The following is a 72,089-nucleotide window of genomic DNA, read 5'->3' on the forward strand; positions in this document are numbered from 1 at the left end:
AAATGCCAGTTTCTTCTCGTAGAACTTTGAGAAAATGTGAGAACATAAATCTTCCTGCTATTCTTCACGGAGTGAAAGATCTCTGTTCTGTAACCTGAGAAAACTTACTATCACAAGCTTACCATCACATGCTAGGTGAAAATACCCAGCTATATTAAAGTGAGACTCAATCTCCCATATGCTGTCCCTGATATCCTAAGTTTTTAAGATTGTCACCTTTGAAATGCAATTAGTAAGAAAAGCCAACATGCTAGGAACAAATGAAAAGGGAAAAGCATTTTGGAAGCAATACATACCCAGAAGTGAATCTAAGGAAATCATTTTATAGATGGCTAAATAGATTTTAAAAATTAGAACCTATTAATTTTCCCTACATTTAGTATAATTATTTGATAATAATTACTTTGTGCAAGATTTCAAACTTTCTGGAACCAGCAGAAGAACTAAACCAAATAATCAAGCAATTAAAGGTTCAGAGCTCTGCTGGCTTCAACAACACCCTCCCCCATCAACTGCTTCAAGTGGATGCTGAAAATCCATCTATATTTGACATGAACAGAGAATAATACCATCATTTTCCACTTGTGCTTTTGGTAACTTTTATTCTTGGACAAGTCAAAACAAGAGACAGTTTTGAATTCCAGCTCTGCTGGAAGACACAAACAGCATGGATTGTTCTGAGAGGACAAAGTCTCGGGAATTACAAGTCAGCAAATACACACCTGGTGTGTATTTGCTGCTTCAGAAACAGGAACTGTTAAATGCAGCATCCCAAGGACAAGGGCTGAAAAACGTGCAACATGTGCATACATGCACACACACCACAAAAAGAAAGCATCTGGCCATGGTAAGCCACAAACAGATCAGTAGGATCTCACACAGCAAAGCTATTACCGTACAGGTTCCAAACCCAGCACTGTTTGAATTTCACAATGCATTCTAAATTCAAATACATGAAAATTAATTACACAGGATGCATTGTAAGTGCGCCAAGAAAAAAAATGAAAAATGCTGGAAACAGTAAGAAGACATATTTAAATGTGATTTATTATATTAATTAAGGGGACAGCAGAAAATTTTAAATCAATGTATAAATTGTAAGATTGAAGTAAACATTTCAAAATTAATATCCCCCCAAAATGACTCTCTCTGGGCAGGGGATTACAAATCAATATTCATACTGAAATACCAAAAGCTGTTCCAAGGGAGACCAGGGCACGAAAAAGCACAAAATTCAGAGGTCTTCCACTAAAGGGCAAAGAAAAGAACATGGCAACAACACAAACTCAGGATGACAAGGACTATTATCATATCATCCCAGACTATTTTCAATCATTCTTCATTGCAAGGTAGACTAATAAAAAAATTGGTCAAAAGAAAAAACAAACAAACAAAACAACAACAACCCCACCCCCCTCCCCAACCCCCAAACAAAAAACCAAACAAAAACACTGACAATGGCAGGATGTTATCATTTGCAGGGTAACAAACATATACTCCACAGCTAAATTCAATCCTTGGGTAAAGGGCAGCTTTGTTTTGACACTTCAACAGGAGATGAGGAGGTCCACCTATGGTTTGAACTAATTTAATGTTAGTGGAATCAGACACCACACTAGATGATCCATAACACCAAATGAACTGTCTTTTTTTACATGTAGATCATTTGGAAAAAAGCCTGAGCTAGAAGAGAGGATCAAGAGAACTAAGTTTGGTCTGAAGATTTTCCTACACTATCTACATAGATGTCATTAGCAATGACATCTGAACACACTGAGCAACACTGAGATTTTTTTGCTAAGCAATTAATACATTTCACAGTAAATCAGCAATTATACTCATTAAATGGCATTCACCTCATTCATGTTGCCTTCATACAATGGCAGACTCGGTAGGGCTCTCTACACTCAAAAATATCTCACAGCACTTCATGAAGATGACTACACTAATATCCTACAGATTTCCTGTTTTCATCACCTAAAAATGGTCTATTCTAGTTAATAATGTCTCTCTTCTTTATTTCCCTGGCAGGAAAAAATACAGATGAAAAATTCTCCCATGTGCAAACTTGCCTGTGAAATAATCTCTGTACACAACAGACAAATGCTATCTTTACACACTGACAGATGTGCTCATTGCTTACTAGAAACAGATTAAACTAAAATACAGATGATAATGTATGAAGAAATTTTTTGCTGTTCTTCATGATGGACAGTTTTCCAAGAAGCCACCAGGAATCTGTCAGAATTCTGTCACAGGCCTACAAGTCTGCAGTGTTCTCTGTTCTGCATCCTGGAGAGGAACTTCTCAAGAGCACAAATAGCTGATTTATGTATACAATAATCCTCAAGAGATGCCATTAGTTACTGCCATCAAGGACTCTTTTGTGGACATTCTAGAAACAGAGTGAGATAAAATGCAGTATTTTCTCCCTTTTTCTGCATAACCTACAGCAGATCTCATTAAAGAGTAATTTATCTCAAGCATTTAAAAAGATTTAATGACATTTTGAGTGCTTTCCTCTACAACTTCTAAATCTCCTTAACTGGATTCTCCACAGTAGCATTATGGAAAAATAGTAAAGACTGTACAGTAACAGGGCAACTTTATTAAGCACTCTACTTTTCTGACTCTCAAGGAGTGTTGGCCGTGCAGCTCTGATAGATGATGCATTGATAACATGTCAAGTCACAAAAACTGAAGGTTATTACAAAATTCAGAAGCACAAATGGCACATTCTTTTTAAGTACCTGAAGTATAAAGGCTTTTTTTTACCCTCCTCCTTCTTAAATGCCAGATCTGTTTGATTTTCCTTCTAACTTCCGGATTTTAAAGTTTTTTAATAAATATTATACCTATCACTTTCAGTGTGCATAGTTCAATGAAAAAACAGCAGCTCTTTCAGCAAATTCTCCAATATGATACATATTAACCACGGAGTGGGAAAAGTCAGAGATTTAAACCCCAGTAGGATACAAACAAAAGAAGTAACTCCAGTGGAGGAATGTAACATACTATTTCTGGAGCAAAGCCTGACTGTACAAGCAGGGTGGCCCTATCCCACCCACCGAGCAAAATATCTGAAAACCCAGGCTACATGCTTTATGTCTGCTTGCAAAGGCAAGTAGAATGCACATTGGAATGTAAGAGATATGGATGAGAAGAGATGGAAGATTGGTAATCTGATTGCTACAATTAAGGGGTGAAAGACATATTAACATCAAGCAGCATGCAACCCTTTGTAACCAGCAAACTTGTTTTCCTCAGCACTGTCATCCATAGCTAGACAGACCTTTCTGTCCAAAGTTAATTACACAACAAAATGGAAAAATCAACTTGCAGTGATGAATTAGTGTGATGCCTCAAAGCTAAGGGCCCCAGCAACTTGGATACCCAAAATGGGACTGGAAAAGGCCTTGAGCAACCTGAACAAAGTTTAACCTGCTTGGAACAAGGGGTCTGAACAGATAAGCTCCTGACATCACTTTCAACATGTACTATTTTACTTAGGAAAGATGACTGGAGCCTGCTATAAAGAATATTAGAACCAAATACATTAAGCTACCCACTGAACAAGTATATATTGATGAGGTGCTTATTTCAACAAGCAACCTAAAAAATTCCACTATCTATTAGCCCAGCAAACCTAAATTTTCCATACCTTATAACTACTGGAAGTGTGCACTGTTGCTTAGATATAAACCTAAATCCCAGGATTTTTTTAAGTGTTGAAGGCATTACTAGGGTCACAGCTTATAGTGATTCATGCAGTTTATTTACCAAACTTCTCTCTTTTACTACTTTTTACTTGAATGCAACAAGCTGTATTTAAAACTCCATCAAGCAGAAGAATATCACCTTAAAGACAGCAGGACAGACTCAGACACTATACCACAAAATCTGACATCCAACAGTTAAAGGCCTTCCATCCAGAAGCAGCATAAGTGCTGCCAACTTGAGAACTCTCCTGAATTTATCAAAGAATAACCATCAAGCTTTGTTGTCACCAACACAGTTTCCCAGACACTGAGGCTGTCCCAAAACCAGCACTGAATACTCATGAGGAGCACCCAAGAGGACTGACATATGACTACAGTGACTGAAATTTCAACATATAAGCATACCAGCAATTACATCTGAAAGTGTTTTCTCTAGGTCCTGCCTTCTTTTTATGCATTAAACTATTTGTTCTAATAATGATGAGTCCTTATTGAGAAGTTCCATGTATCTTATGCTCGTCTCAGAATATAATCACTCAAACTTCAGGCATCACACCTTTTACTCATCTCAGGGATGAACAGCTCTCAGTCTCCCCTCGACCAAATAAGTTCACGTAACTTCTCTACCTTCAACTTTGAACACGTTCACAACTTAATGCCTAGCAGTGACCAGTGATCGTAGAGTTTTCTCAAAGAAAAAACTCTGCTTCCTGTATTAGTAGGAAAGAAAAGTTTAGGGAAAAAGTATTTTTAAAGTATAAGAGCTGACATTAACATTTATTACTTATTTACTCTAAAAATACAAACAACCACTAGTAAGAGCCTAATCTACATTTCTAAAAAACCAACTAAGCTTTGAATAGTCAGGCTCATTCCACTGTACAGCCATTCTCTACCAAGACAGCATTCCCACTAAACCTGCACAGCCCTCCACACCTTGAGCAGTCACGGACCATTTGTCTCCTCTTCTAAAGTAGTTCTGCACTGGGCAAAACATCCCACACCACTCACCTTAGGTCTCTGTCACTTGTACTTCTACCCAAGGGACAAGACATAATCGTTCTTTTTCTTCCTTCAAATTTTTTAAACCTGTCCCACAGTGTAGATACATCCCAAGATGCAGAAAACACCATCAGTAACCACCTCAGTATACAGCACTAACTACAGTATTATACAATCTACACCTTTGAAGAAGACTTGTGCCTACCATTATTTTTTCAAATAACACAAGCTATAGCTCTGCAGGCCAGGGCTTCACCAACTTGCTTATTATCAACAGATATAACAATAAAGAGTAAACAATAAAGAGGAACAAAATCTGACAAATACTTGTGCTTGCAATATACAGTACATGACCTGCTTGTATTGTGTAGTACATGGAAGAACAGGCTGCCCAGAGAAGCTGTGGATGCCCCATCCCTGGAAGAGCTTAAGGCCCAGTAGAATAGGGCTCTGAACAACCTGGTCTAGTGGAATGTGTCCCTGCCCATGGCAGGAGGATTGGAACTAGATGATCGTTAAGGTTCCTTCCAACTCAGGTCATCCTATGATTCCATGAAATCAGAAGTCTAAGATGAAATATAACTCAGGAGTATCATTTGGACTTGAATATGAACAGTAATGCAAAGACAGGAACCATCTCTTCTCCATCTCTATTCTAGTATTTGACAACCATTGGAAAAAGTACCAAATTATTGTTACCCTCTTATTTGCCAGTGACATTCATCTTGTGCAGTATTAAGGAAGACAATCTTCAAACTGCCCGTTAATATACACCATTCACACATGGACAACACATACAATAGACATCAGCATGACACCAGTGACTCAAAAATGTATAAGGCTATTTTAGAATTTTTTTGAAGCTCAATGTTTAATTCTGCAATATGTACCAAGGCAAATTTTAAAACACTATTCTTTAAAAACTCTAAATGTTTATGGATAAAACAGACAGGTCTACGAACAGAGTAGAAAATAGGAAGACTGGATTAGGCAGAGCTGTATAAGGATAAACAAGGACACAGGATTTAGCTAGCATACACAAACTAAATACAACAGCCACAAAATTCACCTACTAGGGCCCATAAATAACAGCACATCACTCCACATACAGCACAGGCACAATTATAACCAAAGACAGCATGAACACAGAGTCTATTCTTTTAAAGTCCACTGTCTGTTTTGCATTTATTGTTCCCAGAATACAGCTCTTTTTCCTCCCCAATGAGTGGCCTGAGGTTTTGTTCCATCAAAAAAATATATCAAACAAATGAAGTTTATGCTGTTTCCCCACAGATTAAATTTACAACCCAAAGTGGGCAACCACAAAGACAAGGAAGACCTCTTCAGTTTCCTTTAAACAAGAGACTTTTCCACTTTATTCTATACAAAAAGATTAAAGTGAAGAACTGTTTTAAACTTCTTGTTAACAAAAGTTTTGAAGATTAAATACTGAACAAAGCTTAAACAAAAGCAAGATTGGTATTATTTAATGAAACTACTGAAGGGAAATAGTCCAAACAGAAAGCATAAAATGAGGATTTGTGATCCAAAGCAGTAATTTAGGGAAAAATCTAAGATTAATGACTGCAAAGTCACAAAGAAGAGCTTTGAAAGCAGTCAAGGAGAAAACTGGAAGCTGCCCTGCTAGATATTTACAAGATATACAGATATATATATACATATATATATATATAAGATATTTATAAAAAGCTTCATATGAATCACTTCCTATGCAACAATTGTTACAAGGCCAAATTTCCATGAAGACAGCACTTGCACACCAGCTAGGATGTTCTGAATTATATAAGGGAATTATTTTAGTTATAAGGATTCTCATCGTATTAATTCTCATATTAATGATTTAATATCTACAGGCCAGTAGAAGAAATACCAGTGTAACTAAGAGTTCCAGCAGACACCATATTCCTTCATTTCCTCCCAATCTGAGTAATGATTTGAATTGCACCATCAACATCAGCAAACTCCAAATTATGTCGTTTTGGAATAAACATAGATAGTATCTGTACCCAACTTTTTAGAGGTAAGTTTTGATAAAAGTAGGAGAGGGGAGAAGAAAACAGAACCAATTTTTAATACAATGTGGTAGTACATAGTGATATTCAAGAAGAACAGTGAGCACTAGAAGATTTTCCTCCAAAACTTTAACATTTGGAGGGAAAAAACTTTCAGATTTTATGATTGGAAAAAGCAAGGGAAACAGCTCTGTTCTGCCTGTAAGAGGGAAATTGACTGCTATATTTTCATCCTTTTCATTAAATTTTTATTGACTTTCAAAAACTTTGCATACTTCAGGTTTTAATTGTCCAGAGTTATTTCTCATCACAATTTTAAAACTACAAACACCCCTAAAGAACCACCAGAAAGCAAAGCAAACTTCTGCTGTTTCAATCAAAAGAGGAACATCCATACATTCTCCTCAGCACAGCAAAGAAATATGGTTTTATTTTAAAAAGCAAACCAAACAAAACTCTTCAGCCAAAAAAGTTGGAAGTAAGAAGATGAAATGAAGCATTTAACCATCCCTTGATGAGAAGCAGTAACTAAGTGTTTTGGCAAAGCATCATTCCAACTTCACTCCAAATCTTAAGATTTTTGGCGGATTTTTGGATTTTACTGTCAAAGCCTAATAGTATTTTGTACAAATGTCCTCATGAAAGCCCTGAGTCCTTGTTTTTGTTAATACTTCAGGGTTAGGCTTTAAGGAGTATAGGCACCAAACTCCACTCTCCCTGCGAACTTGAAGGTAAAATCTCACAGTGCCTGCTACATACAGTGTGCTGGAATTCTCAAAGTCACACAGAATCACATAATCACCAGGTTGGAAGAGACCTCTAAGATCATCAAGTCCAACTCATGCCCTAACACCTCAACTAAACCATGGCACCAAATGCCACATCCAATCTTTTTTTAAACACTTCAAGGGATAGTGATTCCATCACCTCCCCGGGCAGACAATTCCAGTACTTCACCACTCTTTCCGCGAAAAAATTTTTCCTAATATCCAGCCTATATATCCCTTGGCACAGCTTAAGACTGTGTCCTCTCGTTCTGTCACTTGCTGCCTGGAGAAAGAGACCCACCCCCAGCTGACCACAACGACCTTTCAGGAAGTTGTAGAGTGTGATAAGGTCACCTCTGAGTCTCCTTTTCTCACAACAGCTCCAGCTCCCTCAGTCATTCCTCATAGGGCTTGTGTTCCAGGTCCCTCACCAGCCTTGTTGCCCTCCTCTGGACACGCTCAAGCGTCTCAACCTCATTCCTGAACTGAGGGGCCCAGAACTGGACACAGTACTCCAGGTGTGGCCTCACCAGTGCCGACTACAAGGGAAGAATGACTTCCCTGGTCCAGCTGGCCACACTGTTTTTGATACAGGCCAGGATGCTGTTGGCCTTTTTGGCCTCCTGGGCACACTGCTGGGTCATCTTCAGTCGGCTGTCGACCAGTACCCCCAGGTCCCTTTCTACATGAGCACTGTCCAGCCACGCCACCCCCAGCCTATAATGTTGCCGGGGGTTATGGTGGCCAAAATGCAAGACTCGGCACTTGGACTTACTAAACTTCATCCTATTGGACTCTGCCCATGCCAGCAAACCAGTCCCAGCATATCTATAAGCATGCTGAACTGAACTCTCTGGGGAAGAGCACCTTCTCCCCTGTGGAGCATCTCAGACAGCATGATCTACTCCATAAGCCTTCTTTGCAGCTTGGACAAAACAATCTGACAGTATTTTAAATCTTAGTTGTAAACCAGTGAACTTAGAGCTGCTCTTGCCACTCCATTTGAAATCAGCTAAGCTATAAGCACTGGAATATGAAGACTATCCTACTTTAGTTATCAATTTTGTCCTAAATAAACAACAATAACACTAATAAAAAGCCTCTAGGAAATCCCATTTAGATAGCTACATTAACTGGATATCCAACTGCCCTCATAAGGCTGAAAACACCAAAAGTAACACTGGAAATAAACTCTGATGTTGCTTTCTTACACACACGTATTACAGTTGACACTTTTCTCACAGAATGGTTTGGGCTGGAAGGGACCTTAAAGGTACCCAGTCCTAACAGCCTCTGCCATGGGCAGGGACATCTGCCACTGCACCAGCTCAGAGCCCCATCCAACCTGGCCTTGAACACTTCCAGGGATGGGGCATCCACACCTTCCTATTCCAGCGCCTCATCACCCTCACCACTATTTCTTTTGTCCAACCAAGATCCACCCTCTTCCAGCTTGAAACTATTGCCCCTTGTCCCATCACTACAGGTCCTACTAATAAAGATTGAGAGGGACCTTTTACTTTATGTTGAAAATACACAGTAAGGTCTTCCCAGAGCCTTCTCTTCTCCAGGCTGAACAACCCCAATTCTCTCAGCCTGTCTTCTTTACAGGAGAGGTGCTTCAGCCCTGCGATCATTTTTCTGGCCTCCTCTGGACTTGCTCCACCTTTCATATAGTGCAGACCCCATAACTGATGGAGTACTCCAGGCAGGATCTCACAAGAGAGCAAAGGGTATTTACCAATTTTTAAGTCCACAAATTTATCTGAAATACACTTGCTGAGGTAAATGCAAAAGTCTCTAGCTGAAATTCAGTGCCTTATGTCAGTCAAAGTCAGTCTAGATGGCCCCTGTGATCACCTCCAGCCTAAAGATCAATAGTTTAAGCTTCAGTTACATAAGTACGTGTTATACTTCCAACAATACAAATACCATGCAAGCCATAAAACCTTCTGGCACATAACTCCTAAAGAAGAAATGTAAGAACTGTACTGCTTTACTGACTTCACATAAGAAGAACTGTAACTAATTAAGAGAGAGGCTACTGCACAAAAGTATCTACAGGGGTATTTTGAAATTCATGTAATGCAGAAATAAATTATTTTCACTGAAGAGTATCTTCATTTTCCAACTTGTCCAAATTACAGTTCTTGTTTACCAATCTTTCTCATCCTAAAAAGAAGAAATATGGAGAGGACTAAACATCAGTTTTACCAAGGACAGGGTTATTCATATTGTCCACAGGGAAGCAAACACAGTTATAGGAAGTTATAAAGGTTGTCATACTTGGCAAAGAGCATTGGAAGATTTTGCTTGGCTACAGACACAAATGTTAAGCCAACTTCCCATAGTGAAATTATACTTTTTTAAAAAGTGTTTAAAATTGTATTTTGATTGCAGATTAGGAAAGGATTACACTTCAATTTTTAAAACAACCAAAGTTTCAACACACTATTCGATATAAATTTATGTTCACTAACAACCTTCCATCAAGGTCCATATTTTGGTACTCACTGTGATGCCTTAGGTTTTAACTTTTATATTTTTCAAATTCTGTACTGCTTAGTGTGTAACTCTGAAGTTTCTTGTAGCCTGTTAATTTCTGCTCTCTCGTGCTAGGTAGACATAACAAAGTCTCTCTGGGCCTGCTCTTCAAGGACACCCAGACCATCCTAGGCCGAAAAAGTATAAACCAAAAGGCCTCTAAAGGGGGGCAAGTGGAGGGGGATTCCATCATTAAACTGAAGCTTTAACTGGAGAATTAACCCTGATATGCAAATGAACCAAACCTATAAAAGTGTGAAGAACTCATTACCTGTTGTCCATCTTGGGGTCCATCTTGGCAGTAGCCTCTGGCTCCCCAGGGGGTACCTTTGGAGGCCTTTCAAATAAATACCCACCTTATTCCCTTACTCCTGTCTAGTCTCTGTTTCTAGGAGGCCTCTTAAGGCATCAACTGCAACATTGACTGATGAATATAGCATATTCCAAACCTAGTTTAATTTTTGCATACAGAACAACTTCTAATTAAAAATATCTCAGCTGTGCAGAGAACACGATATGCTTGAATGTATGTATTTGTATATACAGTGCCCTCACAATAATGAACAATGTAATATTGTGAACTAAGTACATTTTTAAAAGAGATGCAAATAACAATTAACCAAATACATGTAGTACTAAACCAGTAAAATACCATGGTGAAAACTATCTTTGTCTCTCATAATTACGCTTTACAAGTAGGATCATGTAGATCTCAAAAGAGAAAAAATATCACAGGAATAGGATTTGTATGCCTAATACTCAACAGGTTTTCCTGAACTGTACTTTTAGTATCAAAACTTCTTTGTTGTCTAGAAATCTCCATTGAAAAAGCCATTTGCAGCTTTTTTCTATTTGAAGATGGGTATTTCTTAACCTTATCATCAAGATGCAGTATACAAACTGTTCTTCAACTCATGAAAGAGCATTAATTATTCAAAATATTTTGTAAACATATGTAAGTTACCAATGCCTTATTCCATGCTGCTAACTCAAGTGTAGCAGTACTGTTCACAAAACAAATGTCAATTTTTTCAATTAACAGACTAATCTCATATGTCCTACAACAAATACTGTGCTATCAGAGTAAATGCAAATTAAGGTGCTTTTTTTAGACAATTATGGCTATCCCTGCCCATTATCAGAAGAGTCAAAGGTTTACACTATTGCGTTTGAGTCTGGGTGTTTTGGTATTATATACAGTGACACGCGTGACTAAAATTTAAAAACATACTTTTTTTTTCCTGTGACTTTATGTAACTAAGCATGTGCTTAGGAGGAATAGCATAAAACATTAGAGTACGCCTGGGGAGGAGCAGGTCAGCACAGCTGTATCATGAAAATTAATCATCTGTTGCTTCTGGATCCTTTTTTGAAACTTCTTCATCAATCAGCTGCCCATTTAAAACCAGAAAGTCATATTGCTAACACACTGTAATGCTACCCAAACCACCAAGGCTTACCCAACAACTCTTACAAATGTACAATCTGCTGCACTGGTTGACTCAATACCAGCTTCTTTGTGTTTGTAGTAAAAGGAAGGTTTTTCATTTACCTTCTCCTTTTGACTGGATACACAGCAAAGAAACTGCAAAACAAGACTTTCATAAAGGATTTCAAATGCAGCTTTGAAAATACGCTGTTGACTAGGCAAGTGGATCATTTACTGAACAACGCTGAGCTAAGACTTCATTTCACAACACAAAATAGCACAGAATTTGGTCACAATAAAGCTGCTTATTTTTCTTGAAATTAAGTAACTTCTACATAGAATTTAAAACATGAAGTTCCTTTCAAGGGTAACTTTCTAGCACGCAAATAGAACATTAGCATCTAAATCACAGAAAGTAGGTGAACCTACTGCATGGATTATGTCAAAAAGAAAATCTAACCAGATGGGCACACACAGTCCTAAGAACAGCCCGTGGTGTTTTGAGCCCAGTACCTGCCTGTGCAGCTTGACTGCTTAGACAGAACTCTGCATCGCTTCTCTGAACAATTACATGTGTGTCCCTGCATTTTAAGCTGCCATGCTGGAATGGGACACCAGCAATCCCACACAACTGCACTGTCACAGCTTCAGCCCAACATTTTCTCTATTTATCACTACTCTGCTCTTCCAGGCACTTTTTTTTTCCAGGTTCCTAGGGGACAGAATGCTGTTTCAATAGTCATAATAGGAGAATAACTGGGATCTCCCACAGCAACACCGGCTGTAATTATCCTGTTGATAACAGTAACCACTAGAAAGGATTTCAATTCCTATTTAACTGTTACATTATGGTTACATGCACCTTCTTCCAGATATCTCAGTCAAGCCTAGGCAGCTGACATGCGCTTTCTTTTCTCCGTAATACTGGCAATACCAAAACAGTTTAATTTTGGGGATTTCACTCTGACAGCCAGTCATCAAAGGCATATACCTACCACTCATGGACCTCCAGCAATGCCAAAGCAACCACTTGCCAACCCAGAGCTATCTGGAGTGAGTTCCAGGAAACAACTGCTCCCGAGATGTGATCTTCATCTTCCTCAAGTCAACCAAGGACAGAGGGCCCAGGGCCTTCCCACATGAATTTGTGTCCCCAAGTACATCTTTGTGATAGGCAGCATTGACAGTGTTACTGTACTACAATTAAGTCCTCCAAAGGGGCAGCATGCATCATTCCTCTGCTGTCCAACATCAGAAGTCTTGTCTACTCCATTTCAGAGTGTTGCTCCGACACCATGTGAGTTTTACTAATCCTGTCATGCAAGCACTTCTGTCACATGCAAAGCAGGTCAGGTCATCTGACAGACCCAGCTGTGCCTACAGCTGGGACAGACCCAAGACAGAACAAACAAGTTTTGGTGCCTCAGCCAGAGCATTCACAGGGCAGAACTGCTCCTTCACAGAGGTCAAAAGAAGGACAAACAGGCTCATTCCTACTTTAATACAAACCAGCATTTCGAGCAGATGCTGAGAAGGCTGGGACACAGTCCTTATTTAGCACGAACCTGAAAGCACCAGGACGTGTTCACAGCATAGCATGAGCAAACATAACCCAAGTTTCTCAAATGCAGAATTACAATATGGCAAAGCAATCAAGAGAAACTTCCAGGTAAAGACTACTCATTCCAGATCCCACAAACCCAACAACTGCCCAGTCCCTCTCTCAGTCAGTCAGCAGTTTCCAGCACCTGAATGCTGTTCAGAAGATAATCCACCTAAAAGAGTAACCTCTGTGCCTGGCATATGGGTTTTATTAAAGGTTGTTATATTTGTAATCAAACCAAGAATGTTATTTATTAGTTATTTATTAGCACTAGCAAAGCATTCCAGCCACACAAAAATTACAGGTGTCCTAAGAAATATTACACTATGAAAATTACAAGTGAAAATTGTACTAAATATTATTCAGCATTTTTGCTCTCAAATGACTGCAACTTCAGGAAAATTATCTTCTAAATGCTAACTTAGCTGAGAAGAGACATTGAGAGAAATATTTCCCATCAATTATTAGCTGAAAATAATTCTGAATGTTTCTTACTATATGATTTCAAAACATCCAGTGTCACACATTATTTTAACCTGAGAATGCCCAGATACTGCACAAGCAAGACAACTACACATTCTTTATAAAGATACCTGTATAGCTGACAGAAATGTAATACATTCCTTTAAAATTGTCACTTTTGTGTTTTAGTTTTTAATTTCTTCCCTAAAACATAAACAGATAAAACAGTTCTTTATATGAGCTATTTAAATATTTTTGTTTTCTTTCTTAATGAAAACTGGTATTTTATTTTTTACATAGTGACAAGACATTTAAATACACAGATGCCCTTCTCAAACTTACAAATCCTTTCAGCAAAGAATCTGTGGCTAAATTAATTTAAAAATATCTTGTGTATGGAAGAATAATTAATAATCTCTCTCTTTCAGAAATTAGTTATTATAATGTACTGATAGCAATCCCATCCCTTCTATCTGAACTACAGACAATATCAGTTGCGTTTCTTCTTGATAAATGCCTTCCCTTCAAACACAGTATTCACGGAATTAAATAGGAACTTCCCCAGACGTGCCGCTTTTCCTGCCACATCTGGAAACAAGCGGTGCCCTCTGCTGTGCCGGGCGGGGATGTTCACCCAGCCCCCGGCGCAGCATCCCTGCTCGGCTGGGCTCAGCAGGCTGGCCGAGCCAGGGGCTGCAGATCCCTCCTTCTGAGCAAGGACAACTTTCTGCTCGACTAACCAGTCCCTGACACGCACCTGATGGTTGTACCCTGCTGCTCTCTCATAAAAAAAGTCCCAGCAGAGCAGCTCATGACACTGTGACACATATAGCAGACTAGCTGCAAAGCTCACATAATGATAGCCCATTTCTACCTAAAAGGACATTTGACAAACTTCACCACTCATATTTTAAACATTTTTAGACTACTCAGTTCACAGTGAAGAAAAAATGTGCATTTATTCTTAATTAATTACTTTATTCTTACATTTTCTTCGAACTTTGGTAACTGAGCTAACAACACAGCTCAAAAACCATTTCTCTACCTGTATCATAAATCATCACCTCCTTCCTAAAGACAAGGTTTCCTATTTTACTAGGCAAGCAGCTTTAATCCATTAATGAAGGTAACACATAAAGCATTTGGTGTCCTTCTAAAAGATTTCGTTAAGCAATTCCATAGAGAAAAAAAGAACTTTAAACTTTAAACTTTTTATAATGCAAAACTTAAATATAAAAATGAAGAAGGAAAATGCAGTAAGAAGTGAGTTGCCTGCTGTACACAAATATCACGTGGGTCTATCAGGATATTTGGCTTACCAAATTGCTACCTTTTAAACAATTTTAATCAACATTTAAGTGCCTTGTCTGTAAGTTTCCCTATTTACAAAACAGTAACAACAGAACTGTAAACCGAAGGTGAAAGCCAAAACACAAACTCAAACCCTTAAAAAATTACCAGCACAGCAGAGACACCACCAGGCAACTCTGAGGTAAGGTCAGCAGCACACATTGCTGCAAAAAAACTTAAAGAGCTACCTAGGAAAAATATCATCATGCTTTTTGAATCATCTGAAGACAAACACGTATCAACATGCCAATTTATCAAGTTTACTTATATTTGCCTAAACTAAGCCACTGCCAACCAAATATCAGCCAGTTCATACAGTTTCAAAAATGAAGGAACAGCTGACATAGGAAACCCATACAGGAACATTATCAAGCCTCTTCCCAAAAGAAAGAGAAACACAAAGAATTCAAACACCTCTGGCTCTTACAGGAGGAAGCATAGCAAAAGACAGGCAGCACTTGTGAGCTAAGATAAGGAACACCAGTTTTCCTCTGATTATGTAGCTCAGATAAGGGATGAGCAAGACCACATTCCTCCTGCTTCAAGAAGCAGATCCTGCAGCTGCTGGGTGCCCCAGAAAGGGACTGCAGCTAGAGACACCACACCCTCTCCTGAGGGAAGCATGTTGCTCCACTTAGAAGGATCTTATCAAAAGATCTTCTAAATCTTTGGGTTTTTCCATCAGCATCCAGTGCATCCTCCCACAAGTATTACCCAGCTTTACCAGAGCAGCATCAGGGTTGCTCCCGGCTGTGGAAAGTTTATTTAACAAATAACACACTTTCTAGCAATCAAATATTAGCTGAAAGCGGTGATAATAATTTCAAGAAAACTACACAAAATGAACAGATTACACTGCAGTCAGATCCCTTTCATTTCCCTCTTGTTTCATGCCACCTTCCACTGCTAACTCATTCTCACCAAAATCCACTCCTTCGTCTGTAGACTCTTCAAAAAGCAATCAGTGAATAAACACTAATCACACTACCTGGGCTACGAACAGCATGAAGTAGACTCATGATAATCTTCATCTCATTGTTATGCTTTGAACATCACTAGGAACTGCAAAGCAAGCTACTTTCCTTCCTCTGGTTCAAGTGAAAAAGTGGTTCAGCAAAGTGTAGAGAAATTCAGAGTTGTGGTCCAGATACTCATTTTAAAACCCTAGTTTGACTTCTAGTAATGCATTATTTATATTTGTGTATACAGTTTCACTTAAAAATGATGTAAATACAATGTAACATTTGAGTTATTTAAGAAGCTTTAAAGGCTTGATGACAATTCATTTACAGATAAAAAGAGAGTATGTAGATAGAAAATGTTTCCAGCTACTCACTCCAACAGAAGAACAAAAAGGGGGGAAAACTTAACCCCCCAAAATCCCCAAAGTAGCATTCAGTATCTCCTACAGCTACATCAAGTGCCTCTGTTCCCAAACTCTTCTGCAGACATCCCCTTGGACGTCACCCGAGCCCCCAGGTTAGGCAAACCTTTAATCTTTGCACAGCCAGCCTTGCTAGTGTAGACTTCCAATGGAAAACAAAATGTTGTAGATTATGCAGTAATTTGGGATATTAGGTCTTGGATTCAGTGACAGGCATTTCCAGTTCTACACCTCCAGTACCAGACCAGTCCCGCCATAATAATTCACAGCTTTAATCTCCATGTCCTACTGAGCGCACTTCAAGTAATCCCAGCCTCAGGTGTGGTCAAACAGAACTGAAAAAGTTACAAAAAGAAGAGTGTCAAAGATAAAGACCAGTATGGAATCACTTCCACCTGAGGAATAATCAGAGGTCAGGGTTTTTCAGCTTGGAGGAGATATTCTGGAATATGTTAGTATAGTACACACACAGAGCTTTATCTTGTTTCCCTACATGTCTGCTAATGGGCACTGTCACAATCTGTGGGGAAAATCAGCATGACAAAACTCAATGCACTGCTAAAGAAAGTGATGGTTATTCACAAAATCTCTACCTTTATTTTACTACTCACTCTTTCCCAAGTTCCATCCACTCACATTCCCATACCCCCGGATTCCCAACAAGCATCTGGGGAAAAACCATTTGTGTACAACACCGGGAATGAAGGCTGCCAGCTATCAAGGCTTCACCACACCTCTGACATTATTCCTGTTTGACAATGGTGAACTAGGTTTTGGACAAATCTTTTACACCCTTCAGGAGTCAACAGTTGTTGACAAGGTGGTCCTTTGCTTCAGAATTCTACTTACTGCAGCCTCAATAAATAGCAGACTGCTGCTCACCATCTCTCTCTCTCCATGACTGATTCATGGTGGAGTAACAGGAAAACAAATGGCACATAAGATACGGGACACAATTCTGTAACCCTCCTTGTGCACTACAGGAGCAGGGTCTGCTCTTGATGAATCACTTGTGCTGCAGCTTATCAGAGAGCAGGCCTTGCCAAGCACACCATCCTAATTTTACTGCCAAGGACAGCTTCACAGTGAACTGTGGTTTTTCACATTAATATGCAGCATGCTTTCAACCCTTGTACTGCTGTTTCTTTTGCTGGCTTCACACATGTACAATTCTACAGGTGTTTCACTCATAAAAGCCTTTATATTTCCTCTGGAATACTGGTTTAACAGGTCTTTGATCAGACCCAATAAAATCCTTAAGAAATTTTCCACATCCTCCTGCCAGCCTGTAAAAGCCAGAATACAGCTTTACCCATGCAGCAGTACCTTGCATTCTACACAACCAAAACTGCTTGCACGCTTTCTACATTACGTTTTTGTAGGAGCATGTTAAAAAGAAATATGAGCTGTCCACATTTCTGTAGGCTAGTTATTATGCAGGGTGAAGTGGTGAGAAGAGAGAATAACTAAGTTATTAGGGTTGATCTCTGGAAATCATCCAGTCTAACCCCCCTGCCACGGCAGGGACATCTAGACCAGATGACACAGGAATGTGTCCAGGTAGGTTTCAGGGTTTCGAATGTCTCCAGAGAGAGAGACTCCTCAACCTGCCTGGGCAGTCTGTTCCAGTGCTCTGCCTCCCTCAGTGTAAAGAAGTTCTTCCTCATGTTGAGGTGGAACTTCTTGTACTTTAGTTTATGGCCACTGCTCTGCATTCTGTCGCTGGACACCACTGAAAACACTCTGGCACCATCCTCTCCACACCTGCCTTTAAGGTATTTATATGTATTGATGAGATCCCCTCTCAGTCTTGTCTTGACCAGACTTAACAGGCCCAGCTCCCGCAGTCTCCCCTCGTAAAAAAGATGCTCCAGACCTCTCATCATCTTTCTAGCCTTCCGCTGGTCCCTCTCCAACAGCTTCTCGTCTCTTTTGTACCGAAGAGACCAGAACTGGACACAGCATTCCAGATGTGGCCTCACTAGAGCCGAGTAGAGGACGCTGCCTCGGCTCGATCCCCTCGCGCCCTCACCTGCCGGGAGCCAGAGCCCGCGGTGCCGCTGCTCGGGCGCTGCTCCGTTCGCTGCGGGGAAGTCTCGGTGGCCCCTGGCGCGGCCCCGCTGCCCCTGCGGACCACGGGCACCGCCACCCGCCATGTCCGGCCCCACAGCGCCGCCGCCATCGCTGCCCGGGGGCGGTACCTCCACGCCGGGCGCAGGCGCAACGCGCTGAGGCGGACGGCGCCATGTTGAGTGAGGGACGGCGGGCGCCGCACCGCCCCCAGGCGACAGCGACGGCATGAGGGGGACAGAGCTGGAGCTGCGCCAGGGAACGGGCGGGTCGCAATCTGGGGGAATTTCTTCACGGCAGAGGTTATTACACATTGCAGTGTGCTGCGCAGGGAGGGGGTGAAGTCACCGTCCCTGGAGGTGTTTAAGGAAGGACTGGACCTGGCACTTCATAGAATAACCTGAGTTGGACGGGACCCACAAGTATCATCGAGTTCAAGCCCTGGTCCTGCACAGGACACCCCAAGAATCACACCATGTGCCCGAGAGCATTGCTTAAACGCTTCGTGAACGCCATCAGGTTTGGTGCTGTGGCCATAGCCCTGGGGAGCCTGTTACAGTGCCCAAACACTCTGCATGAAAAATCTTGTAATACCCAACCTGAACGTCCCCTGACACAACCTTCTGCCATTCCCTTTCGTGCTCCACTTAGTGGCATGGGTCTAGGTGACAAGATGCTGTTTGGTCATAGGTTGGACTCTCTGGTCTCAGAGGTGCTTTCCAGCCTAATTGATTCTGTGATTACCACACTAGCCCTGAAAGCAAAGCTTCAGTGGTCACAGCAGCCCCAAGGCCACCTGCACTCGAGGAAAGGAAGGTGTGGGCAGAGGAAGGATGCAGCAGAAGCTCCTGGGAGTGTAATAATGTGTTATAATAAAAGGACTGCCATGTGGCCTTAAAAAAATTAAAAGCCTTCCTTCAGAATACAGAAAGCTCAGCTCTGGACTAGATGACCTTTCTCTTTGTCAGTTAGATAAATAAATAAAAGCCCCATCCAGTAAGGATCATGTTCCAGAAGAACCTGTCCTACGTGGTACTGACCCTAAAGAGGAAGAGCTACATTCTCTCTATACCATTCAGTTCTCTGTTCCTTTGTTAAGGCGGAGCTGGCAGGGGCTGAAGGAACATGTCAACCCATTTTCTGAACTTCACGCTGTAACCAGAGCAGTTTAATTTTATGTCGTGGCAGAGCACTGGAACAGGCTGCCCAGGAAGGCCGTGGATTCTCACTCTCTGGCGACATTCAAAACCCACCTGGACACCTTCCTGTGTAACCTGTTCTAGAGGTGACCCTGCCTCGGCAGGCAGTTTGGACTAGATGAACTCCAGAGGTCCCTTATAACCCTAACAATTCTGTGATTTTGTAATTTTATGTAGGCCACTAGAAGGCAACCTAGGCTCAGTCTTCTCTGGAAATGCCAAGCTCAGCCATGTAGATTCCCCCCCGTACTGTGGTATGTATCAGCACTGCTTTGAACCAAACTTACAGGACTGTTTCAATTAGAAATAAAATTTCCTTACTTGTTTACATTATCCTCCATGTTCACAGGACAATAAATTCCTCACATACAGATTTTTATTAAGCTTCTCACATGTAATTAAGCATACATTCTATATCTGACATGCTAGCAAGGTTGTCAGGAGCCAACCTTTTTTCCTCCAGACACCTGTGTCTGCAGTTGAAGTTTCATGGATTTCACACAAATGTAGCAAAACTTGTTTCCAGTTCTAAGCACGGTGATAAAACGTTCTAACCATGTGGCAGAAACACACGAAACACAAGAAATTTGAGGAATACAGCAGACAAAACAAGGTGTAGGAGGACAGATCTTTTAAGAGAGCTATGCTGACTGATGACACTGTGTACCTCTCAAAACAGACTTCTGGAGTCAGGAACAGGGGTGTTGCTTGAGGTACAGGCCTTAAATACATAGAAAAGAGTAAGACAGGGTAGCAGATGTTTTCAGGGTTCAGCCTGCAAGGGAAACAACATTAGGATTTAGGAGCAATTCTCTTGATGACTGAAAAAGAACAACTTCCAGGGTCAGGCTTATTCTTCCAGTCCATGCTTTGTTAGTGTGAATGTGACACCACCACATGTGAATGAAGATGAATCTATTTGTGACTGGTCAAATGTTCAGAAGAGTGTTATCTTACCACAGTGACAGCCTGTACAAAAAACAAGACTGAAAATGTTATGGTGACTGAACCAAACCAGCACTATGAGACATCTTGCGTTGGTCAGAAGTTTCCTAGGTGGACAATGCATGGACAGATGGGTAAGTTTTAGATGCTCTGTATTACCTATTCACGCCGGCTGTATGAGGAGCACACTCATAAGACAATACATTCCTACCCATGTGTGATCCTGCTATAACTTGTGTAAAGCCTGCTGAAACTGAAGTCCTTTCTTTAGCTGGGAGTGATCCTTCCTCCTTGTCCAGTCTCCTAGTCCAGTGTCCCTTGCAGGCAACACTCAACTGAAACAATCACAAGGGACCCAAGTAACAAGCTTCAGTTTGGCAGCAGCAGTAGATCGATAAGGATTAAGTTGAGCAGTAGTTACAGATTGAAGAGAAATTATGTATCCACAGTATCTGTACAATATAATTCACTTCTCAAAAGAGGTTTTTTTTTCATTGCTATATTTTAAAGGTTGCCTTCAAATTACAGGTAAGTCCTTTAAATGCTTGAAAGGCATAGAAATTCCCCTTCCCACACAAAACTCCAAACAATGTATTTTAGTTTCAAAAATATTTTGAACCCACAAACAAGCTTGGTATCAGTTAATTGGGTAAAATAACTACGTGCTAAATAAAAGCACATCTGGTGGAAAGAGCGCAGAGAATGTTACAAGTGTGCTTGGTTTTTGCTTGCAGCATCTGGCAGTGGGTAGCAGGACGGAGGTAGAAATCTCAGTGGGTCTCTTCCTCTGTCTGTTCTGCAATAGTTTCTGTGGCACTGGCATTGGCAGCAGAGTTGAGAACTTCTCCAAAGTCTCCCCCGGCAGGTTTGCTTCCTCCAACTTTAGACTAGAAGACAGAGAGAGCCCCAACATAGCACAGTAGTTACTTGGCATGCCAAACATGCTTAACTGTACAAAACCAGTACCTCTGCATGAGTTTAATAACTCTCTTCAACAAAGCAGCTTTTCCAGGTCTAAGAGACCTCCACAATATTCTGAAAACAAATCTGTACGTATCTGGCAGCAAACACTCACCAGCAGATTAGTTCTTCTAAAGGCATCCTCCTGTATGAGGTGCAGGCAGCCCATTATTTTATTTGCAAATCATTAGGCAGAGAAACCACTTCCACAGTACTTAAAAAGTTGTTCATCTAAGCAGCTCTTCAACTATTTACCAGTAACTAAAAAATAGGCTGCCCAGAATCTACTTGAGCCTTTTCTCCACATTCACAGCTCTAGAATCACCAAGGTGTTTTAGTAATTCTTACCTTTAAGTTTTCAACTTTTTCCTCAAAGGATTTGAAAGTAGGAGAATTTCTAGGAAAATAAAAAAAAAGGAAGCACGGAATTAAAACCACATCTAGTTAACCTATAAATATCACAAAACAGGCAGACAGTTGCTTTTTCCCAACAGCAACATGAGATTTGTTTGGGACTCTTTCCCTGTTTTAAAGATAGCCTAAAAATAGTTTACATCTGGACCCCCCAAGTACTACAAAATTAAAATTCAAACATACTCAAATTGCAAGCTCACTTTCATCTTTGGCAACTAAACACTGTCAGGTCCAGCAACAGGATCCTTCATATCAACATGGAAAGGAGAACTAGCAAGTATTTTAGATTTGGCTTATTATTCCCAGTGATTTCAAACATGTTTCTGGCTTAAAGCACTTGTTCAGAAAAATCTTAGTCCTCACTTCTGGTTAGCCTAATAAATTATTACTGAAGAAAGCTCATCAAAGTTTTTTCACTTTTTATAAGAAAACTCGTTCAGTTTACTTTGCTACATGTTCAATTAATAAAACATGGTTCACAGTGGCATTTTCTGCTAACATGTTAAATTTAAGCAAGACTCCCCCTTGCCTTTAAGTGCCAAAGGCAGCTGTAATTACAAATGGTAAGTTCTGCATACAAAGAGCAGGACAGCTTGGGATTTCCAGTGCTGAGGGCTGGTGTATAATTCATTAGGGTCAGAAGAGTGGCTTAATGCTCCAAATAGCTGTCACTGCCATGTGCAAATTTGTGCAACATTTTGTACACTTTTTCTGCCTTTATGTAGGATGGAAAATGCTTGCCTTCAGTGGACCGGGACTAAGGATTGATGGACTCAAAAATGTATTATATAAATATTAAAGACAAGGGTGTTTTTCAAAAGAAGTCTACAGCTTCCCTTCGCTTGGCGTTTGTGTAGGTCACTCACACTTAGCAGCACTCTTTTCCTTGGGAAAGCACACAGTGATACATGCATCAAACCAGACTCTCGCAGGAGATGGAGGGACACAGTGCCAAGCAAGAGGAGAGAAAAGGCAAGCACCCCAGATCACCAAGAGACTTTTTGTGAAACCACAGGGGCTTTTTAACTCACTTTCATTTTCAAAAACATATGCCAAGCTACTGCCTTTTAAACTTGGAATCACTTAGTAGCATTATATTTTAACAGACAGGGAAAAGCTGTTACAGTTTTCCAAACAGCAGGGAAATGTCACATTCCAGATGTTTGATAACCCCCTCTGTTAAGCAGAAATAAAACAAATTTTATCCTATATGTACAGGAAGTCCACTACAAAGCTGGGTGGGGTTTTGGGTTTTTTTTTTAAAACTATGTTAGCTGACTTAAGTTCACTTTGACTTGATTCCACACATGAAAATAAATAAACCAAACAGCTGGATTATGCATACATTACCTCATAATAGGCATACTAATTGAATGTTGTATGGAGCGTATACTAAATGCCAGCATTAAGAGAAAAGAAAGCGAAAAGTTAGTTTAAGTATTACATTGAGAAGAAATTGGCTTAGAGAGCTGACTTCTATAGACTACCTTTGGTAGACAGCCAAACAGTCTTACAGAGTCTTAGATAGTAACTGCTTGGATTTGCGTTCTTAAATTGCTTAGCCATGCACACACACACACAAGTACACCAGAGCAAAAGCTGCAGCAACCTTTTTCTCTTTTAGAAAGATTCGAGTGCCATGCTTCTTAGTACTTGGTTCTGCTTAGCTGCAACAGTCTGTCTACGCCTTGAGCTTCTCAAGCAACAGGAGTCATGCTGCATTTACAGTTTTGCCGATAGCAAGTAGCAAACACTTGAGAGATCAATCAACTAATCTTCCTACTGAAAGAATTATCCCTACCTCCAGAAGGCTTCCATTTCAATTCAGTGTAAGTTTTTTATGCTCATCAATACAAATTATCTACTCATCAATATACATTATCCAACAAAAGCAGACACATCAGTCAGTATTCAAGGTCAGGTTTATGCTGGAAGCAGGGATAAAGTCCTAGTCCTGTGTTCTGAAATTCATGGAGGATTTCTGTAACCTGCCAGTGTTCCTATACAGTTACTGTTTGTCTAGCAAGAACACACATCTACTCCTAGAAGGTGACTGGATATAGATTAAGGAGCTCCCAAATAACCTCAAGACCTGCCATCAAATTTAGTTCCATATAGAAAATGCCTGTTTACTGTCAATACAAACAAGCCTTATATGTTAAATGTTTCTTATCAAATACCACAACAGTAACTTAGAATTATTACAAGTGATGATCTCAGTTTTTCATACCTATATATGGAATGTCAAAGTTTGTCTAGGCTTTATAACGTCTATTAAGAGAATCCTTTCTAGGCAGTTGCTGGAGGAGGACAGGAGGAAAGGCAGACAACTCTCTCATAAGATGTACCTCCAAACTTTCAATTAGCATCTCAGCACCATCAATGGAAGATACATTCACAGAAGAAAAAAAGTTCTATGTTTATTGCAGAACGAGTTTTAAGAGATTCTTTCTGAGGCTCATCAGTAAAATACCGTGATAGAATAAAACAACACGCACAAAAAGCTCCCCTAAGGTTGGGATCCCTTAAGGCAGATGCACAAATATAGGTTGATTTGTAGTTACAGCATACTAGGAACCAGATACACAAGGCTACAGTAATGTACAGCTATGTTTAATCTATTTCCCCAACCTCATTTCTCCTGTGTTTCATTCTTATGGATGGTCTGGCTTCTACAGGCTTCTCCAGAACACAGAGAAGCTGACTGTCTTCTGGACTGTAATTTATATTCCTCACTGATGTGGATTACTACAAGTTCTGGGCTTGCTACATGGCAGGTTTTATTACAGAACTGCACCGACACTAACTAGTCAATGCTCAGCCAATTCCCCTCACGCTACAAGAAGTTTCTCCCTGAAAGAAGATTAAGGCTAAAGAGGATTAAATACATATATTTACAAACTGTAGAACTGCGCACTATGAAAAACAACCTATAGTGTATTGCAGATATTTTAACAGGTGTCTACACAAGTTTCATTTAATCTCAGAAATCATTTAATAAAAGAACTATTCATGCATTCATGACGAATTTACTTGCCATTGTACATCACATTTCTGTATACACTCAGTATCCATTTTGCAAAATGACACCATAAAGTATTATATAGTTTTATCACACAATGATCTGGTTTGCAAAAGAACTGAATTAGATAAATGCAGTTGATTATTTTTTTAACATAAATCACCTGTTCTTCAAATAGTGCAAAGAGGCACAGTTAAGCCTTGAACAGCTTTATAAAGAAAAGAACTTGTATTTCTTTTCCCAAATAACAATGCCACACTAAAGCATTCACTGAACTAGGCCATCAAGTTGGGCAGTTTGAAAAAGAGAAGCCCTCTTTGCAATGCTCAAAAGCAAATCCCTAGCTTAAAAAAGACAGTAAATAAAAAAGGCACAGCAAGCTGCTCTCCAGTCTTTTCCATATTTTGCATTGCATTAAAGTTTTATTATCTTTTACACAATAATTTTTTAAAGCTACTCCTTTGCATAACATTTTGAAAAGGCATAAGGAGGTGTGCCAGTCCCTGCCTAGAAAACACAGCCTAACATACACAGTAGCTAGTTACTTTTGTTAGTAGTTAAATTTCCAGCTGATATGCTGGTAAGTTATAGTATATAGGAATCCAAGATCATAGATCAGACTTCTAAAGCAAACAAAGAAAGTTATTCTGCAATCCCAGAGCAAGGCAAAGATGGACTTTCCTTCATTATATGGATGCAGAGCAGGAGGAGCCAAGTGCAAAGTCAGGACTGCTCAGAGGCTACATCTTGGTACTACTATTGTTTTGCACAGAATACTGATGTTGCCTACACAAGGAAGGTTAGCTCATCAAAACTTCAACAAATTCTTACAAAGAGAATAAAGGTATTAAGAGAAACCTAAGAAGGAACAACGTTCATTTTCATCATAAAGAGCAGAGGAAACAAATACAAAAAGGAAGCAAAAATATACTGACATTGCACTACCAGTTCTCCCTTCCTCTCCATTTCAGTAGTTTCCAAAATCACAGCTCCAGTAGCTGCCTCACTCCCTTTTGCAGCTCCCTATTAAATCACTTTGCAGCGCACGAATGAAAACCTGCATGTGATGTTTGCTGCATGGAATATGTAGAAATAGTCCAACATGGAAGAAATCACATCATTACAGCTGAGAAGTACCTCAACTAAAACAATGCAAGGGAAAGTGAAGCCACAATGAAGCCAATGTAAGAGTTTAAGAATAAAAATGCACCTGCATATTCAGTATTGGTTCAAATAAGTAACAGGCCCATCAGCTATCATTTCCAGGACAGAATTTAGGCATCTAAACCTTTCTGAAGCTCAGATTTGCCCTTGAGTAGTCATATAACCTCAGGACCTGAATTCACTGGCTGAATTCCAGATGAATTCAGTTCTTATGAAAAACAAAACAACTTAAAGGCTTTTAATCTCTTGTTTCAAGTGCAACTAAGATCTTCAACAGCACTAATTCTTCACACTTTTGTTTTGTTTTCTAAACCCAGCTACTCCTGAATTTATAACAATACTTTGCATTTCCATTGCCATGATTCTCCCTGAGCAGCACACCAACAGTGCAGACTTCTCTGGTACTGTTACATTCCCTCCCAGTGGCCCAGTTTCTGATAAAGAGTACTCAACACCCACAGAGCTACTAACTGGAGTAATTAGGACACTCTTAAGGTATTCCTGAAGTGGAAGACAGCTCTGAGTCTGTGCTTGTCCTTGTCCAGTGCAATAGTCTAATACTAATTGGGGAACACCATAGTCTTAAGGTAGAAAAGTGACTCCTGTTAAGTGAGCAGCTGAGCTCTGCATCAAAGCTAACAGAGAAGTCTTCCAGGTTCCCATTGTCTCACTGATGCTAAAGGGGACATATTTCAGACTGGCTGCTATTCTCATACCTGATCAAACTGAGCTCACTTCAGAGTCTGAGTTCTCATCCTGTGATCATCCTTCTCATCCTGAGCATCCTGTGCCTCTGCCCATCTCCTCCCCTGGGACAACAGCTCCCAGTTAGTACTCTAGGAGCCAGATCCCAACATCTTTGTAGAGATTCTACTGCTGTCTTTAGCTCCTTAGTGGGGGAGTACAGAAAAGATTAAGTCAGGCTCAGGTGTGCATAGATGGGCTGAGAGGCAATGGACAGAAGTTGTTACACAGGATTTTTAACTGCTGAAAACACTGAGTATTTGCTTAGATCAAAGGTAATGTAGATGAAGTAACTAAAATACTGGCGCTGCTAAAGTAATCAACTCAAGGACTGTTTCACTGGACAAACTATGAACAAAGAATGGACAAACTATTTTACATTTAGACTCTAGTAATTTAGTTAGAGTCACAATGCTGAACAGCCATTGTAATAGACACAAAAAGGGGGAAATCTCTATACTCTGCCATGGCACAAACATTGTACAGACAAAGGAGGAATCCTGCATGCCATTGACCTCAACACCATATTCTGTCTCTTGACAAAAAACCTTGCAGAATCATTTTAGTGGGTTTCTTTCCCACAAGGAAGGGAGACTAATTAATTATTATGTATACTCAAGATTTCATGTTCTAAGATAGTTACCAGGTGAACATGAAGAAACACCTTCCCTGACATTAACTAACGCTGGAGAAAAGAAGAAATTACCTTTTACAGACAAAACTTTAATTAAAAATTTTAATGGAGACAGTCTGACTACATGCTTAGTTTCAGAAGCAATTCTTGTGCCCACCTTACCTAAAGGAATGTGAAAATGCCTGTAGTCTGCACAATGCCAGAGTAAGCATTAAAGAGAGAAAGGAAGTTCTGATAAATCTGAAGAAAAATAAGTAACTGTGTAGCTGTACTCAAAGTGTTTACTCACTAGACTTCAAAAAGCAAGAGGTTAATGGCATCACTTTCGAACGGCTGATTTTATTACACTGCTTCCAAAGCAGCAATATTCTGTGAGAACGTGTGAATTTCTATTTGCCCAATAATTGAAAAATAAGTTTAAAAACAACAAATTACCTGTGGAGATGAATAATTGTATAGGCTCCAATACTAAGAATTATATAATCAAGGAATTGTAGGTTGAGCATCTGATTGTATTGCATCCAGCAGGACTTTTGCAAGCAGCTCAATATGGTTCTAAAAATGACTGTCAGACTTACCTAATGTGTATGAAGGGCTGTGTCATTTGGCACAAAGTCAAAACATGTTGCATGCCAACAGTAGTTAAGAATTAAAAAGTGCCAACAGTCTCTTTAAAATGTAATAAAATCAAGCCACTTCTATGAGGCAGAACAGCTTAGAAATAAATAAATCACACCTGGAAGGAATTGACACACAAAACAAAAAACCCAAACAAACAAACAATCAAATAAAAACCAAAAATAACAACCAAAAAAAAAGCCAAACAAGAAAATACAAAAAGTTAAAGATACTACTTGTTTAAATATAATATTCCACAAGCTGAGAAAGAGAGCAGAAATGCTAGTGCTATGTATATCCCACAGAGGCAGGCAGAGACTGCCACCTGCAATCACACCAGAAAAGTAAGAGCAGCAGGGGAGGTAGTAGCACACATTGCTTCTCTCGCCTACGTAAAATACACACCACAGAACTGCTCAGCATCAGTGAGGACATACAAGCAGATTTTGCAGCAAGTCTCTTACCTCCCCTAAAACAGTTGCTGAAGGCTCTGGATAGATTAGCTTTTAAAAGCACTAGGTATGTTAATAGCATAAATTTATTGCAGTGATTACCCACTTAAATAAAAAATGCAATTACTTGGGAAAAGGTAAAGAAACCTACCTGACATCTTCAAATTTCTTGGTTATGACTGAACCAACAGAAGAAAAAGCAGCAGAAGCCTTCTGACCAGCCTGAGACAGGGTTTCTGATGTTCTCTTGTATCTGCATTCAAAAAAACCATTTAGTTTTTAGTTATTTTAATAGAACACATAAGGAACCTTTTAGTGTGTGTATATTCATATCAAATGCAGAGGTACACTTCAGCTTTTGGGTCTAATGGAAAACCTGCTTAAGGCATTATTTTGAGCCTTTGCAGTCCCTTCTGGCTACAGCATCTCTGCCACCTCTGACTTCAGACCTGGTTCACCAACATGCAACTACACTACCCCACCCCTAGAACAGATGCTATCTGCTATTGTAGGATTTAGTAAAATATAAAGTAAACTCACACAGAAAACACCCCAATCAACAAAAAAAAAAAACCCAAACTCAAAAAACACAAAAGAAAACAAAACACCAAAAAACAACACTATGTGCACACACACTGAAAAAGGTCTATTTTTTGTGCCGAGTGTCTAAATTCTTGTACCACACAGTTCTGTCAATAAAATTCACCATAAAAAGTTTGAGGTACATCTTGTTACATTCTGTGTAGTCATTAGTTGCAGAAGGTAGCTTGCTCTAGACCTTAAGCTAACACTTGTGTTTGGCAAGAACAGTAACTGTGACTTCATACTCTTCCTGCATGGGCTCAGTTTACAACAATTTCTGAGGGTGGAAAAGAAGGATATTCTGTTGGACTTAGGACACCTTGGTATCTCAGATCTAGCAGACAAAAAAAATGTGTTAGAATAGCCCATATTTTGGTCATTCTTCCTTCACATGAGATATGGCTAGCAGTGTTCTTCTTTAAAAAAATAATCTGTGTTAATTTACCCAGAGAAGTTTTAATATAACTTAATTTTGTGTTATTTATACTCATTTCACAAGAACAGAGTGTTTAGACATGACACAAGATCTAAACAGTTTTCAACAGTCTAAACAATCATGATAAGCTGGTACATACGCTGTGGTTGATGTAACGTCTTGCCAGCTTTTGGTAATGTTCTGCCTTAGTTCCTGTAGTGAGTTAATTCCCAGCTTTCTCTTGATTTCTACTAGATGCTTCTCTTTGGCAGCTAGCACTTGTGAGAGCGTCTGGATTTCCTCTTCCACCTGTGGCAGGAGAGTTGTTAAAAAGTGGTAAACAGTTAACAAGCAATATACCCAACCATTTAACTATGTATTTCTTTTAAAGCGTCTAGTAGACATCAGTAATGGGAGGGCTAACAGAGGTTTTTAACATTGCCTCACAGTCATTCCTAAATACAAAAAGAGAAATGCAACATAGATTACAAGAGCTAGTGAGAAAGTAAACTACCTGCAGCTAGCTCTGTTACAGGAATATGTACAAGGAAGTTGCTAACTAGAAGACTGTAGAGTTAGAAATCATTACAGGTTGAAGATTAGTCAACCCGAGACAATGGCCAAGCCTGTATTCTACTTCCACATCAGAAGAGATACCAGTGTGTGACCAGTATCAGGAAGCTGAGCATTTCTGATCCATACACAAATTTTGTCTCCTTGCTTCACCAGAAAGGTCCTTTTGTGGCTTAAGCCAGCACCTGTTGACTGGATCCAGCCACAGGAGTGCCTTCCCCAGAGCAGGTGTGGAAATGGTGACAGACTGAGCAGTCAAAACCCACACAAACATAAAACACACAGCACCTGCTCTGTAACTAGAAAACCATATTGTTTGTGTATTTCCTTCTTTATTCAGATGGTCACTTAAGCTTCTCCTAGAAGCATGACCAGAGATGTCAGCACAGTTCTACAGTGCCATTCTGTAAGCTATATAAAAGTGACAGAGGCACTAAAGCCATGTGTACAAAGGCAAGGGCATACCTCCAATCCTGCTTCCTCATCCAGGAAAGATCACCCTAGTTTAGAGTATTAGGCTGCCCACTCATTTAAGCTCCTTACAGCTCCTCATTGTACTCCTTACAGTATCTTCAGTGCACCTTTGTTTTGGATATCTGTCCGAAGCCCAGTGTGACATATCCTAGCAGGACCAGCCTACCCTCACTATCTTTGGCATGAAATGATACTCAGGACTGCCAAATACAAGAATGTATTACATGTGCTTACTTCACAGCTAACCTTTGTTCGCCAACCTTAGGCTTAAGTTAGTGTCTTTCATAATGGTCCTAAAGTCCCACAGAGCTATTAAAGAAAAAAGACTGGCTACTTAACAAAGCTTGACTTTGGCATGTATCAGGCTTGAATATTTGCATGTCTGTCCTTCAAAGAATGCTACTTTTTCTCACTCTTAAAAATATTCTGTTATGGACAAGAATAGTAACATGGTTAGACACTAGCAATACAGTGCCTACACAGATACTACTACAAAGCATTCTTCATGAAAGAAACAGCTTTAGCTACTCCACACCAGTTGAGACAAAACTTGGGGTTTGGCTTCCAACCACGTTCTCTTTGACTGCTTATTTACCCCTTTCTCACTCGAGAAAAAAATTAAAAGGTTAGGTATTTATGTATCTTGGTTTAAGATCTGTACATTCAGCACTCACAGCTGAATTTCCCATCACTAGAACTGGCTGTTCTTTTCTCCTTGACACCCTTCCTTTCTGTGCAATACACAGAAGTGCCAGCTTTAGACACTCACAGAATAACTATGCAAAGCATTAACTGTATGTTCAAAGATAACATTATCCCAGATTTTCATTATCAAAACAAGTTTAAGAGCTATTTGCAAAAGAATTACCTTGGCAAGCTCTTTTCTTAGCTCATCCTGTTCTTCTTCTGAGAGTGTTTCTGCCATACCGACTGTAGCAGCAGCATCCTCTCCAACCTCAGGTATAGAGTCGCTCCTCAGCAGCCCTTGAGATGAATAAAAGTTATTCAGATTATCATGTCTGCCAAGCAGCAGCTAACATTAGCACACAGCTCTTTTGTGCCAGTGCACAAAAAAAACTTGTGAGAGAACACCAAAGTCATGCTTCCCAACTACAGGGAGGAAACCAAAGGCATTTTATATTTCATTCTATCAAGCTGTATTAAAACTCAATATACTGACAACTGCTGCACTAATAGGAGACTGGAAACCTGTTAAGAATAACACATCCCACTACTCTGTGAGAGAAACCAAGGCGCAGAATGCTACGTCCCAACCAGTGTTTCCTACACAACCCTGCCCAGGAGTCTGTGCACACTCTGGTATCTCATCCATCTGGCACAGAAACTCCAGAAGCACTGGAGATGCTCAAGGCCAATGCAGAGGCTCCCTCCTTTACTAGTCTCCGGATCAGATTTAAAAGTGTCCATTCTGAGCACACTGGGTGCAGCCACGAGCAAGGTTAACAACAGTGGAGAAAACTACTGCACTGCAAGTATGAACTCTTCCTCTGTACCCTGCTTGACCTCTCTGTCCCTAGTAACTGGGACCACTGTGGCTAGAAGGTTGCAGGTATCATGGAACTAGAAGTAAACTGCTGGTTTACATCTGGACCTTAAGACAGATGGGAAGCCCAGAGACAGAGCTCAGGAACAAAAGGCTGTTGCTTCAAAGCAGGGGACTGCTGAGAAGGGACTGATAACAATGTGCATCCACTCATACTGCTGCCTCTTCCCCTTCCAAATCCAGAAACCAATACTCTGCTAAATTCCTATATAAAACACAAATATCCCTATGATCTTCCTCAACTTTTGCTTTCAGGGCTTCAGGGAAAAGAAGGAGGATGATATTATTTGTATTACTTTGATGCACTCACTCTAACAATTCATCTTTTCTTAGTCCTTAGTTCTTGCAGTAAGATAATTTTAAACACCTTTTAATGCAACAAAATTTCCAGCAAAAGATTTCCCATTTTGAATCTTTGTAGCTGACACTTAAACATAAAGTTTGCCAAAATCAAGGAATTCTGTTCTAAATGCAGAGAGACCAGGTTGCAGGGAGACTGCATGCTGGGATGGTTGTGGATTCCCAGAACTAATTCTCTATGCAAGAGGTAAAACAGCTTTACAGATAATAAAAAAAGAAGCTAAATAAAAATCTTAAAATACAAGATGAAATAAATCAGGATTGTTTGTTAATAAGGAGCGAGGAAGAGTGTGTGTAAATACGTACATAAATACATCATTCATCTAAGTTGAAGACACATTAAGTAACATTTCCTATTAATCACTATAGTAATTAACCATCCAACCAATAAAATTCCATTCTCATTTCAGCAGCTTCTGCTGGCACTCCATACTATCCTTTGGTCTGGGAATCAAAAACTCATTCATCACCACTATGATTTTGCTGTGAGGTTTCATATCAAACAGCTACATCACAATCAGATGAAAAGTCAGAGGGAAAAAAGATTCTGTGAGTCTGTAATTAGTTGTAGGCATTCTATAAAACAGGCTCCTAGCAGCTGTCAAGCCAAAAAAAAGAAGAAACTTTGTTCTTGATCAAATTACTGAACTCAGGTAAAGCTCAGTTCCTCAAATTCTTTCCAATACAACTCAGTATGTCGTCTGCCTGTATTTGTGTCCAGAACACTTGCCTTCTAGAAGCACACTGCTACATGGACAGAACTTTTGTAAATGCTGTTACCTGTCACCACAGAGTGCACTGAGAAGGAAGCCTACAGAAAGAAAATTAAACCTCATTCTGCATTTATTCATGAGATCTGTGCCACGTTTTCCCTGAGATTTACATGTGTCTTCTACACAATCATAATGTAGGTCCTGTGAGTTTCCCAATACGCTATTTTCTGTCAGTTCTTTGAGCAAGAACTTCGAAGTTCTAATGCCCAAACCAAAGCACAGCACTACAGCACCTCAAACAAAGGATTATGGCTCATGTCTCACAATCGGATAGATAACTTTTGTTTTATACATCAACATATTTCCTTAATAGTTAAGAATGCCACACCTTTTCTGTCAAATAGTTATTTAACCTCTTAATTACATATACCTACCCTGAAGGAAAACTAACAATTTGAACTGCATTTCTCCCTGATACCCTACAACTCCCCTGTATGTTCACCTACGACTCCTGACCTTGCTCTCATCTGCGGCCCTTCGGGGACCACCTGCTTGCCATCACAAAGCCATTTCAGAAAGTTTGCAAGTACCACGCTGGCTCCAAGAGCATTAGCACAACCAGCTGAAAGTCTGTTCAATCTGATCATGAGGAGTCATCTGGATTAAATCACCAAAAATAGATCAAGTGAATCCACCGGTAGGAAAACGTGCTGGATTGTCTCCTGCAGCAACAGCTTCTGTCTGGGGAATGTACCTTCTCTTTTGAAAACTCATTTTTTAAGATTGTTCTCCTTCTCGCCTACCAAATGGAATTTAAAGCACAATGCTAAGAAGCAAGGGAATGATATCTCCTCCCCTTCACATTCCTAGAGTTTTTAGGGAAACGGGAAATCACTGCTACTCAGAGTGCTCCATACCTCACCCTGCACATCTGACCATGCCTTCCTCTCCTCGCCTCCTGATTCCCTCCCATTTACTACTTTTTTGAGCTCCACATGAAGTATGCTAATGATTTCCCATCACTCTTCATTCTGGCACCTCCACTCTCTCTCCCTGTCACTGCTCATCTCCCTGTTTGCTTTGCTCCTATTCCTCAGTTCAATACCTACAGGACACAGGGTTCATCCATGCTATGGGTAAGGCTGTGCTGGGCCGTCTGACCAAGGAGCAGTTGTCTACACAGCTAGCAACCCACAGACCTCCACAATGGGGTGGCTACAACACAAATGTATCCCATAAACTAGGCCTGACAGCCAATAGGATCCTGGCTTTGAAAAAGCTTCCTAAGGAGACGTGCACAGCCCATCTTAGATCTTTCTATGGGGTGTAGGGCAAGAAACCAGGAAATCAGTAGTCAGCCAACAGATGGAAATGCTTTGACTCAAACTATTACTAAGAGACTATTTCTCATTTGTGGTCTTTTCTTGCCAACAGGACTGTTGCTATTATTATTTTAAATTGTTATGTAAAATCATTATTACTTTCAACTTGTTACCTTTTGTTATCTTAGTTGTCTTGCATCATTAGAGTTGTGAAGGACTTAAAATTCAGTCATTTGGTACTCTGTTATAACCAAGTTTAACTGAACATTTCATGTCTCTTAAACAGAATAAAAAATCTATTTGGGGGAAAAAATTGTAAAGACTTAGATAGCATTGAGAAAACTTACCTAGCTTTAAGGTCAGTTTTTAGGTCTGTATTTCTAAGATTAACATATTATCCCAGCAGTTTATTAGATCTACTTAAATGAACCAAATAAAGACACGAGCAAGTTAGTTGATTAGGACTTCATGGATCACAATCAGGGAAATGGCACTTAAGTCCCTATTATTCTGCCAGGGTAGGCAAAGCATCAGAGTAATTCAATTAACACTCAGCTTTTCTGATTTGGGGTTTGCTTTGGCCAGTTTCAATCCAAGTTCATGCTCTATTTTGACCAGAAATTCCTACCTCCCTGGCCTGAATTCAGAGATCAGCAGCAAACAGGAGCAGTTTAAGGAAGTATTTGTCATTTCAGATGAGCAGCCTTGGGGTGGGGGCGGGTTAACCTCCACAAAGCTTTTTTTTACACTGACATGTTCTGCATGCGACACTCAGAATGAGCATTGTGGTTATCACTATACAGTTGGCAAAGCTAAAGAAAAAAGGTTCTTGTTATAGCTCAGGAGAACAAGCTGTTGCTAGGTTATAAGACCACTCCAACATTTGAGTAACATACAGTACTACAGAGCATATTTATTCTTCAGTATATAAGAAAGATCAGATTTAAGTGCTTCCCATTTATCTCAGTGAAGAAGCCAAAGTGAGACATATTTCTTCAACCTGGGGGGAGCAAATTCTTGAGCTTTTTCCAAATGCTAATTAGATATTCATTCAAAGCAAATGAAAAAGAAAACAAAGCCCAGCAAAGGCTGGTGGTAATGGTGATGCATCATCACCTGACACAGAGAGATGCTTCCCCTCTCCTTTAGAAGAGCTGGGAGATGCAGTAATTGCAGAAGTGAAAGCTGACCAGTATTTCCCAGTAGCCCCTGGCTCATCAAGTTCACAGAGAGGGTTGTTACAGTTCACACAGAGGTTCCCCAAGAGATGCATGTTTCTTTAAAATTTTAAGTAACAAGCCCATCAAAAAAAAAAGTTAACACCTGTGTAACTTTGTTTTGCCATACTTGAAGTAGGTCTAAGATTTCTTTATTTAAAATCACTTTAGAAAATCACATCTGGCAGCAAGGAACGGAAAGGAATGACAGTAAAACCAGACTAAGATGTGTTGGGAGGCACAGCTATAGGTGTTCTGTACAACAGAACAGGTTACCAGCTAGAAACTCATAGGGTTAAGCACTAGACAGATGCCACTGCAGCACAGCACAGGGCAGCCCCAGTGAAGTTAGTATCTGCAGGTGGAAGGTTTGAAGCATTTTAAATGCGAGGTAGAATGGAGTAAAGGTTTTAGAGGGCATTTTTGTTAATCAGTGAGATTTTCAGTATTATGGCAAAATCAGACTTTAGACTATCCAGAGCTCTGAAGTCCTAGTAAAAATGCAATTTCTACCTCCCCCCTCAATAAATCTAATAGTCAAACTAGGCAAATTATTCCAATCTTGAAGAAGTTGCCGGTTTTGTTCCTAATTGTTTCTGCCACTTCATTTTCCCTCAAAATGCCTTTCTACTGAAGAAATAACAAATAATGTAAAGCTGGTAAATGCCTAACACATGAGATATTACCTACACAACACACTGAAGCTAATACACTTACGAAAACTAACAGAAGGCCAACTTTCATAGATTTTTGAGAAGTTTTACAGATACTAATTGCTAAGCATTTCATGTAGAGATTTTAAGAAAGGAAGAGAAGGAAGTTACCAGACTTTGTCAGTGTAGGTGATCCAGGTGGAGAAAGGTTTATGCTAGGTGACAAGTAAAGATAATTTCTGTTCACTCCAGCATTGAAATCAAAGGGCGATTTGTAATCCTCATATAGATCCATGCCAGACAGTTCAGAGCGCGCAGCCATCCTCCTTTTCCACCAAAGCATTCATCTTTGAATGGTGACCCAGACAGCAGGATTCAGAAACCCTCCATTTCTTCACATGACACTCACTGTGCCTCCTCAGAGAATTCAGCTCTGCTACATATGATAGAGCCGTCTAGCAAGTGATTTCTTAGCCATCTTGTAGCTGCTGCTGTTTACATGGCACAAAGTTACGTTCCTGTAAATTTGTAACTGAGACTGTACTTAAACAGACCGTTCCTTTAACAAACATTCACAGTGCACCACTCATGGCTTCTGCAAGAGCCTTGGTGCTCTGCAGAACTGCATCAACTATTTTCAATCGTTTAAATAAAAAAAGGTCAGCTGACTGCAGCTACACCAGGATATCCTTAATCTTCTAGGACACAAAGGGATTACTAGCCGTAATCTATCCTATATACCATCTGTGTTGGACTTTTTCCTCTGATTAATGGAAAATTCTGCGTGCATAGCTACTTCTCCAGCTGCTTCCACCAGTGTAATAACCACTAGTGAGAACACAGTCTCTGCTGCCCAGGTATCACACTGTAGTGTGAGTTCAGAATAGGAGAGAGCAGCACTCCTCTCTGAAGGCTGGGCTATAAACACCACCTAGGTTTATTGATGAACGTTCTAATGTGCATTACGATTTTTGCTCATGAGGCTAAATATATCTGGGTCTGATGAGTTTTGAGGGTTGGGTTTTTTTGGGGGGGGGGGGGGTGGTATTAAATATTTACGAAGTGCACTGCCCTATGTCCTTGGTGCTTCAACCAGCATTGTTTAGAGCAGCCAGTAATGGCAGGAACCGGTAATGCATCGCCTGAAATGTATTTATGTTTTGACACATATACCATAAAGAAAGATCAACTTACATAAGCCATCTGACTTCATGCCAGGCCTTTAAGATTCAACCCTGGGAAGCAGAACTGCTTCTTACCTAAAAGAGGCACTCAGCACAGCTTTGCAGCACTTCACTACTTACTTTTTTTTTTTTTTTATTTTTATTTCAAGATCAGCTTCTTTCACTGAAAACACAAGCTTACTAGCAATGTAGATCACCTTTCTAGCTAAGCAATACTTCCTCCCAAACCCCACACCTTCACCTGGGATCCTCACTGCAGTCTGCACACAGAGGAGCATAATCAAATGGAAGTTAATCTTTTCCTGCACAGTAAGGACAGAGCTGATCAGACATTATTCCAGAGAAGTGAAGGAGCCTTGAAGCATACCAAAGTCAAATCTGAGCAAAGTATTCCCTGGGCATATGAGAAGAAAGCACATCCCTTCTGGAATTTTAACTTCCCATTTCCACTGCAGTCAGTCAGTGGGCACAGGAACAGACCTTACAGCTAATTAAAGAGCAGCTCCTTTAGGCTACAGACCTCCATTTGCTTCTGGTGCAGAGTACCTGCAGGCTCACAACAATGAGAGTTGCTGGAGCCTGAAACACAGGCCTCTGCTATTTTCCAAACCCACTGAAAAGAAGAAAATAGAATCTCCCTTTGCATTTCTGACACATGGCTGTGACGTGTGCCAGAAATACTGCAAAGTTCACCTGGCAAAGGTCAAAGCTTTGGTCACTGATTCTAGTGAAAGCATCCAGAGGCAGCAGAGAACTGTAACACAGCTACAGTAATAATATACTCTATTAACCAAATCTGTTAATATGAATACCTACAGATTGTGCTTCGCGGCTTTCCCTTGTGTAACTCAGCAGTCAGGGGCTGCCTTCTGTGCAAAAGGCTCAGGCAGTAGTTGTACTAACTGGGTTAGGCAAAATGACAAGTTATCAGGTGTGGCACACGAAGAGCTGGGTGTTTTCTGCCATCACTCTCCCGACACAGAAAGAGAGAGAGAAGAGGAGGCTACACCCTAGGACTTTTTCCCAACCCTAGATAATAATTCAGTTTAACACCAGTCAGTGCTATCTGGCTACAACTAGCTATTATAGCAAAAAGAATCCCTTATGAAAAATCTGTTGATTCCTGCTAACAATCAAGAATACCATTTCATAGGCATTTCCTGGAGCAAACATTACGTTTTTGTCTTTTACAGGAAATTCCTTACATTCAGATTTACCCCTTACCATCCATTTAAAAAAATCTGGTATTCTTCCTACATCTTTATAGCACAAAAGATGGTTTCATGTCCCTAGAGACATTTGGATTGCCAGTCTCAACCACCAGCCTGGCCTGCCACCCCTACAGACAGAAGTGTGTATGGGCCAAACTCTTCAACACATCTTCAGCGTAGTCAGAGACACATACAGGACATGTCCCACTGCTGGAATATACACTTGGCTTACAGGGAAGATTTGCTGAATAACAAATCTAAGCCTCCACCTGAGAGGCTGAATTCTGTTTGTTCTGGCTTACGCGTAGCCTGAGCACAAGACCAGAAGTCATCCAAGACAATCTCTAGTTTTTAGAAATATTACAGAAATATTACTGTCCTAAGGTCACTGCCAAGAGAAGGATATCATGCAAGCGCTCCTTACTTCAAGTTACCCTCCTTGCTCAGATTAATCTCAATTATAGTGGCCATACAGATGGGTTGCTATAGCACCTCCCAAACACATCACCTAAACACATCAGCCTCCTGCTCTCTTACCTGCTAGAGTTTACAGGAGTGTTTCTCCTCACTTGTTCTCAGGTACAAATCCTACCTGGTGAGGAACGAAGCTGTTTTGCTGAACAAGCTTCTTCCTCATCACTTAGGGAAATTTGATGGTCTTCACACTGAAGTACAAGTCAATCCATCTGTAAAGAGAAAGGACTGCAGTCCACCCTTTCAAACCTGCTGAAGGACAACTTGTAGGCCATCATCCCTAACTCATCCACTTCAGGATCTAGTTTTGAGAGATCCCCTGCCAGCCATAACAACCATTTTATCTGCTTCTTCCCCAGTAGTTCCTAAGCACATCCAGAGATTCAGGGCAGAGCAAGGCAGCACTCGCCCTGTACTGCCTAAGGCCAGTCTGAAGAAGATAGGTTCTGCTAGCTGTGGTGCATTTGGAGGAGGAATGAATCTCTCTCCAAGGGATTTTCCAAATTCAAGTGGTGGCCCAAGGAAACAAAGCAGGATGGGTATGACAAACAGCAGCTTCACAGAACAAAAAAGTAAGGTTTTGCTCTGCAGTGTGAAGCTTTTGGACCAGTTTAGCAGCTCTTGATAGTCACAGCAATCAAGATTTCTCTACACTATGAAAACAGGCTCATTATGAGGCCTTGCTAAAGGGCCCTCCCATGACCAAATTATCCTGCTGTACCGGCTTCCTCTCCACACTAATTCAGAGCACATGAAGCTGGCTGAAGGTGGAATTGAGGCTGTAGAGCCATACCCTAATAGATGGACGCTGCCTTCCCAGGGCAAGACACACACGTTTCAGAGCTGAAACTTAAGTTTAGGCTTCTGTTACATGGCTTAGAGTAGTTACTGTGTATCCTTGAGTATCTGCTCTTTGCCCTGCATTGTAAATTCAGTTTTACTATGTACCTTGGTTGTTGCTGCAGATACCAGATGCAAGGCAGCACCTGCAAAGATATTGAAGCCTAAAGAAGGAGCTGTTTCAAAGACAAGTAGCAGTGGGGTTTTGCTTACTATGCAAGAGATTAAAACTGAAGATTTTGCTATTCCAGAACAAGTACTCATTGCCCTTAACACCTGAAGATAACGAAGAGGTTAGTACTTAAGTCATCTATGCCATTTTAGAAGCTGGTGTCTGAGAGACTGGCACAAGGTAGATGATACCTTCTGTCAAGGATGCTTGAACCAATTACTGACAAGTTCAACTGAATGTCACAAAACGGCTCAGGAAGGCTTGGCAAGCCTCAGCAAAGCATTACCATCACAATTCCCACCATTAATCATGTTGTAATCTCCTCTGTTAAGGTTACAGAGTGTACTTAAAGCTTTCCCAGGTAACTATTTAGCATTAACAATCAGTACAGATTGTGCACCTCATGAATCATAAGGGAGGGAACTCCCTCCACAGCTAGAAAAGCTGTTGAATTTGAGCAAACACTTTTCACCAGATATTTGCCTGCTTAGTCTCAGGCATGGTTCTTTCTTCAGCTAGCCCCTGCTACCCAGGTCTGCAGCTTCCTCCTTAACCCAAAGCTCTAGCAACAATTTAAGCAAGGCAATATAGCATTAAAGCACTTCTACCTTGATGGCAAGGCTAAGATGTTATGGTAGCCTTGCAGAGAAGCTGCTTTTCCCACATACAGGTCTAGCAGAACAATAGTTTGTTCATACATGGAAACATTAGATCCCTCCTTCCCTACAGAAACCAAACCCTGATCAAGCATGAATGAGTATCACCTCCAGGCTTTGAAGAAACTGAGCTATGTATTCAGTAGTGTTTCATACAGTTAAACTCAGGAAAGGCTACCACTCATGCCTCAGGATTGGAGGAGTGCAGAAGCTACCCTAAGATGATCTAAACAGTACTTTGGAAAAAGCTATCAAAATAACCAATCCACAACACCTACTCTGAGTTCTGCTGTTACATAGGCACCTTCACCACATTGAATACCCCGTGTTTGTGTCTTGATTATACCCAGAGCTGCCAAACTTGTCCATCACAGCTCATACTTTTGGCAAGGCTATCATGACTCCAGCACTTAAGCAAGCAAAAGAAAATGGGGGAAAATGAGGGGAAGACTTTGTTGACAAAGAGGGGAAAGAGGTGCAAGAAGCACTTGCTCTTTGGGGGGCACAGCAAAAAAGATTCAGTCTCTTATTTCAAGGTTGCCTGTTAAGATTTAACTGCCTTCTCAGCCTATACTTGGTTTGAATTTCATCTTCTTCAGTCTGCTAAGAGGCAAGATTGACAAGAGGCCTGCCAGAGAGTGTGTCTGGGGCAAAGACTTCCAGCCAGGCAGTCTTCCACCACCCCCATCTTTCCCAGGTAGATCCCAATCAGGCAGCAACAGTCAGGCTCCTCTCCCCACTCCAACAGAGTTTTATATGGCATAAGCCATTTTAAGAGCCATAAAGCTACTTAAGCATCTTAAGCCAATCTAGATTCTGTAGCATCAACTTGATCTTCAAAATCTTGCCAGTTTACAGACAAGTAAAGCCTTTCAGCACCTGATCTGAGGCCTTAAAACTGCATTAAGAGAAAAAGATATTGTGAAGCAATAAGACAGAAGCCCAAAGACTAAACAAGCCTGAAATTTGTATATTAATTCCCACACTGTGCTCTCTGCCCTTCCTTTAACAGCAGACACTTCTTTCAGTCCCCTGAGATTTGTGCATGATAAGAACGGAGCTGCACAGCTACAGCAATTCCTGAACAGCACCACTATAGGCTTCTGCAGCCCCGTTAGCAATGGTCAGCAGAATGTTGCTGAAGGGGTTAAGTATCTGCTGTCTTCTAGCAGGGTACAACTCAACACCACAATATTAACCTCAGTACTTCAGCCTCCCCCACATGCTTTCTCTGGACAAGCTCTGCTTATACAACTACATCATTCAGTAAGGTTTTTTGTACAGAAATATCTTCTCCAGAATTTTCTTTAGCCTAAGTGCTGCCTTCACTTACTCTTATTAAAACAAACAAACAAAAAACCCAAAGAAAAAACCACCACCAACAACCACCACCTCTTAGAATGATCAGTATTCTGCCAAGACATACCTCCCTGCAACACAAACACTTTCAAATGTTACAGGTGAGGATCACAGGCTGCCAGTATTGCTCTTCTCTTAAACCAAAGTCTCAGCCCACAGTATTTCAGACAGCTGACGCATGTCTTGGCGAAAGCAGCAGTTCTCTTCTCTCAATCCAATTATAAACTCAGACTAATTTCCTGAGCTCTTGTGAGGGAGTAGATCCACACTCCAGCATATTCTGCCACTAGACAAGCTGATACTACAGTAAAATACTTAACCCGTTCATATCAGACAAAATTCTCTATATTTGCACACATTCTCTACTACCTTATAAATGTTTCAGCACTTAGAAAATTAGGCAGAAATCCCTGATTTATGACAAAGTTGTGTGTCTCAAACAGTGCTCTAAGCAGTCACGTTTCCCAGCTCCAGCAGTAACAGGTAAAAAGCTTTCTGACTTATGGAAAGGGTCCAGGCCAAAGGACAGAGTAGCACCCCAGAACCAGTGATCAGAGTTTTCATTGACTTCGGAAAAGTCAGATCAAACCCTACAAACACAGAGGGGCACTTCCAAGTGAGATTAACAGAGTCAAAGCATCGCCAGGTAGATTTTAGTTATTTAGTTATTTTAGATTTAGTTATTTAGATTTAGTTATTTTACTTCAGCCACTTATCCCAGTTATGCTGCATTCTCTATAGACTCCAATCCTTCAGGCAAGAGACTGACCCTGTCAAAAATGTGAAGAAACAGTGCTGAGCTGCAGCTAGATGTTAGTTGGAAAAGATTAGGAAGAAAAGACTGCAGTGCAGAAATGGTATTGTTTCAAGCAAAGTTTTAGTATGTAACCTCACAATCTAACTAAGTTTTACTTGAGTGACTCCGATTGGAGTGACTCCCTGCCTCTCTCGTAGGACAAGTCTGTTTTTCTGCACTCTTAAAGCAAACCTCCCTCTTTTAACACAGAATCCCAGAGCCTCCATTTCTGAAAAGCAGCTCCAGAAAAGTCTGCCAGGTACCAGGTCGCAACACGAAATCGACACTGAGGTTTTAAGAACAAAGCAAATTTGATTATGCATTAAGCTGAATCACATATTGTGAGATCTAAAAAAGAATCAGCCAAAAAAGCACCATCTGTAGTCTTAGCAGTACCTTAATAATACCGACAAAATCTTCAGTGTTTGTGGTACACAGCAGCTCCCACCATGTAATTACCAAGTTCATGCCTGCATTTGGCGTGGCACAGAAATTCCATCATTTACTATAAAGGGCAGAAGTACAGAAGCAACCAAGCAGCACACAATTTGATGCAAGCAACACGGGTTTAGGGTAAGTACTTCACAAAATCCATCCTTGAAGATATTCAAAAGCTATCTGGACGTGGTCCACAGACATGGATATCAAGGACCAGTCATCTTTAATATCTTTATCAATGACACAGAGTGGCATCAACTGCACCTTCAGCAAGTTTGTAGATGACACAAAGCTGAGCTGTGCAGGTGACACATCAGAAGGACAGGATGCCATCCAGAAGACCTGGGCAAATTCAAGAAGTGGGCCCATGAGAACCTCATCAAGTTCAACAGGTCCAAGTGCAAGGTGCTGCACCCAGGTCAGGGCAGTCCCAGATACAAGTACAGGCTGGGAGAGGTCCTTGAGAGCAGCCCTGCAGAGGAGGACTTGGGTGGATAAAAAGCTGGACATGAGCCACCAGTGTGTGCTTACAGCCCAGAAGGCCAAATGCACCCTGGGCTGCATTGACAGCTGAGTGGCCAGCAGGTCAAAGGAGGTGATTCTCCACCCTTACACTGCCCTTGTGAGACACCACCTAAAGCACTGCATCCAGCTCTGGAGTTCTCAGCAAAGAAGGACATTGACCTGCTAGAGCCGGTCCAGAGAACGGCCACAAAGACGATCTCTCAATGAGGCATCCTACAAAGGCAGGCTGAGAAAATTGGGGTTGTTCAGCCTGAAGAAGACTCCAGGGAGGCCTCACTGCGGCTTTTCAGTACCTAAAGGGGACTTGAAAAAGAGGAAGAACAACTTTCTACACAGGTAGATAGTGACAGGACAAGGGGAACAGTTTCAAACTAAAAGAGGAGAAATTTACATTAGACATTAGTAAGAAATTCTTTTCTCAGAGGGTGGTGAGGCACTGGAACAGGTGACCCAGGAGTGGTAGATGCCCCATCCCTGGAAGTGTTTGAGGCCAGCTTGGATGGGCCCTGAGCAACCTGATCTAGTTAGCAGGTGGCATCCCTGCCCATGCCTGGGGGGTTGGAACTGGATGAGCTCTAAGGTCCCTTCCAACTCAAACCGTTCTGTGATATGGTCCTGGGCAACCAGCTCCAGGTGGCCCTGCCCTAACAGGGGTTGAACCTCCAGAGGTCCTTCCCACCTCAACCATTCTGTGATTAACACAATGGCTGTAATAAGTCACAGGCAGCTCCCCCAGATTCTCCAAGGATCTTCCAGGGACCTCTCTTCTTCAGGAACACAAGGGGTCCTGGCACCCTGTCTTAGGGAAGGTCTGTGGCCTGTCCTTCATCTTGTGAAGCAGATTTGTAAGTATCTACCTGCTGACAAAAAATAAAGTTCAGTTTTCTCCCACACTTTCTAAACTGAGGTATGGACAGAGACTTCACGGGAGACTTTTCACTTCCACACATCTCCGCAGTGTACAGGAGTATTATGACAGCTGACAAGCAAAGCAGAAGCCTTTGCAGCAGTAGAGACTACCTTGGTTTCTGGTAAGAGACTACAGGAAAAAGGTAGCTGACCAGTTGGGACAGATTCTGGGACGGGGAAAAAGTCTCCTGTATTTTCATAAAAGGGACAGACTTACACTTTGCTCACTAAGTGAATAAGCAAGCAACTTTTTGGGCTTGACATGTGACTCTAGACACAGAAGCAGCTCTTGGCAAGTACAAAAGCCATCTACTTCCCCCGACACCCCTTCTTCAGGAGGGAAGTGCCTCTGCAGTAGGAAGAGTTCACTCTTGTACAGAAAGAAAAAGCTGAAGTAGACAAATAAGCTACCAGTGTCACTGAGCTAAAGCTGCCTTTCAGCAGGAACCTGTCCTCCTTTTACCCTTTATCAATTGCATGAGCCCAAGAAAACTAGGCTCAAGTTAAGTCATTGAATTCCCTTCTCCAACTCCTGAATTTATTTTTCATCCATTCCAGTGGTTTCCTTTACTCCTCCAGCAACTCTCTCTAGAGCATGCTCTCAGGTTCCCCTAGCAAAGCTCCTCAGTCCAGAGGAATGCTGACACAAAAGCTTCCAAACACATGTCAGTTCATCTACAGATGTCAGCTTGCCCTTCAGTAGCACTGGGCGAGTCACTTCTGCACTCAGGGCACAGTAATTTTTAGCACAACCACACAAATTTCCTCACAAAGAGTCAGAGGACAGTAATCTCCAGGTGGGCTTCCACAAAGGATGCACACAACACCAAGAGGAGTGACATTTTTTAGAAGCACTGCTAATTTTACCACACACAGGTTACTGGTTGTATGGTTAAGGTGCACTCCTGCTGTAGCCTGGCACCTTATTCAGCTGTCCATGATAAAGATCAGCTGTTTGCTTAGCAATAATGGCAAACCACCAGTTTTTTTCCCTTCTTAGGACTTGACTAAGTAAGTTTACGATTTTGACTTCTCCTGTCAAACAAGTGTAATTGCATAAAACTTTAAGTACAATTCCTCAAACACGGCCAACTGCAAGTAGCAAGCTGTATAGAAATCCTATTAATATTTTTGCTCTTGGCTTATCTGAGAGCATACTGTGAAGTATCTGTGAAACTGTAAAACTCTGCCTAGTCAGCAGCAGCAGTGCACTAGTATGGTAAATACACAGACATATATGCCCCAGAAATGTCTCAGGTCATAAGAACCTGCTCCTGCTCCCTCTTCTTCAACCAGTCAATTTACACCTTTAAACCAGTAATGGGTTTTGCTACAAACCCTTCAGAGAACCAGGCTGACCACAAGGTACCTAAAAGCTGGCAGTAGACACCAAGCCCGTTACAGCTTTTCCAAGCAGCTAAGCCCAAAATGAAGACAAGCCCTGATTATTCATCTACATTTCTCACACTGCAGCATTTCAGTACGCCCTCCCAAACTTAAGAAAGTAAGACCTAACAAAGGAGTGTTAATGGCACACCACCAGATTGCTGGTATGAAGTACCTGTGCAGCAGTTCACTATTACTGGGAATCTCTCACTTGAAAACCCAGAGTAAGTTGTTTTGTTTTCCCTGCAGCATCAAACGAGATACATTACCTACTCCTTTATAGTCCAGCACTTTACCAGTCACCCACTCAACTGTGTGGTGCTTGAAGTGTCCTGTTCCAGATGGAGTGTGGCTGCTGCTTGCCCATACTGCTAAATTCCATATCCAGCTGGGCAGCATCAATTCCTACAGTGCTTCCAAACTGATTCAGAGCAATAGCTATCACTACTTAAAGGATCTTGGACACATCCTGCCAGGGCTGCAAATTGGACAAACTCAGGACGTCAGCTTGAATACTTCTGCACTGCTGTTAATCTCATTTAAGAGATGAGGGAGAATCCTGCAACTGTGCATGCAGCAACCAGCAGCAATTCATTAACAAACCAACTGCAATGACCAGCTTTTTTTCCTAATATAATGCAGATAATGCACCTACCTTTAGAATATTATGACCACTGAAGTTGCCATTATATTAATAAGTACTCTGAGATTTTATCCGATTGATATGTCCTTGACTGACTTTTAATGCTGCTTGAGCTGAGTAAATCCTGTTAAGAGACATTTGCCCCTACTCCAAGTCACACTAGGACAGCAAATTAAATGAAACTGTTAGCCTAGAGAGATACTGCTGTCACATAAATCAACAGACAATCATAAAACACTGATCACTCCAAAAGCTGAAGGTGGCAAAAAAAAGGGTCAAGAAAGCTTGTCCAGTGATGATTCCACAAAACGATATAAAGCTTTAAAGGACTTCCAGGTCCTAGAAAACTTGAGCATACCCACTTCCATCAGATCAGACTTTGGACAGAGATGCCACTTTTTGCTGCTGGGTGACATTACAGGCAACCTGTATTTCCTTTTTTAACAACCTACGCAGGTTCAGATCACGAAAGTACTAATCTCTCAAGATCTCCAAGCAATATTAATATATTTATGCACAATCTAGTTGTGTCCCAGTCCATTCTACAAAAAGGGAAGTTTTCCTAAATATCAGCATGCTTGGATAAGCATCCAGGTTCCTCATTTATATTTTGCAACAAAGTAAGTCAAATGAATTTAACCACTCATTTTACTGAAATATATGATAGTGAACAAAACTGGAAAGACCTATCTAATGAACACAAAGGCAGGCATTTTTCCTGATTCTGGTGCAGATGACATGATGGAAACTACAGCGGGAAGAAAGAAATGCAGGTTTGAAGGACCAAATTTTGAGGTATTTTGAGGTTCAGCTCCAAAAGAGAGGAGGGGGAGGGGAGCGGTGTTTTTTAGTTTTATGTGGTTTTGGTAGTTTGTGGTTTTTTTATGTTGGGGCTTGTGGTTGGGTAATTTTTGGTAAAGAAAGCACGCCTCCACTGATTTTAGAGAGTAGCTGCTCCAGAACTGCACTGTTCCACAAGTTGCCTCCTCCCAGTGTTTGACCTGGAACAGAACATCAGTGCGAACTCCAAGAATAAAGCTTTACACTGCTAAGTGAAGTCTAAGTTTAGCATCACTCCCTATTGCACAAGCTAATCCACCACACAGCCTGTTTCACCACTGTAAATGTCAAGCAAAAAAACACATATATTCATAGCCATTCTGAGTACTGGTCATGCTCTAGTTTAATGGATCCGTTCTGTTTAACAGATTAGTCTGGTAAACTTTTCAAACTTTATGGTTAAGGACTGCTCTAGCTGGTGCCCAGTAGGTTATTGTTACATCAGGTTTGGCACACTACAGCTCGGCCATCAGCACAAAAAAACCATTCAGAATAACTCAGAGCTTCAAGAGCTATGAATAATGCAACCCACAGTTTTTCATTCTGGTAAAAACTGTATCAGGATGTTGAAGAGGTGAAAGTCGAAACACTGCCTTGCGTACTGCTAGTCCTCAGTTGTCAATCCACAAGTGTGTCCTGTAGCAGGGAGCTGTGATACAGCATTATTACTAAGAAGCCATCACATCCCTCAGAAATGCTGCTGGCACCACCTTGCATGAAGGGCAAACAAGGCTTCTCCAGTAACATTACCTCGGAGCAGGAAAACTAGAGAAGTTACTTTATTTGACACTAGCTCTATCCTTAATTTACCAGTTTTCCCTCCTAAAAATATTTAAAAGTTTTCTCAGCTCCTCTCAACAACACACAGAGGTCTTGCTTTGACTTTTGTATCCCTCTTCTCATATTCTCGCTTTCGCAAAAGATGCTTTTGAATAGGAAAATACTCTTCATTGGGGATGGGAGTGAAGTACACTTCTGGGATTCACCAAGGTGAAGTTTTGCTCTTGAATTGTAAATAAGAAACAGAAGCATATTAAAGACTTCACACATCAGTGTGCTAAAACAGAATAAGAAGACTGTCCATTCACTCCAGTAAGGCTCTCCCTTTTGCCATTTATCCCAAAAACACTTCCTCACCACAGCAGGAAGTACTCAGCAGGTTGCTCTGCTGACTCCATTGACACTCAAGTTGTTTTCCTTCTTATACAATCTCAAAAAATCTTTCATGCCAAAAAATCTGCACAGTGACAGGCACAGAAGCCAATCGAAACCACTCAGCTTCAAAGCATCAACTCCAACAGGTTTGACTTGGTACCATTCAGAAATATGCAGAAACTAATTCTCCCTGCTCATGAACCATAGTACTCGTGTTCATCTACAATTCACACTCAAAGATAGCAAAGCAGGGTGCCCCAAATACCCTTTAAGGGTGGTGTAAACTTTCCCAGTTAAAGATTTGGTCAGTATCTGTGTTTTACCATAGAATGGTTGGGGTTGGAAGGGAGCTTTAAAGGTCATCTCGTTCCAGTTCCCCTGCTAGGGACATCTTCAACTAGATCAGGTTGCTCGGAGCCCTGTCCAATGCTTCCACTGGACTTTCCAAATGTCCAGTGGACCACCTAAAACCTCCAATATTTTGAGGAATCAGGCGTCCACCACCTCTCTGGGCAACCTGTTCCAGTGTTTCACCACCCTCAATGTAAAAAATTTCTCTATATCTAGTCTGAATCTACCCTCCTCCAGCTTAAAACCATTATCCCTTATCCTATCACAACAGGCCCTGCTAAAAAGTCTGTCCCCATCTTTTTATAAGCCCCCTTTAACTACTGAAAGGCTGCAATAAGATTTCCCTGAAGCCTTCTTTTCTCCAGGCTGAACAACCTCATCTCTCTCAGCCTTTCCTCATACAATAGGTGTTCCATCCCTCCAATGATTTTCATGGCTCTCCTTTGAACCTGCTTCAACAGGCCCAAGTTTTTCCTGTTCTAGGGACCACAGAACGGGACACAATACTCCAGGTGGGATCCCATGAGATCCAAGAAGATCCCTGACCTGTTGGCCACTATTGCTTTTGATGAGGACCAGGATGTGTTACCGCTTTCTGGGCTGCAAGTGCGCACTGTTGACCCACGTCCAGCTTTTCATCCACCAGCACCAGTCTAAGTCCTTCTCTACAGGGCTGCTCTCAATCCCTTCATTCCCCCAGCCTGTACTGACACTGCAGGTTGCCTTAACCCAGAATAATTTATGGGAACAAATTACACACTTAAGAGTGTGAACAACTTGCAGCTCAGAAGTTGGTGTTTTAAGCAATGCACCAAGAGGGGTGTATTAGAAGGGGTGCAGAAGGCTCACCTACCATTGCAGCTGTGCTCTGAGAGCACCAGCCACCTTTCCTGTAGGATTGCTGGACTGTTAAAACCAAGTCCTCAAAACCACATTTGAACATGAACAAGTACCCCCATACATACACCATAAAAACCATGCAACTCCTGCGTCTTTACAGAAGTGCTCTGTATTGTCCAACCAACCCAATCAGTGGGCAGTTGGTGCAGCCCTGCACCAACATACAATACATGCAGCCCTGCACACCTGCAGTACATGCAGCAGCTCTCTGGTACTTGTTAGGTGCCTGGTGAGCTGCTGGCTTTTTCCTCCTTTGATATTAAACATAGTTAAACAAGTTTATATCGAACAGCAGCACCAATTGCTGGAACTCAGTAATCAAGAATGCACTTGCAGTAGACTGATTTCTTTGGAAAAAGTCAACTGTTGGAGACACCACAGTCCAAAACCGAATTCTTCCCCCTACAATATTTAGAGATTCCTCCAGAAAACCAAAAACAACTAAGTTGACTGAGTATTTAAAGATTAACCTGAAGGACAGGAAAGCAAGATTTGTTTGCATCTAAAAACCAAGGCTATATTCAAAAAGAGACATTCAGCCACTGAATTTTACTTTTCCAAAGAAGTGTACTACTACCTGCTTAGTGTTCACACTAGTTCTGCTACATAAAGTGTTAATGAGATCAATGTACAAAGCTCAAGTAGCAGTTGACAAAGTACAGACAGGTGTCTCTGTTGTACCTCAGCATTTACTAGAAGTGCACTAAGAAATTCAAATGTATTTCAGGGAAGGCTAGTATTTAAGACTGATTGCTATAAACAGTTATTTAAATGGTAGCAGCGACTGTTTATTCCTTCATCAGAATTTTCAGACAAGGAGATTTAGAGTGGGTGTCTAAAACACACCTTTACTGCAGTTAAGGACTGCTTTATTGGAGAAAATAACAGTAATATTTCAGAGTCTTCCCCTCCTTCCAAATTACTGCACTTAAATCACATGACAGTAGCAGTCAGCTAGAAGTGCAGTAGAGCTTTTGGCACTTAAACTACATAAACAACTTCTATGACACACAGGATCCCCCCAACACATCCTAATCTGGTTTTGGGATACATCCCCCCAGCCCAAGCTTGGGGCTGAGGTCCCCACACACCCTGGACCAGGAGCTGGTGTGAAAAGATAGTGTGCAGGGATCCAACTATGGCCTGAGACCTGGAAGAAGTAGGGAGCCAGACCCACTATGTGCTCAGTCTTGCTCAACAAGATCAGGGATGAACACCTGCTTGGCAAGCAGCAGGACAACACCATTTCAGACAATGGCAAGCTGGGGTTGTGGCCTTCTCCAGACAGTTCTCTTTGGGGTCCTCTGCAGGAGGTTCTGTTCCCTGTTCCTTCAAGTGTCTGCAGAGGTGGTGACAGGCCACATGGCAATGCTCTGAACACAGCAGGTGGACCCACCCCTTTCTTGAGGGCCCATACAGACATACTTGGGATACCAGAGCTGCAGAGCGCCTGAAGAGTCTGCCCAGGCAGCAGACACAAAGGCTTGTCACAACTCAGAGCACAAGAAGGTAAAACATAACTCCCACACAGGCACCAGAGAAGTCTTAAGAGAAAGACCAGAAGTCATTTCAGGTCTTTCCTTTTGCTCAAGAACAAACTCCGTGTTAAAAAAACAGTTTTGGAGCACAACACTGCAAATAGCTTGTTGAGGAGATGAAACAGAGCATGAATGGTGCTTTTCAGAGCTCATAGCTCCAAGCAAAGCACACTGCAGTAAAACAGCCTGTTTTCCTTCTGCCAAGACTGTGACATCTGGCAACAGGAAAGTCAATATTTAAAGCAGGCTCCATTCCTACCCCATGCCTAGTCTGGTACTACTTCTGATGCTCCTCATCCCTGAATGCACGTCAGCTGCTCAGCAAAACCTCTTCAGGGACTGCCTGGCGCAGATTTTTTTGGTGCTATGGAAACAGCCTGCACAGCGGCGTGTGATCCGCTCACGCACACCGAGGCCTGTCTGTGTGCAGGCACAGAACTAACCTCTGCCAGCAGTCATCAAAGCACACCGAGCAGTCAGCAAGTCAAAAACAGTGATTGATCTGGGGGCTTTCTGCTCTGCCTTCAGCCTGCTTCTCAAGACTCCTCAGATGTAGGCAAAACACTTTTGAGATGTGCTGAAGGGACTTCTCTTCTGCAGAACAATACAGACACTAGAGAGAAAGGTGCACTCCAGCCAGTGTGAGCTGTGCCCATTTCATAACCCTGACCCTTCTTTTGAGTAGGAAGTACTGGTTCCCACTTAAAGGACAGCTTCTTTAAAGTTGCTTATAGGCAAGTCCTTGCACAGTTCCATTCCCAGGAACCTGTGTGAGGAAAAGCAAGGGACACATCAGGACTCTGATACACTCTGCAGAGACTACAAGGTATCAGAAGATGCAAGTTCAGTGAAATTGCCTTCTTCAAAGGCAGCCCGTCCTGGCAGCAGCTGCAAATGTCCAATACTGTATGTTATTCCCAGGGACTGGATTGTTGTAGAACACTGCAATGAACATCAGAGATGACTCGAGTGGAAGCAGAAGGGGAGTTTCTTTCAAATTCTGCTATCCTGATCAAATTAACCAAGACTTTCTAATGTCATGATGTGATACACATTTAGGCAGAGAAAAAACAGAGAGATAAGTAGGATCACTTCTTGCTCATCTTGGGACCCCTGCTAATAGTTTAATTAGAGTACTTTAGGCAAAAAGTAAACAACACCAAACAGACACAAGCAACATTCCCAATGCTACACAGCTTTGCCAGCCTAAAGAGCAGTTAAGAAACATTACTTACACAGCTTTGTTTTCAACCTTTTTCAGGCTTTTCTTATGAACCAACATCACTGCCAAGCATGGGCTCTAATCCTAGCAAAGCACAGGAGGAGCACCTGTCTGAAAACACCAACTCCAGCCCAGGTCACCTCCCTTGGCACATCTTTTCATCTCTATCCAAGGGTTAGGGGGTTCTGATGAAGCGCCACTTCCCTCTAGCTGCTAGACAAGGGAAAGCAAAACAGGAAAAATACCTGCTGTTCTGCCTCTGCTTGCCTCACCCACCACCCCAAGCAAGCTGCAGGTGCTCCCCAGCCTCTTTGTTACTCCACAGTACAACACTGCCATTGCTAGTGACAGGACATAAGCTTTGAGCCGAGCTTGCAAGGCCTCAGGACTAGAGACTTGTCAGGCTTGCTCTGTCTCAACCCTTCTTGATTCGCCTGCAGCTTTGTTTTACTTGGCCTGTCTCAGAGCAGAGACACAGGGTGTGAGAATACAGGCATGGTACAAGTAAGAGGGCACAGGGCTGACAATGGAGATCCCACAGCTGTAAGAAAGTCACCAGTGGAGATGTGCAATTGGACAAAACTATCTTATAACATAGATAACAGAGAGCAAAGGAATAATATCTAACATATATAAAAGGCACTTTATATAATAGATTTGGATGTAACATGGAGCTTGCAAAGCAATGAAAGAAAGATCTGTAAAAACTAAACAGAACAGAAGGATTCCAGTGGATCCCACAGTGAGGAAGAAACCACCAATATCCTACGCCTCCCAGAAAAGGAGTCACAATATGACAACTTGCTCTAATACGCCTGCCACCACCAAAATGATACTAACAGCCCCAGAAGCCAGGGGAAGGATGAGTAAGACACCAAGAAAAAGGTATAGAAACTAAGTTTGTATGTTACCTTTATTATTACTAAAGCTTCATCTGCATAATAGTCTTTCTAAACTAATTCTTTAATTAGATTGTTAACGTTTCAATTACACAATAAACAGGTTTTCTTTCCATGTACTCACACAAAGTGTGCTTCCTCTTTATCTATGAAGTTTTCAAGCACAGCACACATTTGTTGTTCTGCTGGGAGGCTACCAGCAGGAGAGGGGCAGTTCAGAAGCCTGTCACTCCAAACCACATGTGGCACAGCACATTCCTATAGACCTCAGTTCTAGAGAAAAGGGAGCATTCCAGGCTTGGCCAAGGCAGCATCTGCTGGGCCACTCCACTGTCAGTCAGCATCCAAGGACACTTATTGCTCTCATACTCTGGAATAGAGAAGTCAGCTTGCAAAACAGGAAAGCTGCCTCTTTCAGTGACAGTATTCACACCACAACAGAACTGCTGCTTTCCCTCTAGATAGCATCAATCCACCCCTTTCTGCTCAGGAGCAAGTAACAGCACAATGAGCATTTTTCCACGCACCAGCATTTGCTGGCAGACAGTGCTGTGCTGCTCCCCCCACCACACCCCCGGACAAGTGGCTGCAGACTCATGCAGCTGACTGCCACCACTTGTACTTGCACTAGCAGAAAATCCATACAGCCATCTACACCTCTGCCAGAAATAAGTGTTTTCATAGCAGGGCAAGGATGCTCCAGACCAGTTAGCCTGGCTCATGGTATCATCCTGCCAAATGGCCAAAGCCAACACACAGCTACATATTCTTTCACTTCTGCTCCTTTAACCAGAGGAAGAGGAGGAAGATGAGTAAGAAGAAATGGCAGGAGTGACACCGAACCTTCAGGAGAGATCCAGATTAGAAAGTTCTGGGTAGCTGGTCTGTTACTGCAGCCCTTTTCAAAAGAGAAGGCTTTCAGCAGAAAGCCTGTCTTCTAACACAAGGTTTTTGAGTGAAGGTTCCAAATCGCTCTGGCTAACACACCCAAATATGAGCAATTTTGAAGACAGTCACTACATTTAACAGGAGAGAAAGCTGTCCCTCTGGAGACTTAAATTGAAGCTGACACAAAGTGACAGTGTTGGCTGAACAAGAGCATTTCAATTTAGTACTTAATCTCACTTAATGCTTGCTTTCCCTTTTAGTCACCCTTTGTTTGACATTTTTCTGCTTACTCACTGCAGGATATCCAAAGAACAAGGGTAAACACCTCCCTTCCTCCACACAGCAAATCTCAAATCAGAAGTGCCCATATTACAAAGACTCCAGTGGAGGCAACAGCAGGGTCATCATCCTCCTACCTGGAGGTGAGCATCTCGTAAAAGCACAAAAACCCCACACTCACCAGGTGTCTGCTGCACAGGTCTCAGCAAATGACACTGCTGCTCTCTCCTATTAAACTAAGAAGGGAGGAGTTTGGGTTATTTTCTTTTGAAAATTGCTCAAGAAAACATTGGCTTTCAAGAAGACTCCCTGCACTGTGTCTGCTGCCATGGAAACATCACTTTTTGAAGAGATACAGCACATAACCTCCCTTACCTGCAGCAATGTCCAGCACCCTCAGGAATCAGCAATCCACAAACAGCTCCCTGATTTTACACAGAAACTCTAGTCCCTCATCCTCCTGCAAGACTTCTCGGTACCAGCTGAGGGACTCCCTGCCAATAAAAACTGCCAGGACACCTTCCTGTTAAAGAAGCAAATAGTTGTGAAGAAAGAGGACAAAGCCTCCCCAGCCTTTACAACACTCAGGTCAGCCAAAGCAGCTTTTGGGATGTCCTCACCCAGCAGGGTCAGTGCATGGCAGAAAGCATCAGAAGCCCCAACACTCACTTCCTTCATCACCCAGCTCCTTCTGGGACTACACTAACAGCTGGCTCACAAAGCAGAGGTTGTTAGTCAAAGGCTGCTGTATTCAGCAGCTGTAGAAGACAAGGGGAAAAAATGTACATACAAGATAGACAGGAGCATGAATAGAGATACGAATGAGATAAAAATGAATAGAGATAACATTCCCAAGGCAGAGTAGTGCACTATGTGGTTACTGACAGCCCCTGCAGATGGAAGGGGCTGTGCTCTGCAGCCTCCAGGCACAGCTCACAGCAGCTCAATAGCACTCGTGCCCAGGCCAGGAGAGGTGTTAACATATGGCAGCCAACTGTCAGCCATGAAAACCAGCTGTTCCCACTTTACCCACAAAGCACCCAGATCAAGCAGAGCAAGGTGCTTGCTCAGCCTGCACCAGCACAGTCTCACACCAAAGCCAAGGTGCGGTGCTTTATTTCAGGCCAGCAACGTCAGCCTGAGCCTCCAAGGCCTCCCATTGCTTTGGAGGGCATTTGCAGTGGGAGAAAGAGGAACCCATGGGCTGCTTCTAAGTATGGGAAACTGGACCAAAAAGGAATTGCATCAGTTTCATGTCGGATTTTAAAAGCCCCGAGCAGTTACAGCTTGGCCTCATTGGAGGATCAAAGAACATAGATCCTTAGCTAAGCTTTCCCTGCGCCAAAATGTCCGAGAGCAGACCTTACTCTGGCTGAGTGAAAGACTGTACTGCCTGCTTGTGACAGTGTTCATTGTAGGGAACAGGGATAAACATCCATGCATACCAGAAGCCACAGATTCCTTCCACAGTTGGGCCACTGGGCTGGCCCCCTCCTCCATATCCTACTGAAGTGGGTGTGAGCAAGAATGAAGAGTTCAAGTTACCCTTCAATGCTCACGCACTGCAGGAAGGCAGAACAGCTGACACTGCTCCAGCCTCCAGCTGCCCACCCAACAGTTGTGCATCAGCTGCTCCAGCATCCCTCCAACACAGCGCACAGATCCCCCACATTTCCATACCTCATTCATGCACTGGCTTAGAGAGGAGGACAGCAACACCATCAAATAACTCACGTTATGCCACCCCATCAAGTCAGGACCCTCAGCCTGAGTCAGAACAAGATTTCAACCCCCCCAATACAGTTTTTCATGCAAAAGAAATGAGGGCATGCTGCTGTTCAAGGGACCTACTCGTGTAAGTCTTCTGATATTTTTGTCATCTTCAAGTCACCATTACAGACACTCAGCTCAGTGAAATCATTCTTCCTTTGCAGTTCCCACAACAGCTGTCCACTTGTATTTACTTACAAGTGTTTGATTTCACAATTGCACATTAAGTGAAAAAAAAAAAATCATACCTACAGTACTGCAAGTACCTAGTGATAAGAAAACAAATAAAGCAGTAGGAAAAGGTGCAGCTTTGTCCAATGGGACATGGGGGAAATGTTATGCTACTGCCAGCAACAAGTTCTTTCTGCACAAAAAAATAACATTAAAGTCCATTCTGTCAGCCCCAAAAGTGCAAGTCAAGGCTCTAGGAAAAGAAAGGATTACATAGTCTCTCAAGAAATCACATGTAGTGTTTTGGGACTCCTTTTAAGTACCACAAAAGCCTGAAGATTTTGAAAGACACCAGGTTACATAAGTGAAGCGTTGCTGAAGCATAAGAGGAACCCCTGAACACAACATCAGAGATGGATCATTACTATATAACTGTGCTGTGGTGCATGTGTTCGTGAGACTGCTCACTGGCACAATCCACTGTAGGGGCAGCTTCATCCATATTCTTCTACTGGTAAACTGTATGAGCACTAACAGTAACAGTGGCAAGCCAGAGAGAGACTCTTTTTGCAAGCATAATCAGGTGTAGTTGTGGTTTCACTTTTTTTGGGGGGGAGGGGGGAGGGGAGTAGGGAGGCAGAGGGGACAGCAGCATCTTTGTGAAAGCACAACTGCAGTTATTAATCTATTCAGCAACTAAGTCCATACAGTGAATCAGATTTTTGTTCATGACAAGTTAAAGCAAAGCAACAGAACAAGGGACTCCTCATCTCAGGATAATATTATATCCATTTGGCTTGAGCCAACACTACTGCTTTGGCACCTGTAATCACAGAGCAAGAGGCTCCGAGCCTTTGGAGTGCACCGAGAATCACACGGAGCCACAGAGCCAGTCCAAATATCCCTTTGCTGAAAACGAAGACATTTCAAGTGAAAAGTTGCTCAGTGGTTCTGATCCTGCTAGTGGTAGGCTAGGAACAACTTTTTAAGGACTGCTGCCAAACCTGACTGCTCAAGAGAGGAGAGACTTCAGCACATTCTACACCTGGAACATTAGCCTTGTCCAGTTTGGCTGCAGTCTTAACCATAATCCAGATTTTCTTCCTACCTCCTAACTTTTGCTGTCTGAGAAAGCTGTCATCGTAACAACAGAATGTGCAACCTCTGACTTGCAATTTTAAGCAACTTAATTTCTGATTAAAAGAGGCAATCCAAGCCAGCCCCAGAGACAGGACCTGGCAGCCTGGACTTTAACCACATACATTGGCTTTAGTGAGTAATAATATTGTATCATCGAGCAGAGTTGCCAATGCAAGCACTCCAGTTTGCCAAGGAAAGTGGTCTTTGAAGTCTAATTGGCAAGGTATTAGAAGCCATTAATTAACTGGCACAAGTATGTTGACTATTCTAGATTTTCCCATTGTACCTGCAGATCTCCCCCTCAGCATGAACAGAAAACAGCATAATCACTCCAAAAAGAAGGCAGAGGAAGAAGGTGTTGCACCATGTTTGCTCTGTAACAGTCCCTTACATCACACTAGGTACACTATTCCGATAAACATCCTGAGGTGCAATACCCTCTTTGTAGGAAGCCATTTATAACAGAAGTGAGTAAAATAACAAAACAAACCTCTAGTAAGTGTCAGGACTGTCACTACAGTTTTTCAAAAGATCATGTTATTTTACCCTCCTTTTCCATCAGAAGTTGTTCAAGACCCTGCAGTTGCAATAAGGACCTTTGCTTTCTTATAGAAAAGCCTCAAGAACTTTGGGACAAATATTGACATCAGTTTTAATGCTCCTGCAGTTGGAATTAAAATTCTGATCGGACTGACAGTTGTGCTATTTTCTGGCACAATACTGTTTGTTAGTACCCAAAAACAGGGTTTGGTGGTTGTTTTCTTTCCTTTTTTTTTGTCGTTGATTGGCTTGGTTTTTTTTTTTTTTATTTAATAGACACAGGACTTCAAAATGGTTGAAGGAAACTCCCTGAGGAGGTTCAGCCCCTCACCAGATTATACCTTCTGGTCAGGCAAAGATGCCTTGACCTTTTCTCTAGGTACAGAGAAACTCAGAAGTCATTGTTAATTGTACGAGTATACTATACAAGTCTCGAAACACTTAACTGTGTGTTTTGGCTGTGTGTAACTGGGAGCAAATCAAGGCTGGTGCCCAGACCAGCTCACCTGGCAGAGCACAGAGCTTGACCGTGGAAGAGTCAGGGGTACATTCCCAGAAGCTCGAGCCCCTCCAACACTCCAGCCGCCACAACTGCATGCTTCCTGCCATCCCCAGCATGACAAGCAGGAAAACCCTGAATGAAATCAGCCCAAGGGCACAGACACAGAGCTAACCAAGCAGCCCTGCCAGCTTACTGCAGGTAACTTAGTGACCCCAGCCTGCCCTACTTCGTCTAGTGGAAAGCAGCTGGCGTGTAGTTCAGTACCACACCATATAAAAGGCTCCAACTGATCTATGAATGGGTTAGATAAATCTAATATACCTCTGCGGGATAAGCTTATACAGCAAGAGAACGTGCTTTGCCTGCCTTCGGGTCAGTTTTCATCAGAGCACCAACTGCTCTCTTTGGCAAGCAGTCCCAAGGTTTTTGGTTTTCAATAAACCATAAAGTTTTAGGAAGAGTGTTGCAACCATGGCAGGTAGGACAACAGTCTTCCCAGGCAAAATGCACACCAGTGAAGCGCCACAGAGGCGCCAGCCCTGCTGCCGCTCAGGGGCCGAGACGCAGCTGCCCAAACGGAGCTGCCAGCTGCGGGGCAACCCTGGGCTGGAGAGAATTAAAAGGGAACAAACCCTGCGAACAGCGCTGGTCAATCAAAAGTTGCACACTCGTAAAATGGAAGAGCTTTACTTTTACCGCAGGGCGCAAGCAGAAAGTTTATTCTGCCCACGAAGCGCCGCGGGAAGGCCGGGATGCGCTGCCCGTGCATCCGCGCCTGGGGGGCCCGGCAGCCGCCCCGTGCTCCGCCGCCCGGCCCCGGTTCCGCCTTTCCCGAGCCGACGGCCGGCGCAGCCTTGCCCAGGCCGGGGCGAGCCTCTTCCGCACCGCCCCGACCCCCAGCGCTGCCCGGCCCGGCAGGGCAGGGCAGGGCAGGGCTGGGCTGGGCTGGGCTGGGCAGGGCAGGTCCGGGCCGAGCAGCCACGGGCTGCGAGAGCCACCGCCGTCCCCGCCGCACCAGCGCCAACGCCAGCACCGCCACCCGCCCGAGGCGCAGCGGCAGCGCCCACCCCCCGCTCTACCTTGGTCCCTCGGGGGCTCCATGGCGGCCCCGCGCCCGTCCCGGTGCCCGTCGCGGCTGCCCCGGCTCGGCTCGGCTCGGCTCGGCTCGGCTCGGCTCGACGCCCGCCCCCGCCGGCGCCTGGCTGGCAGCGGAGGCGCCGCCCGTGCCCGCGGGGCGGGGCCGCCGCCCGTCACTCAGCGGCGCGTCCCGCCCAGGTGAGCGAGCACCGCGGCCCCGGCCCGCCCCGGCCCGCGCAGGTGAGCAGCCCCCGAGCCTGCCCCTCGGTCAGCCCCTCACCGCCTGTATCCTGGCTCCAGGGCAGCGCCAGGGTCTGCAGTGCTGCTGCACCTCGGAGCTGCGTGCCCCAGGCCGGTGCTGCCTTGTGCTGGCTGACACGTCCTGGCACCGGCTCGGTGCGGAGACGCACAACCAACCTACTGCCCGCAGCTGGTGCGACGGGCAGGAGGAAGCTACCACCGAAGAGATCCAGCTCACAGAATCAGTTAGGTTGGAAAAGACCTCTGAGATCATCCAGTCCAACCTATGACGAAACACCAGCTTGTCAACTAGACCATAGCACTAAGTGCCAAATCCCGTCTTTACTTAAACACCCGCAGGGACGCTGACTCCGCCACCTCCCTGGGCAGCCCATTCTCATGTCTAATCACCATTTCAGCGAAAAAGTTCTTCCTAATGTCCAACCTAAACCACCCTTAGCAGAGCTTAAGACTGTCTTCTCTTGTCCTGTTACTGGTTGCCTGGGACAAGAGGCAGATCTCCACCTGGCTACAACTTCCTTTCAGGTAGTTGTAGAGAGTGATCAGATCACCCCTGAGCCTCCCTTTCTCCAGGCTAAACAACCCTAGTTTCTTCAGCCACCCCTCACAAGACTTGTGCTCCAGACCCTTCACCACCTTGTGTCCTTCTCTGGACATGCTCCAACACCTTTGTGCTGCTGTGGAATCTTCTTTCTGTTTGTATATCGAAATATACCCACCCACACAAATTGTACTGCATTTCAGAAGTTAAACTGTGATTTTATATTCACTTTAGAGATTGCCCTGCAAGACTCATCAGCATTTCCACCAGGCAAGCTGGTCGTGGCTGCTTTAAACAGACTTCAGCAGCTGAAAAGAAAACCAACAACCGTCCTGGCTGCAATCCTAGCTGCAATCATACCTCTTTCTATGAAAATATCATTAAGTGCAGAGAAGTTTTCATTATGCACTTTGATCAGCAGGCTGCCTTACCGAGAGTATTAAGCTACCAAATAGATCCTTTGCTTCACCCTTTTCAAATCCCTGGTCTTGACATCTATGGATTTGATTGTTTGAAAAGATCAATGTTTGTGCAGAATGGGTGGCAAGGCCTCCATGGCAGGGCTGTGTGAATAGCCAAATTGTTCCCAGTGTTCAGCATGCATGGTCACATGCTAAAGCAGAGCACAATAGAGAGTCATGAGGTGCCAACTCAGGATGTCCTTGCTTTGGATAACAAAGAGCAGCAGCAAATCCAGGTAGTTTTTCAATCTACAAGGCAGCTGAGGAACGTGAGCTTTTGCTAGGATAAGGGAAAGTGAGTTTATAGGATATGCATACTTGCAGCAGGAGGTTGTTAGAGTGGTATCATAAAAATAGGAAGTCAATCACAATATATCCCTCAATGTTTATATTTTTCCCCAAATATATGACTCTCAACACAAACTCATCATGTTTTATGACTGTTTCAAAAAGTAAATTCAAATAGATATTTGAAAGGGTACAACTGCTTTTATTTTTTAAAAAAATAGATTTTTTTCCCCACAGTACTCCACTTGAAGTCCCAAGCTTTCCCACTGACCAGCTGATATGCGATCCATCATCTGTAATCACAGTGGAAGAATATCAGTAGCAATAAAATTTGCCCTCCTTTGCAGGTACTTTTCACTAGCAGCAGCCCTGGGGGCTCTTAAATGCCTGTCAAGAACCAACTTGCAGGGCAGTGAAGCTGTCAGCATCTCACTGCCTCTTGCAGGGGAAGGGATATTTCACTAGCACATCCGAAAAAGCAAGAGATAGCCGTCAGGAAAGGACTACTACCTGTACAGCTGATTCAGTACCCTCTGCTAGCGACACTGCCACCAGCCCACCTGAGTCTGAGTGGAGCGGAGCACTGCTGATTCGCTGACCCACACAGCTGGGGAATGCTCTGTTCAATGCAAGTGTAGCCTGAATGCACAGTCTTGCTCCCAGTTTGCTGAACTCAGTGTCTAAGCTTAGAAATCCCCCCTTCCCAGGCCTGCTAGGATACTCTGCTGTTCAATTTCCCTAGCAGCTGTGGCCCTCTCAAAGTAGTAATGGGCCTACATGTGATATTAGATCCCAACCATGTCCCTAGATGTCCTGCCCAGAAAAATTTTAGATGTGAGACGGTCAAAACCCCCCATTTCCAAATACAATGATGTATTGCCTTTTCACACATTGCCCTGATTAGCAACAAGATGGAATTGTTGTAACAAGCATCTGTTACTCAAACCAAAGCCTGTTAAATGTTGAATATTGCCTACGGGCTCCAATTATAATCACAGAACATAAACACATTAACTGAGAAGAAAAGACTGAATTTGTCCTGAAGGTCCTGCTGTGTCTATGAAAAAGGACAGAAGTGTAGGACAATGGGACTAGGAGTATACTGAGCTCAGTGCCTGTGACTTCTTGTTTCCTCTGATCAGTTATAAAAATAAAAACAAACACGTACCTGTATAGCAGCCTGGTCTAGTGGAAGGTACCCTTGTCCATTGCAGGGGGGGTGGAACTAGACGGTCTTTAAGGTCCCTTCCAACCCAAGCCATTCTATGATTCTATAGAAGGCAAGCCTATTAGAACTTTGAACCACCTAAATACAGGACTTGAAAATACTTTGTCCTGAGTGGTACTGGGCCTGTCCTGTGCAAGGGTTGTTTATTGCCAGGGAATACAAGCAGAGCAGCAAACACAGAAGCACCTCACATTATGGCTGTGTGCCAAATTTCATTTCCCACTCACAACCCTGGAGCCTTCCCAGCGCTCTGCCGTATTGATAGGCTTGGTCTCCCGCTGTGGAGTCAGAGCCCAGTTTTAAAATACATTCCCCCTAGATCAGCTGTTTATTGAAAATAACTGGCAAGGCAGTCAGAAGTGAACATAAGCCAAGGTTTCAGAGAATTAATACTGTCAAGGTCATTGAAGAATATATGCTTAAGAGTACCAATTCATTTGCGGTTTTTTTTCAAAATGCAGCAGAAGAGCACCATTGGCTTGGCTTCTTTCAGGAGCCTAGAATGATTTTGTTGAGCTAAACCTCAGTTCAATTACCTCTTCTAGGCAGAGAATTAAGCTCTTAGCTCCCATAAACCTGTCCCAGGCTCAGGGGGAAGCACTCTGCCACAGGTTAGGATCAGTTTCAGAAATGGAAATGGTTCCAGTGCATATAAAAAAAGTTCACAAAAGAGTGTGATACTCAATTTTAGTGAGAGAAGAGCCTTGTTGCTCAGTTGTGTTCGTCTAAGCACATTTATAAATATTCAGTGTGATGTAGCTAAGCACAGAGGGTTTTTTCTTCCCCACACAACAGCCCTGAGGGCAGAGTGGAATGCACACTGTTCTCTGGCTCACCTCATACCCCCTTCCTCATAACCTCTGGCTTGGGCACTCTTGCAACATGTAAAAAATCAGAACTCCTTTAGCAGAAGACACATATGTGTTCTGAACCACCAGAAAAGCAGGTAAATAAAAACTGTAATGAACCTATATTTACCATATGCCAAGTGAATATCACTGGGATATTAGTGAAAGGAAAACAGACAAGTAAGCACACTCCCTCCCTCTGTGTTATTGTCTGATGCACCAAACATAACCCAGAAAGCATGTACTGTATCAAAGTCCTGGCAGCCAAAGAGGTACATACATTGGATCAGAAATGGTATGCAATATGTCCCACCTGAGGAAGCATTAAAAGTCCCTAAAATCAGATCTGCCTATGCCAAATTAACAGTACCATCAAAAAGAGACACTGAACATGTAAGAACCTTTTTAGGCCAGCATCAGCTGACTCACAAGTCAACGAGTTTGTAGTTTTGACTCATTTATTTCTTGCTAAAACTCTTTTGTGGAAATAAATCCTTCACACCTCTTAGTGTCTATAGGTCAAGGTCATACCTGGGTAGCCACTGGGATAGATAAGCAGATGCCTAGTGGAGTTCTAAAATTCCATGGGCTCCCACCTCACCACAAGCAAAGTGCAGCATGTTGCTGAAAATATCTGTGGATGCCTTCCCACCTCTTTAAATGACTGAGTGTCTCCAAGCCCAAGGCCACTTTTGAAACCAATCCTGAACTGGTTAAATGCTGAACACCCTGCAGTTCTAAGCATTTGAGTGAGAATACATTAAGGATAGGATTGTTGGAGATGCCTCCAAAAGAACTTGGAGGTCTTCAGCTGAGTAGACCACCATAGAGAAGCCTCCATGAGCATTCCACAGTGGTCAGCTAGCTGTGAGACTGTTATTTGTCCAGTGCCAAATCCCAAAATCCTTATAGGAACTAAACCTTCCATCAAGGACCAAACTTCAACTGCCTGCATGAGCTTGTTGCCTGTAACTAATCTGAGTGGGTGCATACAAAAGACTGTTAGCTGGGAGTTTGTGCCTCCCACCTATAGCAGCTTTTGACAGCCACTGTGTACAGATGCTGGTAAATGTGGATAAAAGGACTTGGGGTGGGACGTAAAAATTTTGAATAAATAAGTAAGTAAATATATAATTCAAATCCCTTGTTAAATCTGCTACAGAGGCACTAGAGGGAGGGCTAGAGCACCTCATGAGTTCGGAATTTGCCGGTCTCGGTTATTTCATTATTTCCCAATGAAGGAAGAGTACCTACGTGCTTATTCTAATTAAGTCACCCAAATCTCCTAACACATCTTATTTTGCATGAGATACAAGAAATTGAGCATAGATGTGCACACAGATGCATGAATGCTGTAAATGTATATCTCTGAATACCTTAAATTTCTCTTTCCCCCCTCTCCCCACCCCTGCTACTTTCAGTTGTGAGCAGAAGAAATGTTTCTAACTTCTCATTACCTATTTACCTTGTACCACAACTAATATTTGATAGCATTTGCTCAATTATAGCTCCAGGAATGATGTGATGAATTACTCTCAAGCCTTCTAGCTGCTTCCAGTTATGACACAAATATATCGATTGGGGAGCACAGACTTTTCTTTTTACCACACGTCATCATCTGCAGCAAGCTTTATTGCTGTAGTAAATTATACTGTAGATAAAGCTTTAGCTAAACTAAATCCATGTCAATTAACTGCTGCTAATTAGTTAGTCACAATTATTCTGTTTCAGAAAAGAGATTAAATTGAACATTTTCACATTCTAAAATTATTCTGGGAATTAAATGAGGTCATGTCTTCAGTAACTCATTACTAAATTATTTTTAGGGCTGCAGTGCTGTACAGTTACTACATGGTAATTAAGAGCCAGAGGATCTAGGTTTAAATTGTAGTTAATTTTCAGTATGCTCTTGTGAGATGACTATGTACTACCAGCTCCACTTTTTTACTCATATACCATAACACAAGTATTATTTATTATTTTTAGAAGCAAACCAAAAAAAAAAGTGGATCTGGGGCCAGAAGAGATATGTAGGAATGCAATTACAAGGTTACAAGGGAAGAAAAAAAAGCAATGATCAAATTAACTAAAATTGCTGCAAATTGTTCATGTATTTTACAGGCAGAAGAAGACTAATGGGAAAGCTTGCTCTCTTGCATAACAGAAGCCATGGGACTCCAGCCTTTCGAGTTCCCTCAGACATTTTTGCCTTACCCATTTAACAAACAAGAAGTCAAGGCTCATAGTTCCTCGATAATGTAGCTTCTAGCCTCTTGAAGAGACATAATCTGTGTTTCAGGCTTCTAAGTATATAGCTGTTTTCCTTGACAAGGCATTCCACTGAGATAGAAAATGTAAAGGAAAATAAGAGCGAAAAATTAGACTAAAAACACGGAGATTAAACTTTCATTCATCTCATCAATATTTTACTCGTAACACTGTCTACTCCCTGCTGCCATTATTAGAATGAGTAGGCAGTTCCGTTACAGTCTCACTCAGAAATGTTTCCAAGAAGAGATGCACAAATCAGATATAACTCATGCAAGTTAGTTTTTCCTCCAGACTCTTGTGAAGCCAACAATGCTACGTCTTAACATAGTTCCTACCTGATCTTATAAAGCTCACTTTGAAACTCCTTGCAAAAATCATGCCTTGAAATTTCCCCCAAAAAGACAGACCATACTTTCAATTTCAGCAGATAAAGCAAGTCTCCTCCCTTCTTTTCCCACAACATATCTATTTGTTTAAAAGCAGCACAGAGTTTATCCAGTTTCTCAGTGAACCTAAACCTCCACCAGAACTTTTCAAAAATGGGGCAGCCACTTCTCTGCCCATCAGCAGCAGTAAGGAGGCACAGATGTGGTTCTGTGAAGTCAGACATCAGTCAGTCCCCAGCCCAAGTGGGTTTTAGTTTTAGGTTTTTCCCTTCAAAAAGAAAATGACTGTACTTGTTTCATTTGCAACAGCTTGTAGGTTTTGTGTCTGAATTATGCATTGCTGCATGTGCTAAAGGCAAGTATGAGGGCATTCTTGATTGTCCATGCATTCGCTGAGGCTTGTGCATGTAAGCTGCAATAAAGCCACACCGCTGGCTGATGGCAAGCAGGGCACATGCAGTTATCTGACCACTAACCTAAAGGAGAATTTATGCCTCTTAAAGCAGTACCCTGCCCTCCTGCAGCACTAGCTGGGCCACATATAGGTGTTTACACCTTCATTCCAAAGTTGCATCTCTCTGCTCCTTCTTGACCTCAGGCTGTGCTCAGTTCATGCTTTGAGAATTTCAGTCTCAGTTCTCACTGAAGCAGCAGCAGCTCTCCAGATCAATATATAAATGTGAACTGGGTGAGTATCTGTGAAACTCCTGTGCCTGAGAAATTCCCCCTACTCTTCCAAAATCGTAATTTTTCATTACACATTCTTCATTCTCATTACTTCACTAAATAAATAGTCTGTTTCTGATATGAATCTGACTAATAGCTAAACTTGGTTTCAGTATAGATTCTGCTTCCTCCATGGTAGCAGAGGCTGTTAAGTGTTCCTAGTGTGCCCTTGGCAAGATGGCTTTCCTTTGTGACTTTGGGGGAAAGTCATTCCAGGCATGTCAATGTACCTACCCCACTGCAGGGCAGCACCCCACAATGCAACCCAGAATTTTGGTCACAGCCTTGTGCTTTTAAATCTCTTCCAGGTGGGTCCATTGAGCTCCTGGCTCAAAGCAGGGACGTGTTACATTTAATGACACTCTGCACTGCAGTAAGGGGTGCTACAAGGACAAACTCCTAATCCAATCTGTAAAGCCCTGGGAGAATGCAAAACACAAGAGGAGGTTTCAGGAAACAGATGATTGCCTGTTTTTCCTTCTTCTGCTGAAAGGATTTGTATGTACTCCCTTCCACTCAAAACCAGAAATCAATGCATGACAACCCCCCTACCCTCACAGAGATCTCTAGGTGCTGTAGTTCTAAGGCATACCAGAGTATGTAAGTTCAAAAGCTGTAAGGCAGCATATCCTGCAATTCACAGGTTCGTGATAATTAATCATTTAATCGAGGTCTTCAGAGGAGCTTTATGAGCAATATGTTGGTTTGCTGAAGAAATGAAGCATGTGAAGGGGTTTTTTGCTCAACGTGGAGCCAGACCCTGCTTTTCTGGGTGAAAAACTAATATTTGTGTCTGTTGTCTCTGTTCCATTTTTATTTCTCTTGTGATTATGGCACATAATGATATCTTCAGTGTGCATTCAACTTAATGTATTATCTACTGCTGTCAACATAAAATAGCCTAGGACAAGGGCCACAGTTTCTTTTACAGTTCTTATATGGTTTATCCTTAGGGTTAATAAAGTAAATCACTATGTGGCTCTGTATCTCCAGCATTAAGAGAAAATACCACAGATAACACAGCTAATTCCCTTCTTCTGTGTACCAAGACAGAGTCAGAGTCAACTCACTGGTGTGAAGTTTTCAGTGTTCTCAAAACAGAAAATGAGAGGGGAGTATAACATGTATCTTGAAGAGATTGAAGACATGCCGCACATTCTTTTTCCGTATTGAGCAGACCAGTAAAAAAGAGGTTTGTCTAATTGTGAAAAAGTAATTAACATTTGAAGATGTATCCTTCTCCTGTGAGGAAGCTTGATTTTGTGCAGAGTATTTCTTTCAAACTAAAGTCTCTAAGTGCCTTGAAGTATTAAATATGTCAGCTGAAGAACTAAATAATAAATAAGGGCAGGGGAAGACAGAGCTTTTAGAAAAGCTTCCTCTGTCTCTAAGTGGTCATTTCTTTCATTTTTAAAGAGGATGTACACTGCTTCTGCTCAGCCCTGCCCCCCTCCCACAAAAAAAAACCAAACCAAAACCAAAGCAACAATCCTCTCGAATTGGCTGATGATAAGTACTCCACCTATTTACGTGCTCCATCTCTCTGCACAAAAGCGTGTGATGAGAGAAGGTGTGGATGTTTAGGAAGTCAGTTTACACACGGATGATTTCCTTGGCTTTTACTTGCCTGGACTGCCTGACTCTTCCAGAGACCCATTTGTGTAGCAGCTGCCACCTTGCTGCCATTGCGCTGTCTCACTGTCCTCGGACAACATTTGGAAGGTGCATGTAATTATTTATCAAGCCAGGGAAAATGCGAGCACCCTCCATGTGATGTTTATGAGCTTCCCCCAGCGCACCTCCAGGCGCTGTGCAATGCATTTTTACAGGGCTGTAGTTCAGCAGTCTGGTCTGCTGACAGTGAATTCCCTTCTTGCTTCTTCATGCATTGCTTGAAGCCCCCCAGCCTGCAAACCCTATGGATCCTTCACCCCCGTGAGAACAGGAAGAAAGGAGAGAACAGCAGACCAGAGAGCACAGCCAACCCTTAAGACAGCAGCTGGAGGAAGATATTCCGAGGTGGCATTGCCAGAGAGATAAAAAGACAAAGCTCCAACAGCCTTCCTTTCTCATGTGGATACTAAAAAGCTAGAAGCAGAGGAATTTTCCAGCTTCTGTGGTGTCCTGTGAAGTTTTCCTTCCTAATGCAAGCTAGCTGAAAGCAGTATAGAGGTCTTTGAAAACCAAGACTTTATCTCACAGGTGCAAACTTGTTATGCACAGTCTTGCTATGGTACACTGAAGAAAATATTTTGAAATGGGTGTCATAGCATTCCACCAATCACTCTGAGAGGTGGGTGGTCAAGCGACCAATAGCCTTAGCCACTCGTGTGAACCAAGTTATATAAACGAGTTTGTAATTAATTAAATAATTCCATTTTATTCCTGCACTTGGACTTGTGTTGTTCTTTACGCCGTCCTCGGTACAACAGCGACATTCTCATAAAGATTCTTATATGGCTTGCCTTTATGCACCTTGTCTTTTCTTCCTTACAGTCAACAGAACTATAAATACTAAAAGGAATTAGCAAGAATGTGCCCTTTCACAGCCTTAATGGACGTGTGTGTGCTGGGTATGTAAGCAGTGGTAAGTGGCCAGACTCCAGCCTCCTTATTGCCACTGCTGAAGACAAGATAAAGCCTCCAAAATTATGAAAATGGTTTTTAAAATAGCATTTGATATAATTCTGATTCTTTTGACTCTCTTTTCCCATCAAGAAACTTGAGGGAGCTTCATGCCCTCAGACTCACCTTTCTGCCTTCTGGGCAGTTCTAATGACACAGTACTGTCCTCATCTAGATCATGTCAAAAAGCTGGAGTCAAAACAGCTTAATTAATGCTATTTCATAAAGAAAAGAGGAAAAATGGAGGTGAATGGCATACATAATCAAGAACTGGGAGACAGTGAGACTTGGAGAAAAAACACCAAATATTACACTTACACATCAAGATGCCGGACCTGCTAATCACAAATCTGATGTCTTGTGCTCAGAATTCGTTTTCCAAACCCATTAGTTGCTATTTTTATATATCACTCCTACAAGCTTATTTCTATTATCTCTACTGGCAAAACAATTCCAAATGCAAATGGAAAGGCCCAGTCAATCACGTTGTGTCTTTAGTTGTGATGCTGCAATAAACAGAGACTTATTTGTTTACTGTTTTATTGTTTATTAATATTATATATTATATATATACATATACACTTACATGAAGCTTTAGAGCACAAAGCTCTTATGAGGGGCAGCTGAGGAAACTGAGATTGTTTAGCCTGGAGAAAAGGAGGCTCAGAAAGGATCTTATCACACTCTACTCTCTCTGCCTGAAAGGAGGTGGTAGTGAGTGTCTTCTCTCAAGTAATAAGAGACAGAATGAGAGGAAGTGGCCTCAAGATGCACCAGGAGAGGTTTGGACTGGTTATTAGGAAAAATTTCTTCACTGAAAGGGTTAAGAAGCATTGGAACAGGCTGCCCAGGAAAGCGACTGATTCATTATCCCTGGAGGTATTTAAAAGATGTGGCACTTGTGGACAGGGTTTAGTGGTGACCTTGGTGATGTTAGGTTAATGATTGGGATTGATGATGTTAAGGGTCTTTCCAATCTAAGTGATCCTGTGATCCTGTTCTACGGTGCTGTGGAACTCTATTGCTGTCCATCACCCTGTTGTGTCAAGGCAGGCTGAAGGACCTGCTGGGCCAATTGCTGCAGCTACTCCAGGCCAGCTCTGCAGTACCTAACTCTGGGATTTCCAGTAATGTAGCTGTACAGCGAGGAATTGAATTGCAGGTTGCAATCTAGCCATGGAGCAGCAGAAATATAGACTGCAGATGAGCCCTGTGCTTGCACAGCTACACATAATCAGATCCTGAACTAGTCAGGATGTACCTCCACAAGACATGGCTTTAATGGTGAGTCCAGTATGCAAAGAGGTGTCTTTGCTTGTCATGAGGTACACACCACAATGGGAGATATCCGAATAATCTCCACAGAGTATACCACAACTGAGTCCAGAGCTGATAGTCTCCACAGAGTACGTAACAATTGAGTTCAGAGATGAGTTTATAACTCAGATCAATCTGACAGCACTTATTCACATGAAAAATTGAGTGAAAATACTGGTTCTGAATATTTGCTTAGATTTTGAGATATCCATCTGGATGTTAACACCTCTCATACAGCTTGAGAATTCATGAGTCCTGTGCCCAGGAACCCAGGAACACCCACAAACCAGGAGGGGTGGATTTGAGCTTCAGGACCCCCATTCCCTTCTCTTACAGCTGGTGTGGTATCCTTATAGCAAAGGCAACAGGGGAAACAGAGACCTTTTGCTTATATGACATTGCTTTGCTAGAACGTCATGGGGATATTTACATGTGACATTGTGTGACAGCTGAATAATGCTTTTAATAAAAACATAACCCAGTCAGTGTCTTCAGCCTGCTGACTCTGCTTCTCATAACACGCTTTATCAATGTCAGGAAGCTGTCAAAAGCTGTAAATGGTGCTGAAGGAAAGTGCTAACGTCATTCCTAGAGCCTCTGATCTGCATAATGGGAAAATATTAACACAGAGATATTGACACAGGATATTGCTTGTTCTAAAGGTGCAAGGGTTTTAACTTAACTGAAGCGTTCAGAAAATGTGAACAGATTTTTCAACCAGCATGAATCAGTGTAGTTGATATTGACTTCAGCTTAGACAAGCTGACTTCTACTGAGGATACAATATAAATATTGACAGATCTGCTATTATTCATTGGAAATAATGAGCTGGGCAGAAACAGCTTCAGCATGTGGCCACACAAGGCAATTCAGTTTCACTTGGG

General features: G+C 42.1%; 1 protein-coding gene across 4 annotated transcripts; it reads right to left on the reverse strand.

The window, feature by feature from the left end:
• Positions 1–19,920: 19,920 nt before the first annotated feature.
• Positions 19,921–60,355, reverse strand: TPD52 (tumor protein D52). 4 transcript variants are annotated; one of them, XM_039548612.1, is made up of 8 exons: positions 60,256–60,355; positions 31,428–31,543; positions 29,673–29,821; positions 28,667–28,768; positions 27,608–27,634; positions 23,232–23,273; positions 21,816–21,864; positions 19,921–21,394 (listed from the first exon to the last, which is right to left on the reverse strand). In XM_039548612.1, exons 1-8 carry the CDS (start codon positions 60,275–60,277, stop codon positions 21,278–21,280), a joined length of 624 nt encoding a protein of 207 aa, XP_039404546.1. In that variant the 5' UTR covers positions 60,278–60,355; the 3' UTR covers positions 19,921–21,277. The 4 variants fall into 4 exon arrangements, with proteins under 4 accessions (XP_039404546.1, XP_010403357.1, XP_010403358.1 ...); XM_010405055.4 differs by lacking the exon at positions 60,256–60,355 and adding an exon at positions 36,560–37,019; XM_010405056.4 differs by lacking the exons at positions 27,608–27,634; positions 60,256–60,355 and adding an exon at positions 36,560–37,018.
• Positions 60,356–72,089: the final 11,734 nt, after the last annotated feature.

The sequence above is a fragment of the Corvus cornix genome, chromosome 2, assembly GCF_000738735.6.
Source record: "Corvus cornix cornix isolate S_Up_H32 chromosome 2, ASM73873v5, whole genome shotgun sequence".
In the NCBI taxonomy this organism is placed as follows: Eukaryota; Metazoa; Chordata; class Aves; order Passeriformes; family Corvidae; genus Corvus; species Corvus cornix.

Bases quoted from the DNA above. Each gene is read 5' to 3' on its own strand.
- TPD52 (XM_010405055.4), bottom strand. From the start codon at position 36,731: ATGCTTTGGTGGAAAAGGAGGATGGCTGCGCGCTCTGAACTGTCTGGC. The intron at 31,544-36,559 runs GTAACTTCCTTC...ATTCATCTCAAG, and splicing joins ACCTACACTGACAAAGTCTG to GGCTGCTGAGGAGCGACTCT. The intron at 23,274-27,607 runs GTAAGGTGGGCA...GCTGGCATTTAG, and splicing joins GCATTTTCACATTCCTTTAG to TATACGCTCCATACAACATT.